Source organism: Dermacentor andersoni, chromosome 9 (assembly GCF_023375885.2).
Source record: "Dermacentor andersoni chromosome 9, qqDerAnde1_hic_scaffold, whole genome shotgun sequence".
NCBI classification, from domain to species: domain Eukaryota; kingdom Metazoa; phylum Arthropoda; class Arachnida; order Ixodida; family Ixodidae; genus Dermacentor; species Dermacentor andersoni.
In genome coordinates this window covers 82,799,004-82,871,092 of record NC_092822.1, presented here as the reverse complement: position 1 = coordinate 82,871,092, position 72,089 = coordinate 82,799,004, and positions in this window count along the sequence as shown.

Sequence of the window (72,089 nt, the reverse complement as noted above, 5' to 3'; positions counted from 1 at the left end):
TCGTTATGAAATCTGGATGGTACATCACCGCTAAGTTTACTTGCCACAAACACGTCAACTGTGGCTGTGTAGTATGCTTTGTCGAAAATCAAGCCTTTATTGAGACGAGGATATTTACAAACAATACGTCGAAAGCACTATATACAAGAAAACGCGCGATAAAATAAGGAATAGACTGTATCTGGTAGACTGCACCGCAAATGAAATAAAATGCCTCGATGGAAACTTAAATGTAACAAATTAATGGAAACTTGCCTTGTGTACAGTGATGAACTCGCGAAAATTTTGAAATTTGCTCAAATTTCAATATCGTGTATACACTGCAGGGTTGTACGCAACACATGCAGCTGCAGGAGTTCTTTCCACAATGAACAAAATACGAGAAAACGGCGCTTGTCAAGCATGCTATATCTGTGTTACTGGGCAATGATGGCAATATTAAAAAGAAATAGCCCGGACGGAACACAGGAACGCAAAGTACTCATAAGGCATTACTATGGCGGGGAGGATATAAAAGACGTTGCTCTAGACTCAATGAATTGGCTCAGTCATCCAGGAACTCGATATCAGGTTCCGGTCCAAGCTCCTCGTCCAGGGCGTCCATGTCGATCGTGCAGGGCCGAAGTCCGGCAATAAACTCCCGAGCACGTTCCTCCCACCACCGAAGCGCAGCCGAACTCTGGCGACGCTTCCCATCCCTTTCCTCGACCTCCTCCTCAACACGCTGCCGCTTTTGTCCCCGCTGATGAATATCTACGTGAACTCGGAAAGCTTCCCCGTCAGCTTCCTTGCAGGCGGTTTCCTGCATGGCGGTCAGCTTCACAACTAGTCTCTTGAGAAGCAATCGACGCCATATTCCCTCGTGCCTCTTACATTTGTCTATGTCTCGTAACTTGCTGAACGCTGCGCAAAGAATAAAATCGGCATCACTCATCCTGCTTGATACGTAGCACCCTCTGCTTACCCGAATGACACTGGAATCAGGAAAACAGGAAGAGCAGTCCAGTCCGTGCAGGAACAGAGAACAGAATGAGGCAGTGTAAAGGTAACGCAGCTTTCTGTTGGCATACCCTCTTTCCACCGCTTTCCTTAAACCCACTTTCCCAGAAGGAGGAACTAGAAAGGTGCAGTGGGCAGTGACCTCGAATACGGACGCACGTGTCATAAGCGCGGCTGCAGCAGAAATGGGAGAACCACAAAAAAAAAAAAAAAAAGAAAAATAAAAGAAAAGAAAATAGGCAGGGTGGACAAACAGGTCGCACGTGGTTATTTACCGCGCATATTCGAGCGCCATAGAGCAGAAAATGGGAAAGGAAAGGTAAGAGGGAAGGAAAAAAAAATAAACTATGCGTATTCCAAAATACAGCAGCGTTTACAGCGAAATATTGCGATCCAAGAGGTCAGTGACGTGTGCCGTTGCCGTCACATGAGTTGTCTTCAAGAACCTTGAGCAATGGTTTTGTCTGTACATGTTTACAATTTTTGCGTCCGTTTGCTTTCACGCATACGAGCGGGAATTCTTATAAGACCGTCATCTTGGAAAACATAAACCAGCACGTTAAGCGCTTGGTCCTTGCAGCCAATTTCTCCCTAATGAATTATGGCTGCTCATCCTAGCAGCGACGAATTTCGTTTCATATCTTTTCCTGCTGCTTGTACTCCCAGCCAGTCACTTTGTTTTTATTTTCGTGAGGTACTGCTTCTAACAGCCAATCTCCTTTTTTTACAAATTTCTGAGTGGCTGGTACTAGCAGATACTCATTTCCATGTAATTTTTTTTTAGTTGCTGGTAGTAACCAGCAATTTTTTTTATAAGAATTAACTGCTGCTGGTACTCCTATTCCACACATTTCTAAATATTATGAGCTCCTGTAACACACAGTAAAGCTCTCTGACACAACAATATAACTTTCTGTATATACAGAAAACAAATTGCCTTCAGGGTGTATTCAGTTGCTCGGGTAATATTTTAGCGACAGTTACACAAACATAGACGCGTCATATTTGCAGGGAGTACAAAAGGTGATTAAAAGCGCAGTTTTATTACGTTCCTTTTAAGGACCGTAGGGCCGGACACTGAAGGTCAGGCTGCTATAGTATTTAACATTCTGTAATAGCTTGACCTTGAGTGCCCGGCCCTACTGTGTGTGACGTTTAGTGTGTGTTCAAATTTATAATCTTAGGCTTATCATGTTACTCTTTCGTTCCTGTATCCTACCCATCTTCCTATGTTCTATTAGCGTGTTTCTGTCACTTCCTTTCTGAAGATTAGGCAGGCGTTGTGTCCCTTCCGGTGGCAGTCGCCAGACTCCTCCTCAGTTCCCCTTTCCGGTTTATTGAATAGACGTTTCCAAAAAATGAAAAATAAGAATGATGGTATGCTGAGGAGGTCGTTATGAAATCTGGATGGTACATCACCGCTAAGTTTACTTGCCACAAACACGTCAACTGTGGCTGTGTAGTATGCTTTGTCGAAAATCAAGCCTTTATTGAGACGAGGATATTTACAAACAATACGTCGAAAGCACTATATACAAGAAAACGCGCGATAAAATAAGGAATAGACTGTATCTGGTAGACTGCACCGCAAATGAAATAAAATGCCTCGATGGAAACTTAAATGTAACAAATTAATGGAAACTTGCCTTGTGTACAGTGATGAACTCGCGAAAATTTTGAAATTTGCTCAAATTTCAATATCGTGTATACACTGCAGGGTTGTACGCAACACATGCAGCTGCAGGAGTTCTTTCCACAATGAACAAAATACGAGAAAACGGCGCTTGTCAAGCATGCTATATCTGTGTTACTGGGCAATGATGGCAATATTAAAAAGAAATAGCCCGGACGGAACACAGGAACGCAAAGTACTCATAAGGCATTACTATGGCGGGGAGGATATAAAAGACGTTGCTCTAGACTCAATGAATTGGCTCAGTCATCCAGGAACTCGATATCAGGTTCCGGTCCAAGCTCCTCGTCCAGGGCGTCCATGTCGATCGTGCAGGGCCGAAGTCCGGCAATAAACTCCCGAGCACGTTCCTCCCACCACCGAAGCGCAGCCGAACTCTGGCGACGCTTCCCATCCCTTTCCTCGACCTCCTCCTCAACACGCTGCCGCTTTTGTCCCCGCTGATGAATATCTACGTGAACTCGGAAAGCTTCCCCGTCAGCTTCCTTGCAGGCGGTTTCCTGCATGGCGGTCAGCTTCACAACTAGTCTCTTGAGAAGCAATCGACGCCATATTCCCTCGTGCCTCTTACATTTGTCTATGTCTCGTAACTTGCTGAACGCTGCGCAAAGAATAAAATCGGCATCACTCATCCTGCTTGATACGTAGCACCCTCTGCTTACCCGAATGACACTGGAATCAGGAAAACAGGAAGAGCAGTCCAGTCCGTGCAGGAACAGAGAACAGAATGAGGCAGTGTAAAGGTAACGCAGCTTTCTGTTGGCATACCCTCTTTCCACCGCTTTCCTTAAACCCACTTTCCCAGAAGGAGGAACTAGAAAGGTGCAGTGGGCAGTGACCTCGAATACGGACGCACGTGTCATAAGCGCGGCTGCAGCAGAAATGGGAGAACCACAAAAAAAAAAAAAAAGAAAAATAAAAGAAAAGAAAATAGGCAGGGTGGACAAACAGGTCGCACGTGGTTATTTACCGCGCATATTCGAGCGCCATAGAGCAGAAAATGGGAAAGGAAAGGTAAGAGGGAAGGAAAAAAAAATAAACTATGCGTATTCCAAAATACAGCAGCGTTTACAGCGAAATATTGCGATCCAAGAGGTCAGTGACGTGTGCCGTTGCCGTCACATGAGTTGTCTTCAAGAACCTTGAGCAATGGTTTTGTCTGTACATGTTTACAATTTTTGCGTCCGTTTGCTTTCACGCATACGAGCGGGAATTCTTATAAGACCGTCATCTTGGAAAACATAAACCAGCACGTTAAGCGCTTGGTCCTTGCAGCCAATTTCTCCCTAATGAATTATGGCTGCTCATCCTAGCAGCGACGAATTTCGTTTCATATCTTTTCCTGCTGCTTGTACTCCCAGCCAGTCACTTTGTTTTTATTTTCGTGAGGTACTGCTTCTAACAGCCAATCTCCTTTTTTTACAAATTTCTGAGTGGCTGGTACTAGCAGATACTCATTTCCATGTAATTTTTTTTTAGTTGCTGGTAGTAACCAGCAATTTTTTTTATAAGAATTAACTGCTGCTGGTACTCCTATTCCACACATTTCTAAATATTATGAGCTCCTGTAACACACAGTAAAGCTCTCTGACACAACAATATAACTTTCTGTATATACAGAAAACAAATTGCCTTCAGGGTGTATTCAGTTGCTCGGGTAATATTTTAGCGACAGTTACACAAACATAGACGCGTCATATTTGTAGGGAGTACAAAAGGTGATTAAAAGCGCAGTTTTATTACGTTCCTTTTAAGGACCGTAGGGCCGGACACTGAAGGTCAGGCTGCTATAGTATTTAACATTCTGTAATAGCTTGACCTTGAGTGCCCGGCCCTACTGTGTGTGACGTTTAGTGTGTGTTCAAATTTATAATCTTAGGCTTATCATGTTACTCTTTCGTTCCTGTATCCTACCCATCTTCCTATGTTCTATTAGCGTGTTTCTGTCACTTCCTTTCTGAAGATTAGGCAGGCGTTGTGTCCCTTCCGGTGGCAGTCGCCAGACTCCTCCTCAGTTCCCCTTTCCGGTTTATTGAATAGACGTTTCCAAAAAATGAAAAATAAGAATGATGGTATGCTGAGGAGGTCGTTATGAAATCTGGATGGTACATCACCGCTAAGTTTACTTGCCACAAACACGTCAACTGTGGCTGTGTAGTATGCTTTGTCGAAAATCAAGCCTTTATTGAGACGAGGATATTTACAAACAATACGTCGAAAGCACTATATACAAGAAAACGCGCGATAAAATAAGGAATAGACTGTATCTGGTAGACTGCACCGCAAATGAAATAAAATGCCTCGATGGAAACTTAAATGTAACAAATTAATGGAAACTTGCCTTGTGTACAGTGATGAACTCGCGAAAATTTTGAAATTTGCTCAAATTTCAATATCGTGTATACACTGCAGGGTTGTACGCAACACATGCAGCTGCAGGAGTTCTTTCCACAATGAACAAAATACGAGAAAACGGCGCTTGTCAAGCATGCTATATCTGTGTTACTGGGCAATGATGGCAATATTAAAAAGAAATAGCCCGGACGGAACACAGGAACGCAAAGTACTCATAAGGCATTACTATGGCGGGGAGGATATAAAAGACGTTGCTCTAGACTCAATGAATTGGCTCAGTCATCCAGGAACTCGATATCAGGTTCCGGTCCAAGCTCCTCGTCCAGGGCGTCCATGTCGATCGTGCAGGGCCGAAGTCCGGCAATAAACTCCCGAGCACGTTCCTCCCACCACCGAAGCGCAGCCGAACTCTGGCGACGCTTCCCATCCCTTTCCTCGACCTCCTCCTCAACACGCTGCCGCTTTTGTCCCCGCTGATGAATATCTACGTGAACTCGGAAAGCTTCCCCGTCAGCTTCCTTGCAGGCGGTTTCCTGCATGGCGGTCAGCTTCACAACTAGTCTCTTGAGAAGCAATCGACGCCATATTCCCTCGTGCCTCTTACATTTGTCTATGTCTCGTAACTTGCTGAACGCTGCGGAAAGAATAAAATCGGCATCACTCATCCTGCTTGATACGTAGCACCCTCTGCTTACCCGAATGACACTGGAATCAGGAAAACAGGAAGAGCAGTCCAGTCCGTGCAGGAACAGAGAACAGAATGAGGCAGTGTAAAGGTAACGCAGCTTTCTGTTGGCATACCCTCTTTCCACCGCTTTCCTTAAACCCACTTTCCCAGAAGGAGGAACTAGAAAGGTGCAGTGGGCAGTGACCTCGAATACGGACGCACGTGTCATAAGCGCGGCTGCAGCAGAAATGGGAGAACCACAAAAAAAAAAAAAAAGAAAAATAAAAGAAAAGAAAATAGGCAGGGTGGACAAACAGGTCGCACGTGGTTATTTACCGCGCATATTCGAGCGCCATAGAGCAGAAAATGGGAAAGGAAAGGTAAGAGGGAAGGAAAAAAAAATAAACTATGCGTATTCCAAAATACAGCAGCGTTTACAGCGAAATATTGCGATCCAAGAGGTCAGTGACGTGTGCCGTTGCCGTCACATGAGTTGTCTTCAAGAACCTTGAGCAATGGTTTTGTCTGTACATGTTTACAATTTTTGCGTCCGTTTGCTTTCACGCATACGAGCGGGAATTCTTATAAGACCGTCATCTTGGAAAACATAAACCAGCACGTTAAGCGCTTGGTCCTTGCAGCCAATTTCTCCCTAATGAATTATGGCTGCTCATCCTAGCAGCGACGAATTTCGTTTCATATCTTTTCCTGCTGCTTGTACTCCCAGCCAGTCACTTTGTTTTTATTTTCGTGAGGTACTGCTTCTAACAGCCAATTTCCTTTTTTTACAAATTTCTGAGTGGCTGGTACTAGCAGATACTCATTTCCATGTAATTTTTTTTTAGTTGCTGGTAGTAACCAGCAATTTTTTTTATAAGAATTAACTGCTGCTGGTACTCCTATTCCACACATTTCTAAATATTATGAGCTCCTGTAACACACAGTAAAGCTCTCTGACACAACAATATAACTTTCTGTATATACAGAAAACAAATTGCCTTCAGGGTGTATTCAGTTGCTCGGGTAATATTTTAGCGACAGTTACACAAACATAGACGCGTCATATTTGCAGGGAGTACAAAAGGTGATTAAAAGCGCAGTTTTATTACGTTCCTTTTAAGGACCGTAGGGCCGGACACTGAAGGTCAGGCTGCTATAGTATTTAACATTCTGTAATGGCTTGACCTTGAGTGCCCGGCCCTACTGTGTGTGACGTTTAGTGTGTGTTCAAATTTATAATCTTAGGCTTATCATGTTACTCTTTCGTTCCTGTATCCTACCCATCTTCCTATGTTCTATTAGCGTGTTTCTGTCACTTCCTTTCTGAAGATTAGGCAGGCGTTGTGTCCCTTCCGGTGGCAGTCGCCAGACTCCTCCTCAGTTCCCCTTTCCGGTTTATTGAATAGACGTTTCCAAAAAATGAAAAATAAGAATGATGGTATGCTGAGGAGGTCGTTATGAAATCTGGATGGTACATCACCGCTAAGTTTACTTGCCACAAACACGTCAACTGTGGCTGTGTAGTATGCTTTGTCGAAAATCAAGCCTTTATTGAGACGAGGATATTTACAAACAATACGTCGAAAGCACTATATACAAGAAAACGCGCGATAAAATAAGGAATAGACTGTATCTGGTAGACTGCACCGCAAATGAAATAAAATGCCTCGATGGAAACTTAAATGTAACAAATTAATGGAAACTTGCCTTGTGTACAGTGATGAACTCGCGAAAATTTTGAAATTTGCTCAAATTTCAATATCGTGTATACACTGCAGGGTTGTACGCAACACATGCAGCTGCAGGAGTTCTTTCCACAATGAACAAAATACGAGAAAACGGCGCTTGTCAAGCATGCTATATCTGTGTTACTGGGCAATGATGGCAATATTAAAAAGAAATAGCCCGGACGGAACACAGGAACGCAAAGTACTCATAAGGCATTACTATGGCGGGGAGGATATAAAAGACGTTGCTCTAGACTCAATGAATTGGCTCAGTCATCCAGGAACTCGATATCAGGTTCCGGTCCAAGCTCCTCGTCCAGGGCGTCCATGTCGATCGTGCAGGGCCGAAGTCCGGCAATAAACTCCCGAGCACGTTCCTCCCTCCACCGAAGCGCAGCCGAACTCTGGCGACGCTTCCCATCCCTTTCCTCGACCTCCTCCTCAACACGCTGCCGCTTTTGTCCCCGCTGATGAATATCTACGTGAACTTGGAAAGCTTCCCCGTCAGCTTCCTTGCAGGCGGTTTCCTGCATGGCGGTCAGCTTCACAACTAGTCTCTTGAGAAGCAATCGACGCCATATTCCCTCGTGCCTCTTACATTTGTCTATGTCTCGTAACTTGCTGAACGCTGCGGAAAGAATAAAATCGGCATCACTCATCCTGCTTGATACGTAGCACCCTCTGCTTACCCGAATGACACTGGAATCAGGAAAACAGGAAGAGCAGTCCAGTCCGTGCAGGAACAGAGAACAGAATGAGGCAGTGTAAAGGTAACGCAGCTTTCTGTTGGCATACCCTCTTTCCACCGCTTTCCTTAAACCCACTTTCCCAGAAGGAGGAACTAGAAAGGTGCAGTGGGCAGTGACCTCGAATACGGACGCACGTGTCATAAGCGCGGCTGCAGCAGAAATGGGAGAACCACAAAAAAAAAAAAAAAAAAGAAAAATAAAAGAAAAGAAAATAGGCAGGGTGGACAAACAGGTCGCACGTGGTTATTTACCGCGCATATTCGAGCGCCATAGAGCAGAAAATGGGAAAGGAAAGGTAAGAGGGAAGGAAAAAAAAAATAAACTATGCGTATTCCAAAATACAGCAGCGTTTACAGCGAAATATTGCGATCCAAGAGGTCAGTGACGTGTGCCGTTGCCGTCACATGAGTTGTCTTCAAGAACCTTGAGCAATGGTTTTGTCTGTACATGTTTACAATTTTTGCGTCCGTTTGCTTTCACGCATACGAGCGGGAATTCTTATAAGACCGTCATCTTGGAAAACATAAACCAGCACGTTAAGCGCTTGGTCCTTGCAGCCAATTTCTCCCTAATGAATTATGGCTGCTCATCCTAGCAGCGACGAATTTCGTTTCATATCTTTTCCTGCTGCTTGTACTCCCAGCCAGTCACTTTGTTTTTATTTTCGTGAGGTACTGCTTCTAACAGCCAATTTCCTTTTTTTACAAATTTCTGAGTGGCTGGTACTAGCAGATACTCATTTCCATGTAATTTTTTTTTAGTTGCTGGTAGTAACCAGCAATTTTTTTTATAAGAATTAACTGCTGCTGGTACTCCTATTCCACACATTTCTAAATATTATGAGCTCCTGTAACACACAGTAAAGCTCTCTGACACAACAATATAACTTTCTGTATATACAGAAAACAAATTGCCTTCAGGGTGTATTCAGTTGCTCGGGTAATATTTTAGCGACAGTTACACAAACATAGACGCGTCATATTTGCAGGGAGTACAAAAGGTGATTAAAAGCGCAGTTTTATTACGTTCCTTTTAAGGACCGTAGGGCCGGACACTGAAGGTCAGGCTGCTATAGTATTTAACATTCTGTAATGGCTTGACCTTGAGTGCCCGGCCCTACTGTGTGTGACGTTTAGTGTGTGTTCAAATTTATAATCTTAGGCTTATCATGTTACTCTTTCGTTCCTGTATCCTACCCATCTTCCTATGTTCTATTAGCGTGTTTCTGTCACTTCCTTTCTGAAGATTAGGCAGGCGTTGTGTCCCTTCCGGTGGCAGTCGCCAGACTCCTCCTCAGTTCCCCTTTCCGGTTTATTGAATAGACGTTTCCAAAAAATGAAAAATAAGAATGATGGTATGCTGAGGAGGTCGTTATGAAATCTGGATGGTACATCACCGCTAAGTTTACTTGCCACAAACACGTCAACTGTGGCTGTGTAGTATGCTTTGTCGAAAATCAAGCCTTTATTGAGACGAGGATATTTACAAACAATACGTCGAAAGCACTATATACAAGAAAACGCGCGATAAAATAAGGAATAGACTGTATCTGGTAGACTGCACCGCAAATGAAATAAAATGCCTCGATGGAAACTTAAATGTAACAAATTAATGGAAACTTGCCTTGTGTACAGTGATGAACTCGCGAAAATTTTGAAATTTGCTCAAATTTCAATATCGTGTATACACTGCAGGGTTGTACGCAACACATGCAGCTGCAGGAGTTCTTTCCACAATGAACAAAATACGAGAAAACGGCGCTTGTCAAGCATGCTATATCTGTGTTACTGGGCAATGATGGCAATATTAAAAAGAAATAGCCCGGACGGAACACAGGAACGCAAAGTACTCATAAGGCATTACTATGGCGGGGAGGATATAAAAGACGTTGCTCTAGACTCAATGAATTGGCTCAGTCATCCAGGAACTCGATATCAGGTTCCGGTCCAAGCTCCTCGTCCAGGGCGTCCATGTCGATCGTGCAGGGCCGAAGTCCGGCAATAAACTCCCGAGCACGTTCCTCCCACCACCGAAGCGCAGCCGAACTCTGGCGACGCTTCCCATCCCTTTCCTCGACCTCCTCCTCAACACGCTGCCGCTTTTGTCCCCGCTGATGAATATCTACGTGAACTCGGAAAGCTTCCCCGTCAGCTTCCTTGCAGGCGGTTTCCTGCATGGCGGTCAGCTTCACAACTAGTCTCTTGAGAAGCAATCGACGCCATATTCCCTCGTGCCTCTTACATTTGTCTATGTCTCGTAACTTGCTGAACGCTGCGCAAAGAATAAAATCGGCATCACTCATCCTGCTTGATACGTAGCACCCTCTGCTTACCCGAATGACACTGGAATCAGGAAAACAGGAAGAGCAGTCCAGTCCGTGCAGGAACAGAGAACAGAATGAGGCAGTGTAAAGGTAACGCAGCTTTCTGTTGGCATACCCTCTTTCCACCGCTTTCCTTAAACCCACTTTCCCAGAAGGAGGAACTAGAAAGGTGCAGTGGGCAGTGACCTCGAATACGGACGCACGTGTCATAAGCGCGGCTGCAGCAGAAATGGGAGAACCACAAAAAAAAAAAAAAAAGAAAAATAAAAGAAAAGAAAATAGGCAGGGTGGACAAACAGGTCGCACGTGGTTATTTACCGCGCATATTCGAGCGCCATAGAGCAGAAAATGGGAAAGGAAAGGTAAGAGGGAAGGAAAAAAAAATAAACTATGCGTATTCCAAAATACAGCAGCGTTTACAGCGAAATATTGCGATCCAAGAGGTCAGTGACGTGTGCCGTTGCCGTCACATGAGTTGTCTTCAAGAACCTTGAGCAATGGTTTTGTCTGTACATGTTTACAATTTTTGCGTCCGTTTGCTTTCACGCATACGAGCGGGAATTCTTATAAGACCGTCATCTTGGAAAACATAAACCAGCACGTTAAGCGCTTGGTCCTTGCAGCCAATTTCTCCCTAATGAATTATGGCTGCTCATCCTAGCAGCGACGAATTTCGTTTCATATCTTTTCCTGCTGCTTGTACTCCCAGCCAGTCACTTTGTTTTTATTTTCGTGAGGTACTGCTTCTAACAGCCAATCTCCTTTTTTTACAAATTTCTGAGTGGCTGGTACTAGCAGATACTCATTTCCATGTAATTTTTTTTTAGTTGCTGGTAGTAACCAGCAATTTTTTTTATAAGAATTAACTGCTGCTGGTACTCCTATTCCACACATTTCTAAATATTATGAGCTCCTGTAACACACAGTAAAGCTCTCTGACACAACAATATAACTTTCTGTATATACAGAAAACAAATTGCCTTCAGGGTGTATTCAGTTGCTCGGGTAATATTTTAGCGACAGTTACACAAACATAGACGCGTCATATTTGCAGGGAGTACAAAAGGTGATTAAAAGCGCAGTTTTATTACGTTCCTTTTAAGGACCGTAGGGCCGGACACTGAAGGTCAGGCTGCTATAGTATTTAACATTCTGTAATAGCTTGACCTTGAGTGCCCGGCCCTACTGTGTGTGACGTTTAGTGTGTGTTCAAATTTATAATCTTAGGCTTATCATGTTACTCTTTCGTTCCTGTATCCTACCCATCTTCCTATGTTCTATTAGCGTGTTTCTGTCACTTCCTTTCTGAAGATTAGGCAGGCGTTGTGTCCCTTCCGGTGGCAGTCGCCAGACTCCTCCTCAGTTCCCCTTTCCGGTTTATTGAATAGACGTTTCCAAAAAATGAAAAATAAGAATGATGGTATGCTGAGGAGGTCGTTATGAAATCTGGATGGTACATCACCGCTAAGTTTACTTGCCACAAACACGTCAACTGTGGCTGTGTAGTATGCTTTGTCGAAAATCAAGCCTTTATTGAGACGAGGATATTTACAAACAATACGTCGAAAGCACTATATACAAGAAAACGCGCGATAAAATAAGGAATAGACTGTATCTGGTAGACTGCACCGCAAATGAAATAAAATGCCTCGATGGAAACTTAAATGTAACAAATTAATGGAAACTTGCCTTGTGTACAGTGATGAACTCGCGAAAATTTTGAAATTTGCGCAAATTTCAATATCGTGTATACACTGCAGGGTTGTACGCAACACATGCAGCTGCAGGAGTTCTTTCCACAATGAACAAAATAAAAGAAAACGGCGCTTGTCAAGCATGCTATATCTGTGTTACTGGGCAATGATGGCAATATTAAAAAGAAATAGCCCGGACGGAACACAGGAACGCAAAGTACTCATAAGGCATTACTATGGCGGGGAGGATATAAAAGACGTTGCTCTAGACTCAATGAATTGGCTCAGTCATCCAGGAACTCGATATCAGGTTCCGGTCCAAGCTCCTCGTCCAGGGCGTCCATGTCGATCGTGCAGGGCCGAAGTCCGGCAATAAACTCCCGAGCACGTTCCTCCCTCCACCGAAGCGCAGCCGAACTCTGGCGACGCTTCCCATCCCTTTCCTCGACCTCCTCCTCAACACGCTGCCGCTTTTGTCCCCGCTGATGAATATCTACGTGAACTCGGAAAGCTTCCCCGTCAGCTTCCTTGCAGGCGGTTTCCTGCATGGCGGTCAGCTTCACAACTAGTCTCTTGAGAAGCAATCGACGCCATATTCCCTCGTGCCTCTTACATTTGTCTATGTCTCGTAACTTGCTGAACGCTGCGGAAAGAATAAAATCGGCATCACTCATCCTGCTTGATACGTAGCACCCTCTGCTTACCCGAATGACACTGGAATCAGGAAAACAGGAAGAGCAGTCCAGTCCGTGCAGGAACAGAGAACAGAATGAGGCAGTGTAAAGGTAACGCAGCTTTCTGTTGGCATACCCTCTTTCCACCGCTTTCCTTAAACCCACTTTCCCAGAAGGAGGAACTAGAAAGGTGCAGTGGGCAGTGACCTCGAATACGGACGCACGTGTCATAAGCGCGGCTGCAGCAGAAATGGGAGAACCACAAAAAAAAAAAGGAAAAATAAAAGAAAAGAAAATAGGCAGGGTGGACAAACAGGTCGCACGTGGTTATTTACCGCGCATATTCGAGCGCCATAGAGCAGAAAATGGGAAAGGAAAGGTAAGAGGGAAGGAAAAAAAAATAAACTATGCGTATTCCAAAATACAGCAGCGTTTACAGCGAAATATTGCGATCCAAGAGGTCAGTGACGTGTGCCGTTGCCGTCACATGAGTTGTCTTCAAGAACCTTGAGCAATGGTTTTGTCTGTACATGTTTACAATTTTTGCGTCCGTTTGCTTTCACGCATACGAGCGGGAATTCTTATAAGACCGTCATCTTGGAAAACATAAACCAGCACGTTAAGCGCTTGGTCCTTGCAGCCAATTTCTCCCTAATGAATTATGGCTGCTCATCCTAGCAGCGACGAATTTCGTTTCATATCTTTTCCTGCTGCTTGTACTCCCAGCCAGTCACTTTGTTTTTATTTTCGTGAGGTACTGCTTCTAACAGCCAATCTCCTTTTTTTACAAATTTCTGAGTGGCTGGTACTAGCAGATACTCATTTCCATGTAATTTTTTTTTAGTTGCTGGTAGTAACCAGCAATTTTTTTTATAAGAATTAACTGCTGCTGGTACTCCTATTCCACACATTTCTAAATATTATGAGCTCCTGTAACACACAGTAAAGCTCTCTGACACAACAATATAACTTTCTGTATATACAGAAAACAAATTGCCTTCAGGGTGTATTCAGTTGCTTGGGTAATATTTTAGCGACAGTTACACAAACATAGACGCGTCATATTTGCAGGGAGTACAAAAGGTGATTAAAAGCGCAGTTTTATTACGTTCCTTTTAAGGACCGTAGGGCCGGACACTGAAGGTCAGGCTGCTATAGTATTTAACATTCTGTAATAGCTTGACCTTGAGTGCCCGGCCCTACTGTGTGTGACGTTTAGTGTGTGTTCAAATTTATAATCTTAGGCTTATCATGTTACTCTTTCGTTCCTGTATCCTACCCATCTTCCTATGTTCTATTAGCGTGTTTCTGTCACTTCCTTTCTGAAGATTAGGCAGGCGTTGTGTCCCTTCCGGTGGCAGTCGCCAGACTCCTCCTCAGTTCCCCTTTCCGGTTTATTGAATAGACGTTTCCAAAAAATGAAAAATAAGAATGATGGTATGCTGAGGAGGTCGTTATGAAATCTGGATGGTACATCACCGCTAAGTTTACTTGCCACAAACACGTCAACTGTGGCTGTGTAGTATGCTTTCTCGAAAATCAAGCCTTTATTGAGACGAGGATATTTACAAACAATACGTCGAAAGCACTATATACAAGAAAACGCGCGATAAAATAAGGAATAGACTGTATCTGGTAGACTGCACCGCAAATGAAATAAAATGCCTCGATGGAAACTTAAATGTAACAAATTAATGGAAACTTGCCTTGTGTACAGTGATGAACTCGCGAAAATTTTGAAATTTGCTCAAATTTCAATATCGTGTATACACTACAGGGTTGTACGCAACACATGCAGCTGCAGGAGTTCTTTCCACAATGAACAAAATACGAGAAAACGGCGCTTGTCAAGCATGCTATATCTGTGTTACTGGGCAATGATGGCAATATGAAAAAGAAATAGCCCGGACGGAACACAGGAACGCAAAGTACTCATAAGGCATTACTATGGCGGGGAGGATATAAAAGACGTTGCTCTAGACTCAATGAATTGGCTCAGTCATCCAGGAACTCGATATCAGGTTCCGGTCCAAGCTCCTCGTCCAGGGCGTCCATGTCGATCGTGCAGGGCCGAAGTCCGGCAATAAACTCCCGAGCACGTTCCTCCCTCCACCGAAGCGCAGCCGAACTCTGGCGACGCTTCCCATCCCTTTCCTCGACCTCCTCCTCAACACGCTGCCGCTTTTGTCCCCGCTGATGAATATCTACGTGAACTCGGAAAGCTTCCCCGTCAGCTTCCTTGCAGGCGGTTTCCTGCATGGCGGTCAGCTTCACAACTAGTCTCTTGAGAAGCAATCGACGCCATATTCCCTCGTGCCTCTTACATTTGTCTATGTCTCGTAACTTGCTGAACGCTGCGGAAAGAATAAAAACGGCATCACTCATCCTGCTTGATACGTAGCACCCTCTGCTTACCCGAATGACACTGGAATCAGGAAAACAGGAAGAGCAGTCCAGTCCGTGCAGGAACAGAGAACAGAATGAGGCAGTGTAAAGCTAACGCAGCTTTCTGTTGGCATACCCTCTTTCCACCGCTTTCCTTAAACCCACTTTCCCAGAAGGAGGAACTAGAAAGGTGCAGTGGGCAGTGACCTCGAATACGGACGCACGTGTCATAAGCGCGGCTGCAGCAGAAATGGGAGAACCACAAAAAAAAAAAGGAAAAATAAAAGAAAAGAAAATAGGCAGGGTGGACAAACAGGTCGCACGTGGTTATTTACCGCGCATATTCGAGCGCCATAGAGCAGAAAATGGGAAAGGAAAGGTAAGAGGGAAGGAAAAAAAAATAAACTATGCGTATTCCAAAATACAGCAGCGTTTACAGCGAAATATTGCGATCCAAGAGGTCAGTGACGTGTGCCGTTGCCGTCACATGAGTTGTCTTCAAGAACCTTGAGCAATGGTTTTGTCTGTACATGTTTACAATTTTTGCGTCCGTTTGCTTTCACGCATACGAGCGGGAATTCTTATAAGACCGTCATCTTGGAAAACATAAACCAGCACGTTAAGCGCTTGGTCCTTGCAGCCAATTTCTCCCTAATGAATTATGGCTGCTCATCCTAGCAGCGACGAATTTCGTTTCATATCTTTTCCTGCTGCTTGTACTCCCAGCCAGTCACTTTGTTTTTATTTTCGTGAGGTACTGCTTCTAACAGCCAATCTCCTTTTTTTACAAATTTCTGAGTGGCTGGTACTAGCAGATACTCATTTCCATGTAATTTTTTTTTAGTTGCTGGTAGTAACCAGCAATTTTTTTTATAAGAATTAACTGCTGCTGGTACTCCTATTCCACACATTTCTAAATATTATGAGCTCCTGTAACACACAGTAAAGCTCTCTGACACAACAATATAACTTTCTGTATATACAGAAAACAAATTGCCTTCAGGGTGTATTCAGTTGCTTGGGTAATATTTTAGCGACAGTTACACAAACATAGACGCGTCATATTTGCAGGGAGTACAAAAGGTGATTAAAAGCGCAGTTTTATTACGTTCCTTTTAAGGACCGTAGGGCCGGACACTGAAGGTCAGGCTGCTATAGTATTTAACATTCTGTAATAGCTTGACCTTGAGTGCCCGGCCCTACTGTGTGTGACGTTTAGTGTGTGTTCAAATTTATAATCTTAGGCTTATCATGTTACTCTTTCGTTCCTGTATCCTACCCATCTTCCTATGTTCTATTAGCGTGTTTCTGTCACTTCCTTTCTGAAGATTAGGCAGGCGTTGTGTCCCTTCCGGTGGCAGTCGCCAGACTCCTCCTCAGTTCCCCTTTCCGGTTTATTGAATAGACGTTTCCAAAAAATGAAAAATAAGAATGATGGTATGCTGAGGAGGTCGTTATGAAATCTGGATGGTACATCACCGCTAAGTTTACTTGCCACAAACACGTCAACTGTGGCTGTGTAGTATGCTTTCTCGAAAATCAAGCCTTTATTGAGACGAGGATATTTACAAACAATACGTCGAAAGCACTATATACAAGAAAACGCGCGATAAAATAAGGAATAGACTGTATCTGGTAGACTGCACCGCAAATGAAATAAAATGCCTCGATGGAAACTTAAATGTAACAAATTAATGGAAACTTGCCTTGTGTACAGTGATGAACTCGCGAAAATTTTGAAATTTGCTCAAATTTCAATATCGTGTATACACTACAGGGTTGTACGCAACACATGCAGCTGCAGGAGTTCTTTCCACAATGAACAAAATACGAGAAAACGGCGCTTGTCAAGCATGCTATATCTGTGTTACTGGGCAATGATGGCAATATGAAAAAGAAATAGCCCGGACGGAACACAGGAACGCAAAGTACTCATAAGGCATTACTATGGCGGGGAGGATATAAAAGACGTTGCTCTAGACTCAATGAATTGGCTCAGTCATCCAGGAACTCGATATCAGGTTCCGGTCCAAGCTCCTCGTCCAGGGCGTCCATGTCGATCGTGCAGGGCCGAAGTCCGGCAATAAACTCCCGAGCACGTTCCTCCCTCCACCGAAGCGCAGCCGAACTCTGGCGACGCTTCCCATCCCTTTCCTCGACCTCCTCCTCAACACGCTGCCGCTTTTGTCCCCGCTGATGAATATCTACGTGAACTCGGAAAGCTTCCCCGTCAGCTTCCTTGCAGGCGGTTTCCTGCATGGCGGTCAGCTTCACAACTAGTCTCTTGAGAAGCAATCGACGCCATATTCCCTCGTGCCTCTTACATTTGTCTATGTCTCGTAACTTGCTGAACGCTGCGGAAAGAATAAAAACGGCATCACTCATCCTGCTTGATACGTAGCACCCTCTGCTTACCCGAATGACACTGGAATCAGGAAAACAGGAAGAGCAGTCCAGTCCGTGCAGGAACAGAGAACAGAATGAGGCAGTGTAAAGCTAACGCAGCTTTCTGTTGGCATACCCTCTTTCCGCCGCTTTCCTTAAACCCACTTTCCCAGAAGGAGGAACTAGAAAGGTGCAGTGGGCAGTGACCTCGAATACGGACGCACGTGTCATAAGCGCGGCTGCAGCAGAAATGGGAGAACCACAAAAAAAAAAAGAAAAATAAAAGAAAAGAAAATAGGCAGGGTGGACAAACAGGTCGCACGTGGTTATTTACCGCGCATATTCGAGCGCCATAGAGCAGAAAATGGGAAAGGAAAGGTAAGAGGGAAGGAAAAAAAAATAAACTATGCGTATTCCAAAATACAGCAGCGTTTACAGCGAAATATTGCGATCCAAGAGGTCAGTGACGTGTGCCGTTGCCGTCACATGAGTTGTCTTCAAGAACCTTGAGCAATGGTTTTGTCTGTACATGTTTACAATTTTTGCGTCCGTTTGCTTTCACGCATACGAGCGGGAATTCTTATAAGACCGTCATCTTGGAAAACATAAACCAGCACGTTAAGCGCTTGGTCCTTGCAGCCAATTTCTCCCTAATGAATTATGGCTGCTCATCCTAGCAGCGACGAATTTCGTTTCATATCTTTTCCTGCTGCTTGTACTCCCAGCCAGTCACTTTGTTTTTATTTTCGTGAGGTACTGCTTCTAACAGCCAATCTCCTTTTTTTACAAATTTCTGAGTGGCTGGTACTAGCAGATACTCATTTCCATGTAATTTTTTTTTAGTTGCTGGTAGTAACCAGCAATTTTTTTTATAAGAATTAACTGCTGCTGGTACTCCTATTCCACACATTTCTAAATATTATGAGCTCCTGTAACACACAGTAAAGCTCTCTGACACAACAATATAACTTTCTGTATATACAGAAAACAAATTGCCTTCAGGGTGTATTCAGTTGCTCGGGTAATATTTTAGCGACAGTTACACAAACATAGACGCGTCATATTTGCAGGGAGTACAAAAGGTGATTAAAAGCGCAGTTTTATTACGTTCCTTTTAAGGACCGTAGGGCCGGACACTGAAGGTCAGGCTGCTATAGTATTTAACATTCTGTAATAGCTTGACCTTGAGTGCCCGGCCCTACTGTGTGTGACGTTTAGTGTGTGTTCAAATTTATAATCTTAGGCTTATCATGTTACTCTTTCGTTCCTGTATCCTACCCATCTTCCTATGTTCTATTAGCGTGTTTCTGTCACTTCCTTTCTGAAGATTAGGCAGGCGTTGTGTCCCTTCCGGTGGCAGTCGCCAGACTCCTCCTCAGTTCCCCTTTCCGGTTTATTGAATAGACGTTTCCAAAAAATGAAAAATAAGAATGATGGTATGCTGAGGAGGTCGTTATGAAATCTGGATGGTACATCACCGCTAAGTTTACTTGCCACAAACACGTCAACTGTGGCTGTGTAGTATGCTTTCTCGAAAATCAAGCCTTTATTGAGACGAGGATATTTACAAACAATACGTCGAAAGCACTATATACAAGAAAACGCGCGATAAAATAAGGAATAGACTGTATCTGGTAGACTGCACCGCAAATGAAATAAAATGCCTCGATGGAAACTTAAATGTAACAAATTAATGGAAACTTGCCTTGTGTACAGTGATGAACTCGCGAAAATTTTGAAATTTGCTCAAATTTCAATATCGTGTATACACTACAGGGTTGTACGCAACACATGCAGCTGCAGGAGTTCTTTCCACAATGAACAAAATACGAGAAAACGGCGCTTGTCAAGCATGCTATATCTGTGTTACTGGGCAATGATGGCAATATTAAAAAGAAATAGCCCGGACGGAACACAGGAACGCAAAGTACTCATAAGGCATTACTATGGCGGGGAGGATATAAAAGACGTTGCTCTAGACTCAATGAATTGGCTCAGTCATCCAGGAACTCGATATCAGGTTCCGGTCCAAGCTCCTCGTCCAGGGCGTCCATGTCGATCGTGCAGGGCCGAAGTCCGGCAATAAACTCCCGAGCACGTTCCTCCCTCCACCGAAGCGCAGCCGAACTCTGGCGACGCTTCCCATCCCTTTCCTCGACCTCCTCCTCAACACGCTGCCGCTTTTGTCCCCGCTGATGAATATCTACGTGAACTCGGAAAGCTTCCCCGTCAGCTTCCTTGCAGGCGGTTTCCTGCATGGCGGTCAGCTTCACAACTAGTCTCTTGAGAAGCAATCGACGCCATATTCCCTCGTGCCTCTTACATTTGTCTATGTCTCGTAACTTGCTGAACGCTGCGGAAAGAATAAAAACGGCATCACTCATCCTGCTTGATACGTAGCACCCTCTGCTTACCCGAATGACACTGGAATCAGGAAAACAGGAAGAGCAGTCTAGTCCGTGCAGGAACAGAGAACAGAATGAGGCAGTGTAAAGCTAACGCAGCTTTCTGTTGGCATACCCTCTTTCCGCCGCTTTCCTTAAACCCACTTTCCCAGAAGGAGGAACTAGAAAGGTGCAGTGGGCAGTGACCTCGAATACGGACGCACGTGTCATAAGCGCGGCTGCAGCAGAAATGGGAGAACCACAAAAAAAAAAAAGGAAAAATAAAAGAAAAGAAAATAGGCAGGGTGGACAAACAGGTCGCACGTGGTTATTTACCGCGCATATTCGAGCGCCATAGAGCAGAAAATGGGAAAGGAAAGGTAAGAGGGAAGGAAAAAAAAATAAACTATGCGTATTCCAAAATACAGCAGCGTTTACAGCGAAATATTGCGATCCAAGAGGTCAGTGACGTGTGCCGTTGCCGTCACATGAGTTGTCTTCAAGAACCTTGAGCAATGGTTTTGTCTGTACATGTTTACAATTTTTGCGTCCGTTTGCTTTCACGCATACGAGCGGGAATTCTTATAAGACCGTCATCTTGGAAAACATAAACCAGCAGGTTAAGCGCTTGGTCCTTGCAGCCAATTTCTCCCTAATGAATTATGGCTGCTCATCCTAGCAGCGACGAATTTCGTTTCATATCTTTTCCTGCTGCTTGTACTCCCAGCCAGTCACTTTGTTTTTATTTTCGTGAGGTACTGCTTCTAACAGCCAATCTCCTTTTTTTACAAATTTCTGAGTGGCTGGTACTAGCAGATACTCATTTCCATGTAATTTTTTTTTAGTTGCTGGTAGTAACCAGCAATTTTTTTTATAAGAATTAACTGCTGCTGGTACTCCTATTCCACACATTTCTAAATATTATGAGCTCCTGTAACACACAGTAAAGCTCTCTGACACAACAATATAACTTTCTGTATATACAGAAAACAAATTGCCTTCAGGGTGTATTCAGTTGCTCGGGTAATATTTTAGCGACAGTTACACAAACATAGACGCGTCATATTTGCAGGGAGTACAAAAGGTGATTAAAAGCGCAGTTTTATTACGTTCCTTTTAAGGACCGTAGGGCTGGACACTGAAGGTCAGGCTGCTATAGTATTTAACATTCTGTAATAGCTTGACCTTGAGTGCCCGGCCCTACTGTGTGTGACGTTTAGTGTGTGTTCAAATTTATAATCTTAGGCTTATCATGTTACTCTTTCGTTCCTGTATCCTACCCATCTTCCTATGTTCTATTAGCGTGTTTCTGTCACTTCCTTTCTGAAGATTAGGCAGGCGTTGTGTCCCTTCCGGTGGCAGTCGCCAGACTCCACCTCAGTTCCCCTTTCCGGTTTATTGAATAGACGTTTCCAAAAAATGAAAAATAAGAATGATGGTATGCTGAGGAGGTCGTTATGAAATCTGGATGGTACATCACCGCTAAGTTTACTTGCCACAAACACGTCAACTGTGGCTGTGTAGTATGCTTTGTCGAAAATCAAGCCTTTATTGAGACGAGGATATTTACAAACAATACGTCGAAAGCACTATATACAAGAAAACGCGCGATAAAATAAGGAATAGACTGTATCTGGTAGACTGCACAGCAAATGAAATAAAATGCCTCGATGGAAACTTAAATGTAACAAATTAATGGAAACTTGCCTTGTGTACAGTGATGAACTCGCGAAAATTTTGAAATTTGCGCAAATTTCAATATCGTGTATACACTGCAGGGTTGTACGCAACACATGCAGCTGCAGGAGTTCTTTCCACAATGAACAAAATACGAGAAAACGGCGCTTGTCAAGCATGCTATATCTGTGTTACTGGGCAATGATGGCAATATTAAAAAGAAATAGCCCGGACGGAACACAGGAACGCAAAGTACTCATAAGGCATTACTATGGCGGGGAGGATATAAAAGACGTTGCTCTAGACTCAATGAATTGGCTCAGTCATCCAGGAACTCGATATCAGGTTCCGGTCCAAGCTCCTCGTCCAGGGCGTCCATGTCGATCGTGCAGGGCCGAAGTCCGGCAATAAACTCCCGAGCACGTTCCTCCCTCCACCGAAGCGCAGCCGAACTCTGGCGACGCTTCCCATCCCTTTCCTCGACCTCCTCCTCAACACGCTGCCGCTTTTGTCCCCGCTGATGAATATCTACGTGAACTCGGAAAGCTTCCCCGTCAGCTTCCTTGCAGGCGGTTTCCTGCATGGCGGTCAGCTTCACAACTAGTCTCTTGAGAAGCAATCGACGCCATATTCCCTCGTGCCTCTTACATTTGTCTATGTCTCGTAACTTGCTGAACGCTGCGGAAAGAATAAAATCGGCATCACTCATCCTGCTTGATACGTAGCACCCTCTGCTTACCCGAATGTCACTGGAATCAGGAAAACAGGAAGAGCAGTCCAGTCCGTGCAGGAACAGAGAACAGAATGAGGCAGTGTAAAGGTAATGCAGCTTTCTGTTGGCATACCCTCTTTCCACCGCTTTCCTTAAACCCACTTTCCAAGAAGGAGGAACTAGAAAGGTGCAGTGGGCAGTGACCTCGAATACGGACGCACGTGTCATAAGCGCGGCTGCAGCAGAAATGGGAGAACCACAAAAAAAAAAAAGGAAAAATAAAAGAAAAGAAAATAGGCAGGGTGGACAAACAGGTCGCACGTGGTTATTTACCGCGCATATTCGAGCGCCATAGAGCAGAAAATGGGAAAGGAAAGGTAAGAGGGAAGGAAAAAAAAATAAACTATGCGTATTCCAAAATACAGCAGCGTTTACAGCGAAATATTGCGATCCAAGAGGTCAGTGACGTGTGCCGTTGCCGTCACATGAGTTGTCTTCAAGAACCTTGAGCAATGGTTTTGTCTGTACATGTTTACAATTTTTGCGTCCGTTTGCTTTCACGCATACGAGCGGGAATTCTTATAAGACCGTCATCTTGGAAAACATAAACCAGCACGTTAAGCGCTTGGTCCTTGCAGCCAATTTCTCCCTAATGAATTATGGCTGCTCATCCTAGCAGCGACGAATTTCGTTTCATATCTTTTCCTGCTGCTTGTACTCCCAGCCAGTCACTTTGTTTTTATTTTCGTGAGGTACTGCTTCTAACAGCCAATCTCCTTTTTTTACAAATTTCTGAGTGGCTGGTACTAGCAGATACTCATTTCCATGTAATTTTTTTTTAGTTGCTGGTAGTAACCAGCAATTTTTTTTATAAGAATTAACTGCTGCTGGTACTCCTATTCCACACATTTCTAAATATTATGAGCTCCTGTAACACACAGTAAAGCTCTCTGACACAACAATATAACTTTCTGTATATACAGAAAACAAATTGCCTTCAGGGTGTATTCAGTTGCTCGGGTAATATTTTAGCGACAGTTACACAAACATAGACGCGTCATATTTGCAGGGAGTACAAAAGGTGATTAAAAGCGCAGTTTTATTACGTTCCTTTTAAGGACCGTAGGGCCGGACACTGAAGGTCAGGCTGCTATAGTATTTAACATTCTGTAATAGCTTGACCTTGAGTGCCCGGCCCTACTGTGTGTGACGTTTAGTGTGTGTTCAAATTTATAATCTTAGGCTTATCATGTTACTCTTTCGTTCCTGTATCCTACCCATCTTCCTATGTTCTATTAGCGTGTTTCTGTCACTTCCTTTCTGAAGATTAGGCAGGCGTTGTGTCCCTTCCGGTGGCAGTCGCCAGACTCCTCCTCAGTTCCCCTTTCCGGTTTATTGAATAGACGTTTCCAAAAAATGAAAAATAAGAATGATGGTATGCTGAGGAGGTCGTTATGAAATCTGGATGGTACATCACCGCTAAGTTTACTTGCCACAAACACGTCAACTGTGGCTGTGTAGTATGCTTTGTCGAAAATCAAGCCTTTATTGAGACGAGGATATTTACAAACAATACGTCGAAAGCACTATATACAAGAAAACGCGCGATAAAATAAGGAATAGACTGTATCTGGTAGACTGCACCGCAAATGAAATAAAATGCCTCGATGGAAACTTAAATGTAACAAATTAATGGAAACTTGCCTTGTGTACAGTGATGAACTCGCGAAAATTTTGAAATTTGCGCAAATTTCAATATCGTGTATACACTGCAGGGTTGTACGCAACACATGCAGCTGCAGGAGTTCTTTCCACAATGAACAAAATACGAGAAAACGGCGCTTGTCAAGCATGCTATATCTGTGTTACTGGGCAATGATGGCAATATTAAAAAGAAATAGCCCGGACGGAACACAGGAACGCAAAGTACTCATAAGGCATTACTATGGCGGGGAGGATATAAAAGACGTTGCTCTAGACTCAATGAATTGGCTCAGTCATCCAGGAACTCGATATCAGGTTCCGGTCCAAGCTCCTCGTCCAGGGCGTCCATGTCGATCGTGCAGGGCCGAAGTCCGGCAATAAACTCCCGAGCACGTTCCTCCCTCCACCGAAGCGCAGCCGAACTCTGGCGACGCTTCCCATCCCTTTCCTCGACCTCCTCCTCAACACGCTGCCGCTTTTGTCCCCGCTGATGAATATCTACGTGAACTCGGAAAGCTTCCCCGTCAGCTTCCTTGCAGGCGGTTTCCTGCATGGCGGTCAGCTTCACAACTAGTCTCTTGAGAAGCAATCGACGCCATATTCCCTCGTGCCTCTTACATTTGTCTATGTCTCGTAACTTGCTGAACGCTGCGGAAAGAATAAAATCGGCATCACTCATCCTGCTTGATACGTAGCACCCTCTGCTTACCCGAATGTCACTGGAATCAGGAAAACAGGAAGAGCAGTCCAGTCCGTGCAGGAACAGAGAACAGAATGAGGCAGTGTAAAGGTAACGCAGCTTTCTGTTGGCATACCCTCTTTCCACCGCTTTCCTTAAACCCACTTTCCAAGAAGGAGGAACTAGAAAGGTGCAGTGGGCAGTGACCTCGAATACGGACGCACGTGTCATAAGCGCGGCTGCAGCAGAAATGGGAGAACCACAAAAAAAAAAAAGGAAAAATAAAAGAAAAGAAAATAGGCAGGGTGGACAAACAGGTCGCACGTGGTTATTTACCGCGCATATTCGAGCGCCATAGAGCAGAAAATGGGAAAGGAAAGGTAAGAGGGAAGGAAAAAAAAATAAACTATGCGTATTCCAAAATACAGCAGCGTTTACAGCGAAATATTGCGATCCAAGAGGTCAGTGACGTGTGCCGTTGCCGTCACATGAGTTGTCTTCAAGAACCTTGAGCAATGGTTTTGTCTGTACATGTTTACAATTTTTGCGTCCGTTTGCTTTCACGCATACGAGCGGGAATTCTTATAAGACCGTCATCTTGGAAAACATAAACCAGCACGTTAAGCGCTTGGTCCTTGCAGCCAATTTCTCCCTAATGAATTATGGCTGCTCATCCTAGCAGCGACGAATTTCGTTTCATATCTTTTCCTGCTGCTTGTACTCCCAGCCAGTCACTTTGTTTTTATTTTCGTGAGGTACTGCTTCTAACAGCCAATCTCCTTTTTTTACAAATTTCTGAGTGGCTGGTACTAGCAGATACTCATTTCCATGTAATTTTTTTTTAGTTGCTGGTAGTAACCAGCAATTTTTTTTATAAGAATTAACTGCTGCTGGTACTCCTATTCCACACATTTCTAAATATTATGAGCTCCTGTAACACACAGTAAAGCTCTCTGACACAACAATATAACTGTCTGTATATACAGAAAACAAATTGCCTTCAGGGTGTATTCAGTTGCTCGGGTAATATTTTAGCGACAGTTACACAAACATAGACGCGTCATATTTGCAGGGAGTACAAAAGGTGATTAAAAGCGCAGTTTTATTACGTTCCTTTTAAGGACCGTAGGGCCGGACACTGAAGGTCAGGCTGCTATAGTATTTAACATTCTGTAATAGCTTGACCTTGAGTGCCCGGCCCTACTGTGTGTGACGTTTAGTGTGTGTTCAAATTTATAATCTTAGGCTTATCATGTTACTCTTTCGTTCCTGTATCCTACCCATCTTCCTATGTTCTATTAGCGTGTTTCTGTCACTTCCTTTCTGAAGATTAGGCAGGCGTTGTGTCCCTTCCGGTGGCAGTCGCCAGACTCCTCCTCAGTTCCCCTTTCCGGTTTATTGAATAGACGTTTCCAAAAAATGAAAAATAAGAATGATGGTATGCTGAGGAGGTCGTTATGAAATCTGGATGGTACATCACCGCTAAGTTTACTTGCCACAAACACGTCAACTGTGGCTGTGTAGTATGCTTTGTCGAAAATCAAGCCTTTATTGAGACGAGGATATTTACAAACAATACGTCGAAAGCACTATATACAAGAAAACGCGCGATAAAATAAGGAATAGACTGTATCTGGTAGACTGCACCGCAAATGAAATAAAATGCCTCGATGGAAACTTAAATGTAACAAATTAATGGAAACTTGCCTTGTGTACAGTGATGAACTCGCGAAAATTTTGAAATTTGCGCAAATTTCAATATCGTGTATACACTGCAGGGTTGTACGCAACACATGCAGCTGCAGGAGTTCTTTCCACAATGAACAAAATACGAGAAAACGGCGCTTGTCAAGCATGCTATATCTGTGTTACTGGGCAATGATGGCAATATTAAAAAGAAATAGCCCGGACGGAACACAGGAACGCAAAGTACTCATAAGGCATTACTATGGCGGGGAGGATATAAAAGACGTTGCTCTAGACTCAATGAATTGGCTCAGTCATCCAGGAACTCGATATCAGGTTCCGGTCCAAGCTCCTCGTCCAGGGCGTCCATGTCGATCGTGCAGGGCCGAAGTCCGGCAATAAACTCCCGAGCACGTTCCTCCCTCCACCGAAGCGCAGCCGAACTCTGGCGACGCTTCCCATCCCTTTCCTCGACCTCCTCCTCAACACGCTGCCGCTTTTGTCCCCGCTGATGAATATCTACGTGAACTCGGAAAGCTTCCCCGTCAGCTTCCTTGCAGGCGGTTTCCTGCATGGCGGTCAGCTTCACAACTAGTCTCTTGAGAAGCAATCGACGCCATATTCCCTCGTGCCTCTTACATTTGTCTATGTCTCGTAACTTGCTGAACGCTGCGGAAAGAATAAAATCGGCATCACTCATCCTGCTTGATACGTAGCACCCTCTGCTTACCCGAATGACACTGGAATCAGGAAAACAGGAAGAGCAGTCCAGTCCGTGCAGGAACAGAGAACAGAATGAGGCAGTGTAAAGGTAACGCAGCTTTCTGTTGGCATACCCTCTTTCCACCGCTTTCCTTAAACCCACTTTCCCAGAAGGAGGAACTAGAAAGGTGCAGTGGGCAGTGACCTCGAATACGGACGCACGTGTCATAAGCGCGGCTGCAGCAGAAATGGGAGAACCACAAAAAAAAAAGGAAAAATAAAAGAAAAGAAAATAGGCAGGGTGGACAAACAGGTCGCACGTGGTTATTTACCGCGCATATTCGAGCGCCATAGAGCAGAAAATGGGAAAGGAAAGGTAAGAGGGAAGGAAAAAAAAAATAAACTATGCGTATTCCAAAATACAGCAGCGTTTACAGCGAAATATTGCGATCCAAGAGGTCAGTGACGTGTGCCGTTGCCGTCACATGAGTTGTCTTCAAGAACCTTGAGCAATGGTTTTGTCTGTACATGTTTACAATTTTTGCGTCCGTTTGCTTTCACGCATACGAGCGGGAATTCTTATAAGACCGTCATCTTGGAAAACATAAACCAGCACGTTAAGCGCTTGGTCCTTGCAGCCAATTTCTCCCTAATGAATTATGGCTGCTCATCCTAGCAGCGACGAATTTCGTTTCATATCTTTTCCTGCTGCTTGTACTCCCAGCCAGTCACTTTGTTTTTATTTTCGTGAGGTACTGCTTCTAACAGCCAATCTCCTTTTTTTACAAATTTCTGAGTGGCTGGTACTAGCAGATACTCATTTCCATGTAATTTTTTTTTAGTTGCTGGTAGTAACCAGCAATTTTTTTTATAAGAATTAACTGCTGCTGGTACTCCTATTCCACACATTTCTAAATATTATGAGCTCCTGTAACACACAGTAAAGCTCTCTGACACAACAATATAACTTTCTGTATATACAGAAAACAAATTGCCTTCAGGGTGTATTCAGTTGCTTGGGTAATATTTTAGCGACAGTTACACAAACATAGACGCGTCATATTTGCAGGGAGTACAAAAGGTGATTAAAAGCGCAGTTTTATTACGTTCCTTTTAAGGACCGTAGGGCCGGACACTGAAGGTCAGGCTGCTATAGTATTTAACATTCTGTAATAGCTTGACCTTGAGTGCCCGGCCCTACTGTGTGTGACGTTTAGTGTGTGTTCAAATTTATAATCTTAGGCTTATCATGTTACTCTTTCGTTCCTGTATCCTACCCATCTTCCTATGTTCTATTAGCGTGTTTCTGTCACTTCCTTTCTGAAGATTAGGCAGGCGTTGTGTCCCTTCCGGTGGCAGTCGCCAGACTCCTCCTCAGTTCCCCTTTCCGGTTTATTGAATAGACGTTTCCAAAAAATGAAAAATAAGAATGATGGTATGCTGAGGAGGTCGTTATGAAATCTGGATGGTACATCACCGCTAAGTTTACTTGCCACAAACACGTCAACTGTGGCTGTGTAGTATGCTTTCTCGAAAATCAAGCCTTTATTGAGACGAGGATATTTACAAACAATACGTCGAAAGCACTATATACAAGAAAACGCGCGATAAAATAAGGAATAGACTGTATCTGGTAGACTGCACCGCAAATGAAATAAAATGCCTCGATGGAAACTTAAATGTAACAAATTAATGGAAACTTGCCTTGTGTACAGTGATGAACTCGCGAAAATTTTGAAATTTGCTCAAATTTCAATATCGTGTATACACTACAGGGTTGTACGCAACACATGCAGCTGCAGGAGTTCTTTCCACAATGAACAAAATACGAGAAAACGGCGCTTGTCAAGCATGCTATATCTGTGTTACTGGGCAATGATGGCAATATTAAAAAGAAATAGCCCGGACGGAACACAGGAACGCAAAGTACTCATAAGGCATTACTATGGCGGGGAGGATATAAAAGACGTTGCTCTAGACTCAATGAATTGGCTCAGTCATCCAGGAACTCGATATCAGGTTCCGGTCCAAGCTCCTCGTCCAGGGCGTCCATGTCGATCGTGCAGGGCCGAAGTCCGGCAATAAACTCCCGAGCACGTTCCTCCCTCCACCGAAGCGCAGCCGAACTCTGGCGACGCTTCCCATCCCTTTCCTCGACCTCCTCCTCAACACGCTGCCGCTTTTGTCCCCGCTGATGAATATCTACGTGAACTCGGAAAGCTTCCCCGTCAGCTTCCTTGCAGGCGGTTTCCTGCATGGCGGTCAGCTTCACAACTAGTCTCTTGAGAAGCAATCGACGCCATATTCCCTCGTGCCTCTTACATTTGTCTATGTCTCGTAACTTGCTGAACGCTGCGGAAAGAATAAAAACGGCATCACTCATCCTGCTTGATACGTAGCACCCTCTGCTTACCCGAATGACACTGGAATCAGGAAAACAGGAAGAGCAGTCCAGTCCGTGCAGGAACAGAGAACAGAATGAGGCAGTGTAAAGGTAACGCAGCTTTCTGTTGGCATACCCTCTTTCCGCCGCTTTCCTTAAACCCACTTTCCCAGAAGGAGGAACTAGAAAGGTGCAGTGGGCAGTGACCTCGAATACGGACGCACGTGTCATAAGCGCGGCTGCAGCAGAAATGGGAGAACCACAAAAAAAAAAAAAGGAAAAATAAAAGAAAAGAAAATAGGCAGGGTGGACAAACAGGTCGCACGTGGTTATTTACCGCGCATATTCGAGCGCCATAGAGCAGAAAATGGGAAAGGAAAGGTAAGAGGGAAGGAAAAAAAAATAAACTATGCGTATTCCAAAATACAGCAGCGTTTACAGCGAAATATTGCGATCCAAGAGGTCAGTGACGTGTGCCGTTGCCGTCACATGAGTTGTCTTCAAGAACCTTGAGCAATGGTTTTGTCTGTACATGTTTACAATTTTTGCGTCCGTTTGCTTTCACGCATACGAGCGGGAATTCTTATAAGACCGTCATCTTGGAAAACATAAACCAGCAGGTTAAGCGCTTGGTCCTTGCAGCCAATTTCTCCCTAATGAATTATGGCTGCTCATCCTAGCAGCGACGAATTTCGTTTCATATCTTTTCCTGCTGCTTGTACTCCCAGCCAGTCACTTTGTTTTTATTTTCGTGAGGTACTGCTTCTAACAGCCAATCTCCTTTTTTTACAAATTTCTGAGTGGCTGGTACTAGCAGATACTCATTTCCATGTAATTTTTTTTTAGTTGCTGGTAGTAACCAGCAATTTTTTTTATAAGAATTAACTGCTGCTGGTACTCCTATTCCACACATTTCTAAATATTATGAGCTCCTGTAACACACAGTAAAGCTCTCTGACACAACAATATAACTTTCTGTATATACAGAAAACAAATTGCCTTCAGGGTGTATTCAGTTGCTCGGGTAATATTTTAGCGACAGTTACACAAACATAGACGCGTCATATTTGCAGGGAGTACAAAAGGTGATTAAAAGCGCAGTTTTATTACGTTCCTTTTAAGGACCGTAGGGCTGGACACTGAAGGTCAGGCTGCTATAGTATTTAACATTCTGTAATAGCTTGACCTTGAGTGCCCGGCCCTACTGTGTGTGACGTTTAGTGTGTGTTCAAATTTATAATCTTAGGCTTATCATGTTACTCTTTCGTTCCTGTATCCTACCCATCTTCCTATGTTCTATTAGCGTGTTTCTGTCACTTCCTTTCTGAAGATTAGGCAGGCGTTGTGTCCCTTCCGGTGGCAGTCGCCAGACTCCACCTCAGTTCCCCTTTCCGGTTTATTGAATAGACGTTTCCAAAAAATGAAAAATAAGAATGATGGTATGCTGAGGAGGTCGTTATGAAATCTGGATGGTACATCACCGCTAAGTTTACTTGCCACAAACACGTCAACTGTGGCTGTGTAGTATGCTTTGTCGAAAATCAAGCCTTTATTGAGACGAGGATATTTACAAACAATACGTCGAAAGCACTATATACAAGAAAACGCGCGATAAAATAAGGAATAGACTGTATCTGGTAGACTGCACAGCAAATGAAATAAAATGCCTCGATGGAAACTTAAATGTAACAAATTAATGGAAACTTGCCTTGTGTACAGTGATGAACTCGCGAAAATTTTGAAATTTGCGCAAATTTCAATATCGTGTATACACTGCAGGGTTGTACGCAACACATGCAGCTGCAGGAGTTCTTTCCACAATGAACAAAATACGAGAAAACGGCGCTTGTCAAGCATGCTATATCTGTGTTACTGGGCAATGATGGCAATATTAAAAAGAAATAGCCCGGACGGAACACAGGAACGCAAAGTACTCATAAGGCATTACTATGGCGGGGAGGATATAAAAGACGTTGCTCTAGACTCAATGAATTGGCTCAGTCATCCAGGAACTCGATATCAGGTTCCGGTCCAAGCTCCTCGTCCAGGGCGTCCATGTCGATCGTGCAGGGCCGAAGTCCGGCAATAAACTCCCGAGCACGTTCCTCCCTCCACCGAAGCGCAGCCAAACTCTGGCGACGTTTCCCATCCCTTTCCTCGACCTCCTCCTCAACACGCTGCCGCTTTTGTCCCCGCTGATGAATATCTACGTGAACTCGGAAAGCTTCCCCGTCAGCTTCCTTGCAGGCGGTTTCCTGCATGGCGGTCAGCTTCACAACTAGTCTCTTGAGAAGCAATCGACGCCATATTCCCTCGTGCCTCTTACATTTGTCTATGTCTCGTAACTTGCTGAACGCTGCGGAAAGAATAAAATCGGCATCACTCATCCTGCTTGATACGTAGCACCCTCTGCTTACCCGAATGACACTGGAATCAGGAAAACAGGAAGAGCAGTCCAGTCCGTGCAGGAACAGAGAACAGAATGAGGCAGTGTAAAGGTAACGCAGCTTTCTGTTGGCATACCCTCTTTCCACCGCTTTCCTTAAACCCACTTTCCCAGAAGGAGGAACTAGAAAGGTGCAGTGGGCAGTGACCTCGAATACGGACGCACGTGTCATAAGCGCGGCTGCAGCAGAAATGGGAGAACCACAAAAAAAAAAAAGAAAAATAAAAGAAAAGAAAATAGGCAGGGTGGACAAACAGGTCGCACGTGGTTATTTACCGCGCATATTCGAGCGCCATAGAGCAGAAAATGGGAAAGGAAAGGTAAGAGGGAAGGAAAAAAAAATAAACTATGCGTATTCCAAAATACAGCAGCGTTTACAGCGAAATATTGCGATCCAAGAGGTCAGTGACGTGTGCCGTTGCCGTCACATGAGTTGTCTTCAAGAACCTTGAGCAATGGTTTTGTCTGTACATGTTTACAATTTTTGCGTCCGTTTGCTTTCACGCATACGAGCGGGAATTCTTATAAGACCGTCATCTTGGAAAACATAAACCAGCAGGTTAAGCGCTTGGTCCTTGCAGCCAATTTCTCCCTAATGAATTATGGCTGCTCATCCTAGCAGCGACGAATTTCGTTTCATATCTTTTCCTGCTGCTTGTACTCCCAGCCAGTCACTTTGTTTTTATTTTCGTGAGGTACTGCTTCTAACAGCCAATCTCCTTTTTTTACAAATTTCTGAGTGGCTAGTACTAGCAGATACTCATTTCCATGTAATTTTTTTTTAGTTGCTGGTAGTAACCAGCAATTTTTTTTATAAGAATTAACTGCTGCTGGTACTCCTATTCCACACATTTCTAAATATTATGAGCTCCTGTAACACACAGTAAAGCTCTCTGACACAACAATATAACTTTCTGTATATACAGAAAACAAATTTCCTTCAGGGTGTATTCAGTTGCTCGGGTAATATTTTAGCGACAGTTACACAAACATAGACGCGTCATATTTGCAGGGAGTACAAAAGGTGATTAAAAGCGCAGTTTTATTACGTTCCTTTTAAGGACCGTAGGGCCGGACACTGAAGGTCAGGCTGCTATAGTATTTAACATTCTGTAATAGCTTGACCTTGAGTGCCCGGCCCTACTGTGTGTGACGTTTAGTGTGTGTTCAAATTTATAATCTTAGGCTTATCATGTTACTCTTTCGTTCCTGTATCCTACCCATCTTCCTATGTTCTATTAGCGTGTTTCTGTCACTTCCTTTCTGAAGATTAGGCAGGCGTTGTGTCCCTTCCGGTGGCAGTCGCCAGACTCCACCTCAGTTCCCCTTTCCGGTTTATTGAATAGACGTTTCCAAAAAATGAAAAATAAGAATGATGGTATGCTGAGGAGGTCGTTATGAAATCTGGATGGTACATCACCGCTAAGTTTACTTGCCACAAACACGTCAACTGTGGCTGTGTAGTATGCTTTGTCGAAAATCAAGCCTTTATTGAGACGAGGATATTTACAAACAATACGTCGAAAGCACTATATACAAGAAAACGCGCGATAAAATAAGGAATAGACTGTATCTGGTAGACTGCACCGCAAATGAAATAAAATGCCTCGATGGAAACTTAAATGTAACAAATTAATGGAAACTTGCCTTGTGTACAGTGATGAACTCGCGAAAATTTTGAAATTTGCTCAAATTTCAATATCGTGTATACACTGCAGGGTTGTACGCAACACATGCAGCTGCAGGAGTTCTTTCCACAATGAACAAAATACGAGAAAACGGCGCTTGTCAAGCATGCTATATCTGTGTTACTGGGCAATGATGGCAATATTAAAAAGAAATAGCCCGGACGGAACACAGGAACGCAAAGTACTCATAAGGCATTACTACGGCGGGGAGGATATAAAAGACGTTGCTCTAGACTCAATGAATTGGCTCAGTCATCCAGGAACTCGATATCAGGTTCCGGTCCAAGCTCCTCGTCCAGGGCGTCCATGTCGATCGTGCAGGGCCGAAGTCCGGCAATAAACTCCCGAGCACGTTCCTCCCTCCACCGAAGCGCAGCCGAACTCTGGCGACGCTTCCCATCCCTTTCCTCGACCTCCTCCTCAACACGCTGCCGCTTTTGTCCCCGCTGATGAATATCTACGTGAACTCGGAAAGCTTCCCCGTCAGCTTCCTTGCAGGCGGTTTCCTGCATGGCGGTCAGCTTCACAACTAGTCTCTTGAGAAGCAATCGACGCCATATTCCCTCGTGCCTCTTACATTTGTCTATGTCTCGTAACTTGCTGAACGCTGCGGAAAGAATAAAATCGGCATCACTCATCCTGCTTGATACGTAGCACCCTCTGCTTACCCGAATGACACTGGAATCAGGAAAACAGGAAGAGCAGTCCAGTCCGTGCAGGAACAGAGAACAGAATGAGGCAGTGTAAAGGTAACGCAGCTTTCTGTTGGCATACCCTCTTTCCACCGCTTTCCTTAAACCCACTTTCCCAGAAGGAGGAACTAGAAAGGTGCAGTGGGCAGTGACCTCGAATACGGACGCACGTGTCATAAGCGCGGCTGCAGCAGAAATGGGAGAACCACAAAAAAAAAAAAAAGAAAAATAAAAGAAAAGAAAATAGGCAGGGTGGACAAACAGGTCGCACGTGGTTATTTACCGCGCATATTCGAGCGCCATAGAGCAGAAAATGGGAAAGGAAAGGTAAGAGGGAAGGAAAAAAAAATAAACTATGCGTATTCCAAAATACAGCAGCGTTTACAGCGAAATATTGCGATCCAAGAGGTCAGTGACGTGTGCCGTTGCCGTCACATGAGTTGTCTTCAAGAACCTTGAGCAATGGTTTTGTCTGTACATGTTTACAATTTTTGCGTCCGTTTGCTTTCACGCATACGAGCGGGAATTCTTATAAGACCGTCATCTTGGAAAACATAAACCAGCACGTTAAGCGCTTGGTCCTTGCAGCCAATTTCTCCCTAATGAATTATGGCTGCTCATCCTAGCAGCGACGAATTTCGTTTCATATCTTTTCCTGCTGCTTGTACTCCCAGCCAGTCACTTTGTTTTTATTTTCGTGAGGTACTGCTTCTAACAGCCAATCTCCTTTTTTTACAAATTTCTGAGTGGCTGGTACTAGCAGATACTCATTTCCATGTAATTTTTTTTTAGTTGCTGGTAGTAACCAGCAATTTTTTTTATAAGAATTAACTGCTGCTGGTACTCCTATTCCACACATTTCTAAATATTATGAGCTCCTGTAACACACAGTAAAGCTCTCTGACACAACAATATAACTTTCTGTATACACAGAAAACAAATTGCCTTCATGGTGTATTCAGTTGCTCGGGTAATATTTTAGCGACAGTTACACAAACATAGACGCGTCATATTTGCAGGGAGTACAAAAGGTGATTAAAAGCGCAGTTTTATTACGTTCCTTTTAAGGACCGTAGGGCTGGACACTGAAGGTCAGGCTGCTATAGTATTTAACATTCTGTAATAGCTTGACCTTGAGTGCCCGGCCCTACTGTGTGTGACGTTTAGTGTGTGTTCAAATTTATAATCTTAGGCTTATCATGTTACTCTTTCGTTCCTGTATCCTACCCATCTTCCTATGTTCTATTAGCGTGTTTCTGTCACTTCCTTTCTGAAGATTAGGCAGGCGTTGTGTCCCTTCCGGTGGCAGTCGCCAGACTCCACCTCAGTTCCCCTTTCCGGTTTATTGAATAGACGTTTCCAAAAAATGAAAAATAAGAATGATGGTATGCTGAGGAGGTCGTTATGAAATCTGGATGGTACATCACCGCTAAGTTTACTTGCCACAAACACGTCAACTGTGGCTGTGTAGTATGCTTTGTCGAAAATGAAGCCTTTATTGAGACGAGGATATTTACAAACAATACGTCGAAAGCACTATATACAAGAAAACGCGCGATAAAATAAGGAATAGACTGTATCTGGTAGACTGCACCGCAAATGAAATAAAATGCCTCGATGGAAACTTAAATGTAACAAATTAATGGAAACTTGCCTTGTGTACAGTGATGAACTCGCGAAAATTTTGAAATTTGCTCAAATTTCAATATCGTGTATACACTGCAGGGTTGTACGCAACACATGCAGCTGCAGGAGTTCTTTCCACAATGAACAAAATACGAGAAAACGGCGCTTGTCAAGCATGCTATATCTGTGTTACTGGGCAATGATGGCAATATTAAAAAGAAATAGCCCGGACGGAACACAGGAACGCAAGGTACTCATAAGGCATTACTATGGCGGGGAGGATATAAAAGACGTTGCTCTAGACTCAATGAATTGGCTCAGTCATCCAGGAACTCGATATCAGGTTCCGGTCCAAGCTCCTCGTCCAGGGCGTCCATGTCGATCGTGCAGGGCCGAAGTCCGGCAATAAACTCCCGAGCACGTTCCTCCCTCCACCGAAGCGCAGCCGAACTCTGGCGACGCTTCCCATCCCTTTCCTCGACCTCCTCCTCAACACGCTGCCGCTTTTGTCCCCGCTGATGAATATCTACGTGAACTCGGAAAGCTTCCCCGTCAGCTTCCTTGCAGGCGGTTTCCTGCATGGCGGTCAGCTTCACAACTAGTCTCTTGAGAAGCAATCGACGCCATATTCCCTCGTGCCTCTTACATTTGTCTATGTCTCGTAACTTGCTGAACGCTGCGGAAAGAATAAAATCGGCATCACTCATCCTGCTTGATACGTAGCACCCTCTGCTTACCCGAATGACACTGGAATCAGGAAAACAGGAAGAGCAGTCCAGTCCGTGCAGGAACAGAGAACAGAATGAGGCAGTGTAAAGGTAACGCAGCTTTCTGTTGGCATACCCTCTTTCCACCGCTTTCCTTAAACCCACTTTCCCAGAAGGAGGAACTAGAAAGGTGCAGTGGGCAGTGACCTCGAATACGGACGCACGTGTCATAAGCGCGGCTGCAGCAGAAATGGGAGAACCACAAAAAAAAAAAAAAAGAAAAATAAAAGAAAAGAAAATAGGCAGGGTGGACAAACAGGTCGCACGTGGTTATTTACCGCGCATATTCGAGCGCCATAGAGCAGAAAATGGGAAAGGAAAGGTAAGAGGGAAGGAAAAAAAAAATAAACTATGCGTATTCCAAAATACAGCAGCGTTTACAGCGAAATATTGCGATCCAAGAGGTCAGTGACGTGTGCCGTTGCCGTCACATGAGTTGTCTTCAAGAACCTTGAGCAATGGTTTTGTCTGTACATGTTTAAATTTTTGCGTCCGTTTGCTTTCACGCATACGAGCGGGAATTCTTATAAGACCGTCATCTTGGAAAACATAAACCAGCAGGTTAAGCGCTTGGTCCTTGCAGCCAATTTCTCCCTAATGAATTATGGCTGCTCATCCTAGCAGCGACGAATTTCGTTCCATATCTTTTCCTGCTGCTTGTACTCCCAGCCAGTCACTTTGTTTTTATTTTCGTGAGGTACTGCTTCTAACAGCCAATCTCCTTTTTTTACAAATTTCTGAGTGGCTAGTACTAGCAGATACTCATTTCCATGTAATTTTTTTTTAGTTGCTGGTAGTAACCAGCAATTTTTTTTATAAGAATTAACTGCTGCTGGTACTCCTATTCCACACATTTCTAAATATTATGAGCTCCTGTAACACACAGTAAAGCTCCCTGACACAACAATATAACTTTCTGTATATACAGAAAACAAATTTCCTTCAGGGTGTATTCAGTTGCTCGGGTAATATTTTAGCGACAGTTACACAAACATAGACGCGTCATATTTGCAGGGAGTACAAAAGGTGATTAAAAGCGCAGTTTTATTACGTTCCTTTTAAGGACCGTAGGGCCGGACACTGAAGGTCAGGCTGCTATAGTATTTAACATTCTGTAATAGCTTGACCTTGAGTGCCCGGCCCTACTGTGTGTGACGTTTAGTGTGTGTTCAAATTTATAATCTTAGGCTTATCATGTTACTCTTTCGTTCCTGTATCCTACCCATCTTCCTATGTTCTATTAGCGTGTTTCTGTCACTTCCTTTCTGAAGATTAGGCAGGCGTTGTGTCCCTTCCGGTGGCAGTCGCCAGACTCCACCTCAGTTCCCCTTTCCGGTTTATTGAATAGACGTTTCCAAAAAATGAAAAATAAGAATGATGGTATGCTGAGGAGGTCGTTATGAAATCTGGATGGTACATCACCGCTAAGTTTACTTGCCACAAACACGTCAACTGTGGCTGTGTAGTATGCTTTGTCGAAAATCAAGCCTTTATTGAGACGAGGATATTTACAAACAATACGTCGAAAGCACTATATACAAGAAAACGCGCGATAAAATAAGGAATAGACTGTATCTGGTAGACTGCACCGCAAATGAAATAAAATGCCTCGATGGAAACTTAAATGTAACAAATTAATGGAAACTTGCCTTGTGTACAGTGATGAACTCGCGAAAATTCTGAAATTTGCTCAAATTTCAATATCGTGTATACACTGCAGGGTTGTACGCAACACATGCAGCTGCAGGAGTTCTTTCCACAATGAACAAAATACGAGAAAACGGCGCTTGTCAAGCATGCTATATCTGTGTTACTGGGCAATGATGGCAATATTAAAAAGAAATAGCCCGGACGGAACACAGGAACGCAAAGTACTCATAAGGCATTACTATGGCGGGGAGGATATAAAAGACGTTGCTCTAGACTCAATGAATTGGCTCAGTCATCCAGGAACTCGATATCAGGTTCCGGTCCAAGCTCCTCGTCCAGGGCGTCCATGTCGATCGTGCAGGGCCGAAGTCCGGCAATAAACTCCCGAGCACGTTCCTCCCTCCACCGAAGCGCAGCCGAACTCTGGCGACGCTTCCCATCCCTTTCCTCGACCTCCTCCTCAACACGCTGCCGCTTTTGTCCCCGCTGATGAATATCTACGTGAACTCGGAAAGCTTCCCCGTCAGCTTCCTTGCAGGCGGTTTCCTGCATGGCGGTCAGCTTCACAACTAGTCTCTTGAGAAGCAATCGACGCCATATTCCCTCGTGCCTCTTACATTTGTCTATGTCTCGTAACTTGCTGAACGCTGCGGAAAGAATAAAATCGGCATCACTCATCCTGCTTGATACGTAGCACCCTCTGCTTACCCGAATGACACTGGAATCAGGAAAACAGGAAGAGCAGTCCAGTCCGTGCAGGAACAGAGAACAGAATGAGGCAGTGTAAAGGTAACGCAGCTTTCTGTTGGCATACCCTCTTTCCACCGCTTTCCTTAAACCCACTTTCCCAGAAGGAGGAACTAGAAAGGTGCAGTGGGCAGTGACCTCGAATACGGACGCACGTGTCATAAGCGCGGCTGCAGCAGAAATGGGAGAACCACAAAAAAAAAAAAAAAAATAAAAGAAAAGAAAATAGGCAGGGTGGACAAACAGGTCGCACGTGGTTATTTACCGCGCATATTCGAGCGCCATAGAGCAGAAAATGGGAAAGGAAAGGTAAGAGGGAAGGAAAAAAAAATAAACTATGCGTATTCCAAAATACAGCAGCGTTTACAGCGAAATATTGCGATCCAAGAGGTCAGTGACGTGTGCCGTTGCCGTCACATGAGTTGTCTTCAAGAACCTTGAGCAATGGTTTTGTCTGTACATGTTTACAATTTTTGCGTCCGTTTGCTTTCACGCATACGAGCGGGAATTCTTATAAGACCGTCATCTTGGAAAACATAAACCAGCACGTTAAGCGCTTGGTCCTTGCAGCCAATTTCTCCCTAATGAATTATGGCTGCTCATCCTAGCAGCGACGAATTTCGTTTCATATCTTTTCCTGCTGCTTGTACTCCCAGCCAGTCACTTTGTTTTTATTTTCGTGAGGTACTGCTTCTAACAGCCAATCTCCTTTTTTTACAAATTTCTGAGTGGCTGGTACTAGCAGATACTCATTTCCATGTAATTTTTTTTTAGTTGCTGGTAGTAACCAGCAATTTTTTTTATAAGAATTAACTGCTGCTGGTACTCCTATTCCACACATTTCTAAATATTATGAGCTCCTGTAACACACAGTAAAGCTCTCTGACACAACAATATAACTTTCTGTATATACAGAAAACAAATTGCCTTCAGGGTGTATTCAGTTGCTCGGGTAATATTTTAGCGACAGTTACACAAACATAGACGCGTCATATTTGCAGGGAGTACAAAAGGTGATTAAAAGCGCAGTTTTATTACGTTCCTTTTAAGGACCGTAGGGCCGGACACTGAAGGTCAGGCTGCTATAGTATTTAACATTCTGTAATAGCTTGACCTTGAGTGCCCGGCCCTACTGTGTGTGACGTTTAGTGTGTGTTCAAATTTATAATCTTAGGCTTATCATGTTACTCTTTCGTTCCTGTATCCTACCCATCTTCCTATGTTCTATTAGCGTGTTTCTGTCACTTCCTTTCTGAAGATTAGGCAGGCGTTGTGTCCCTTCCGGTGGCAGTCGCCAGACTCCTCCTCAGTTCCCCTTTCCGGTTTATTGAATAGACGTTTCCAAAAAATGAAAAATAAGAATGATGGTATGCTGAGGAGGTCGTTATGAAATCTGGATGGTACATCACCGCTAAGTTTACTTGCCACAAACACGTCAACTGTGGCTGTGTAGTATGCTTTGTCGAAAATCAAGCCTTTATTGAGACGAGGATATTTACAAACAATACGTCGAAAGCACTATATACAAGAAAACGCGCGATAAAATAAGGAATAGACTGTATCTGGTAGACTGCACCGCAAATGAAATAAAATGCCTCGATGGAAACTTAAATGTAACAAATTAATGGAAACTTGCCTTGTGTACAGTGATGAACTCGCGAAAATTTTGAAATTTGCTCAAATTTCAATATCGTGTATACACTGCAGGGTTGTACGCAACACATGCAGCTGCAGGAGTTCTTTCCACAATGAACAAAATACGAGAAAACGGCGCTTGTCAAGCATGCTATATCTGTGTTACTGGGCAATGATGGCAATATTAAAAAGAAATAGCCCGGACGGAACACAGGAACGCAAAGTACTCATAAGGCATTACTACGGCGGGGAGGATATAAAAGACGTTGCTCTAGACTCAATGAATTGGCTCAGTCATCCAGGAACTCGATATCAGGTTCCGGTCCAAGCTCCTCGTCCAGGGCGTCCATGTCGATCGTGCAGGGCCGAAGTCCGGCAATAAACTCCCGAGCACGTTCCTCCCTCCACCGAAGCGCAGCCGAACTCTGGCGACGCTTCCCATCCCTTTCCTCGACCTCCTCCTCAACACGCTGCCGCTTTTGTCCCCGCTGATGAATATCTACGTGAACTCGGAAAGCTTCCCCGTCAGCTTCCTTGCAGGCGGTTTCCTGCATGGCGGTCAGCTTCACAACTAGTCTCTTGAGAAGCAATCGACGCCATATTCCCTCGTGCCTCTTACATTTGTCTATGTCTCGTAACTTGCTGAACGCTGCGGAAAGAATAAAATCGGCATCACTCATCCTGCTTGATACGTAGCACCCTCTGCTTACCCGAATGACACTGGAATCAGGAAAACAGGAAGAGCAGTCCAGTCCGTGCAGGAACAGAGAACAGAATGAGGCAGTGTAAAGGTAACGCAGCTTTCTGTTGGCATACCCTCTTTCCACCGCTTTCCTTAAACCCACTTTCCCAGAAGGAGGAACTAGAAAGGTGCAGTGGGCAGTGACCTCGAATACGGACGCACGTGTCATAAGCGCGGCTGCAGCAGAAATGGGAGAACCACAAAAAAAAAAAAAAAAGTAAAATAAAAGAAAAGAAAATAGGCAGGGTGGACAAACAGGTCGCACGTGGTTATTTACCGCGCATATTCGAGCGCCATAGAGCAGAAAATGGGAAAGGAAAGGTAAGAGGGAAGGAAAAAAAAATAAACTATGCGTATTCCAAAATACAGCAGCGTTTACAGCGAAATATTGCGATCCAAGAGGTCAGTGACGTGTGCCGTTGCCGTCACATGAGTTGTCTTCAAGAACCTTGAGCAATGGTTTTGTCTGTACATGTTTACAATTTTTGCGTCCGTTTGCTTTCACGCATACGAGCGGGAATTCTTATAAGACCGTCATCTTGGAAAACATAAACCAGCACGTTAAGCGCTTGGTCCTTGCAGCCAATTTCTCCCTAATGAATTATGGCTGCTCATCCTAGCAGCGACGAATTTCGTTTCATATCTTTTCCTGCTGCTTGTACTCCCAGCCAGTCACTTTGTTTTTATTTTCGTGAGGTACTGCTTCTAACAGCCAATCTCCTTTTTTTACAAATTTCTGAGTGGCTGGTACTAGCAGATACTCATTTCCATGTAATTTTTTTTTAGTTGCTGGTAGTAACCAGCAATTTTTTTTATAAGAAATAACTGCTGCTGGTACTCCTATTCCACACATTTCTAAATATTATGAGCTCCTGTAACACACAGTAAAGCTCTCTGACACAACAATATAACTTTCTGTATATACAGAAAACAAATTGCCTTCAGGGTGTATTCAGTTGCTCGGGTAATATTTTAGCGACAGTTACACAAACATAGACGCGTCATATTTGCAGGGAGTACAAAAGGTGATTAAAAGCGCAGTTTTATTACGTTCCTTTTAAGGACCGTAGGGCCGGACACTGAAGGTCAGGCTGCTATAGTATTTAACATTCTGTAATAGCTTGACCTTGAGTGCCCGGCCCTACTGTGTGTGACGTTTAGTGTGTGTTCAAATTTATAATCTTAGGCTTATCATGTTACTCTTTCGTTCCTGTATCCTACCCATCTTCCTATGTTCTATTAGCGTGTTTCTGTCACTTCCTTTCTGAAGATTAGGCAGGCGTTGTGTCCCTTCCGGAGGCAGTCGCCAGACTCCTCCTCAGTTCCCCTTTCCGGTTTATTGAATAGACGTTTCCAAAAAATGAAAAATAAGAATGATGGTATGCTGAGGAGGTCGTTATGAAATCTGGATGGTACATCACCGCTAAGTTTACTTGCCACAAACACGTCAACTGTGGCTGTGTAGTATGCTTTGTCGAAAATCAAGCCTTTATTGAGACGAGGATATTTACAAACAATACGTCGAAAGCACTATATACAAGAAAACGCGCGATAAAATAAGGAATAGACTGTATCTGGTAGACTGCACCGCAAATGAAATAAAATGCCTCGATGGAAACTTAAATGTAACAAATTAATGGAAACTTGCCTTGTGTACAGTGATGAACTCGCGAAAATTTTGAAATTTGCTCAAATTTCAATATCGTGTATATACTGCAGGGTTGTACGAAACACATGCAGCTGCAGGAGTTCTTTCCACAATGAACAAAATACGAGAAAACGGCGCTTGTCAAGCATGCTATATCTGTGTTACTGGGCAATGATGGCAATATTAAAAAGAAATAGCCCGGACGGAACACAGGAACGCAAAGTACTCATAAGGCATTACTATGGCGGGGAGGATATAAAAGACGTTGCTCTAGACTCAATGAATTGGCTCAGTCATCCAGGAACTCGATATCAGGTTCCGGTCCAAGCTCCTCGTCCAGGGCGTCCATGTCGATCGTGCAGGGCCGAAGTCCGACAATAAACTCCCGAGCACGTTCCTCCCACCACCGAAGCGCAGCCGAACTCTGGCGACGCTTCCCATCCCTTTCCTCGACCTCCTCCTCAACACGCTGCCGCTTTTGTCCCCGCTGATGAATATCTACGTGAACTCGGAAAGCTTCCCCGTCAGCTTCCTTGCAGGGGGTTTCCTGCATGGCGGTCAGCTTCACAACTAGTCTCTTGAGAAGCAATCGACGCCATATTCCCTCGTGCCTCTTACATTTGTCTATGTCTCGTAACTTGCTGAACGCTACGGAAAGAATAAAATCGGCATCACTCATCCTGCTTGATACGTAGCACCCTCTGCTTACCCGAATGACACTGGAATCAGGAAAACAGGAAGAGCAGTCCAGTCCGTGCAGGAACAGAGAACAGAATGAGGCAGTGTAAAGGTAACGCAGCTTTCTGTTGGCATACCCTCTTTCCACCGCTTTCCTTAAACCCACTTTCCCAGAAGGAGGAACTAGAAAGGTGCAGTGGGCAGTGACCTCGAATACGGACGCGCGTGTCATAAGCGCGGCTGCAGCAGAAATGGGAGAACCACAAAAAAAAAAAAAAAAAGAAAAATAAAAGAAAAGAAAATAGGCAGGGTGGACAAACAGGTCGCACGTGGTTATTTACCGCGCATATTCGAGCGCCATAGAGCAGAAAATGGGAAAGGAAAGGTAAGAGGGAAGGAAAAAAAAATAAACTATGCGTATTCCAAAATACAGCAGCGTTTACAGCGAAATATTGCGATCCAAGAGGTCAGTGACGTGTGCCGTTGCCGTCACATGAGTTGTCTTCAAGAACCTTGAGCAATGGTTTTGTCTGTACATGTTTACAATTTTTGCGTCCGTTTGCTTTCACGCATACGAGCGGGAATTCTTATAAGACCGTCATCTTGGAAAACATAAACCAGCACGTTAAGCGCTTGGTCCTTGCAGCCAATTTCTCCCTAATGAATTATGGCTGCTCATCCTAGCAGCGACGAATTTCGTTTCATATCTTTTCCTGCTGCTTGTACTCCCAGCCAGTCACTTTGTTTTTATTTTCGTGAGGTACTGCTTCTAACAGCCAATCTCCTTTTTTTACAAATTTCTGAGTGGCTGGTACTAGCAGATACTCATTTCCATGTAATTTTTTTTTAGTTGCTGGTAGTAACCAGCAATTTTTTTTATAAGAAATAACTGCTGCTGGTACTCCTATTCCACACATTTCTAAATATTATGAGCTCCTGTAACACACAGTAAAGCTCTCTGACACAACAATATAACTTTCTGTATATACAGAAAACAAATTGCCTTCAGGGTGTATTCAGTTGCTCGGGTAATATTTTAGCGACAGTTACACAAACATAGACGCGTCATATTTGCAGGGAGTACAAAAGGTGATTAAAAGCGCAGTTTTATTACGTTCCTTTTAAGGACCGTAGGGCCGGACACTGAAGGTCAGGCTGCTATAGTATTTAACATTCTGTAATAGCTTGACCTTGAGTGCCCGGCCCTACTGTGTGTGACGTTTAGTGTGTGTTCAAATTTATAATCTTAGGCTTATCATGTTACTCTTTCGTTCCTGTATCCTACCCATCTTCCTATGTTCTATTAGCGTGTTTCTGTCACTTCCTTTCTGAAGATTAGGCAGGCGTTGTGTCCCTTCCGGTGGCAGTCGCCAGACTCCTCCTCAGTTCCCCTTTCCGGTTTATTGAATAGACGTTTCCAAAAAATGAAAAATAAGAATGATGGTATGCTGAGGAGGTCGTTATGAAATCTGGATGGTACATCACCGCTAAGTTTACTTGCCACAAACACGTCAACTGTGGCTGTGTAGTATGCTTTGTCGAAAATCAAGCCTTTATTGAGACGAGGATATTTACAAACAATACGTCGAAAGCACTATATACAAGAAAACGCGCGATAAAATAAGGAATAGACTGTATCTGGTAGACTGCACCGCAAATGAAATAAAATGCCTCGATGGAAACTTAAATGTAACAAATTAATGGAAACTTGCCTTGTGTACAGTGATGAACTCGCGAAAATTTTGAAATTTGCTCAAATTTCAATATCGTGTATACACTGCAGGGTTGTACGCAACACATGCAGCTGCAGGAGTTCTTTCCACAATGAACAAAATACGAGAAAACGGCGCTTGTCAAGCATGCTATATCTGTGTTACTGGGCAATGATGGCAATATTAAAAAGAAATAGCCCGGACGGAACACAGGAACGCAAAGTACTCATAAGGCATTACTATGGCGGGGAGGATATAAAAGACGTTGCTCTAGACTCAATGAATTGGCTCAGTCATCCAGGAACTCGATATCAGGTTCCGGTCCAAGCTCCTCGTCCAGGGCGTCCATGTCGATCGTGCAGGGCCGAAGTCCGGCAATAAACTCCCGAGCACGTTCCTCCCTCCACCGAAGCGCAGCCGAACTCTGGCGACGCTTCCCATCCCTTTCCTCGACCTCCTCCTCAACACGCTGCCGCTTTTGTCCCCGCTGATGAATATCTACGTGAACTCGGAAAGCTTCCCCGTCAGCTTCCTTGCAGGCGGTTTCCTGCATGGCGGTCAGCTTCACAACTAGTCTCTTGAGAAGCAATCGACGCCATATTCCCTCGTGCCTCTTACATTTGTCTATGTCTCGTAACTTGCTGAACGCTGCGGAAAGAATAAAATCGGCATCACTCATCCTGCTTGATACGTAGCACCCTCTGCCTACCCGAATGACACTGGAATCAGGAAAACAGGAAGAGCAGTCCAGTCCGTGCAGGAACAGAGAACAGAATGAGGCGGTGTAAAGGTAACGCGGCTTTCTGTTGGCATACCCTCTTTCCACCGCATTCCTTAAACCCACTTTCCCAGAAGGAGGAACTAGAAAGGTGCAGTGGGCAGTGACCTCGAATACGGACGCACGTGTCATAAGCGCGGCTGCAGCAGAAATGGGAGAACCACAAAAAAAAAAAAGAAAAATAAAAGAAAAGAAAATAGGCAGGGTGGACAAACAGGTCGCACGTGGTTATTTACCGCGCATATTCGAGCGCCATAGAGCAGAAAATGGGAAAGGAAAGGTAAGAGGGAAGGAAAAAAAAAATAAACTATGCGTATTCCAAAATACAGCAGCGTTTACAGCGAAATATTGCGATCCAAGAGGTCAGTGACGTGTGCCGTTGCCGTCACATGAGTTGTCTTCAAGAACCTTGAGCAATGGTTTTGTCTGTACATGTTTACAATTTTTGCGTCCGTTTGCTTTCACGCATACGAGCGGGAATTCTTATAAGACCGTCATCTTGGAAAACATAAACCAGCACGTTAAGCGCTTGGTCCTTGCAGCCAATTTCTCCCTAATGAATTATGGCTGCTCATCCTAGCAGCGACGAATTTCGTTTCATATCTTTTCCTGCTGCTTGTACTCCCAGCCAGTCACTTTGTTTTTATTTTCGTGAGGTACTGCTTCTAACAGCCAATCTCCTTTTTTTACAAATTTCTGAGTGGCTGGTACTAGCAGATACTCATTTCCATGTAATTTTTTTTTAGTTGCTGGTAGTAACCAGCAATTTTTTTTATAAGAATTAACTGCTGCTGGTACTCCTATTCCACACATTTCTAAATATTATGAGCTCCTGTAACACACAGTAAAGCTCTCTGACACAACAATATAACTTTCTGTATATACAGAAAACAAATTGCCTTCAGGGTGTATTCAGTTGCTCGGGTAATATTTTAGCGACAGTTACACAAACATAGACGCGTCATATTTGCAGGGAGTACAAAAGGTGATTAAAAGCGCAGTTTTATTACGTTCCTTTTAAGGACCGTAGGGCCGGACACTGAAGGTCAGGCTGCTATAGTATTTAACATTCTGTAATAGCTTGACCTTGAGTGCCCGGCCCTACTGTGTGTGACGTTTAGTGTGTGTTCAAATTTATAATCTTAGGCTTATCATGTTACTCTTTCGTTCCTGTATCCTACCCATCTTCCTATGTTCTATTAGCGTGTTTCTGTCACTTCCTTTCTGAAGATTAGGCAGGCGTTGTGTCCCTTCCGGTGGCAGTCGCCAGACTCCTCCTCAGTTCCCCTTTCCGGTTTATTGAATAGACGTTTCCAAAAAATGAAAAATAAGAATGATGGTATGCTGAGGAGGTCGTTATGAAATCTGGATGGTACATCACCGCTAAGTTTACTTGCCACAAACACGTCAACTGTGGCTGTGTAGTATGCTTTGTCGAAAATCAAGCCTTTATTGAGACGAGGATATTTACAAACAATACGTCGAAAGCACTATATACAAGAAAACGCGCGATAAAATAAGGAATAGACTGTATCTGGTAGACTGCACCGCAAATGAAATAAAATGCCTCGATGGAAACTTAAATGTAACAAATTAATGGAAACTTGCCTTGTGTACAGTGATGAACTCGCGAAAATTTTGAAATTTGCTCAAATTTCAATATCGTGTATACACTGCAGGGTTGTACGCAACACATGCAGCTGCAGGAGTTCTTTCCACAATGAACAAAATACGAGAAAACGGCGCTTGTCAAGCATGCTATATCTGTGTTACTGGGCAATGATGGCAATATTAAAAAGAAATAGCCCGGACGGAACACAGGAACGCAAAGTACTCATAAGGCATTACTATGGCGGGGAGGATATAAAAGACGTTGCTCTAGACTCAATGAATTGGCTCAGTCATCCAGGAACTCGATATCAGGTTCCGGTCCAAGTTCCTCGTCCAGGGCGTCCATGTCGATCGTGCAGGGCCGAAGTCCGGCAATAAACTCCCGAGCACGTTCCTCCCTCAACCGAAGCGCAGCCGAACTCTGGCGACGCTTCCCATCCCTTTCCTCGACCTCCTCCTCAACACGCTGCCGCTTTTGTCCCCGCGGATGAATATCTACGTGAACTCGGAAAGCTTCCCCGTCAGCTTCCTTGCAGGCGGTTTCCTGCATGGCGGTCAGCTTCACAACTAGTCTCTTGAGAAGCAATCGACGCCATATTCCCTCGTGCCTCTTACATTTGTCTATGTCTCGTAACTTGCTGAACGCTGCGGAAAGAATAAAATCGGCATCACTCATCCTGCTTGATACGTAGCACCCTCTGCTTACCCGAATGACACTGGAATCAGGAAAACAGGAAGAGCAGTCCAGTCCGTGCAGGAACAGAGAACAGAATGAGGCAGTGTAAAGGTAACGCAGCTTTCTGTTGGCATACCCTCTTTCCACCGCTTTCCTTAAACCCACTTTCCCAGAAGGAGGAACTAGAAAGGTGCAGTGGGCAGTGACCTCGAATACGGACGCACGTGTCATAAGCGCGGCTGCAGCAGAAATGGGAGAACCACAAAAAAAAAAAAAAGAAAAAAAAAAAGAAAAATAAAAGAAAATAGGCAGGGTGGACAAACAGGTCGCACGTGGTTATTTACCGCGCATATTCGAGCGCCATAGAGCAGAAAATGGGAAAGGAAAGGTAAGAGGGAAGGAAAAAAAAATAAACTATGCGTATTCCAAAATACAGCAGCGTTTACAGCGAAATATTGCGATCCAAGAGGTCAGTGACGTGTGCCGTTGCCGTCACATGAGTTGTCTTCAAGAACCTTGAGCAATGGTTTTGTCTGTACATGTTTACAATTTTTGCGTCCGTTTGCTTTCACGCATACGAGCGGGAATTCTTATAAGACCGTCATCTTGGAAAACATAAACCAGCACGTTAAGCGCTTGGTCCTTGCAGCCAATTTCTCCCTAATGAATTATGGCTGCTCATCCTAGCAGCGACGAATTTCGTTTCATATCTTTTCCTGCTGCTTGTACTCCCAGCCAGTCACTTTGTTTTTATTTTCGTGAGGTACTGCTTCTAACAGCCAATCTCCTTTTTTTACAAATTTCTGAGTGGCTGGTACTAGCAGATACTCATTTCCATGTAATTTTTTTTTAGTTGCTGGTAGTAACCAGCAATTTTTTTTATAAGAAATAACTGCTGCTGGTACTCCTATTCCACACATTTCTAAATATTATGAGCTCCTGTAACACACAGTAAAGCTCTCTGACACAACAATATAACTCTGTATATACAGAAAACAAATTGCCTTCAGGGTGTATTCAGTTGCTCGGGTAATATTTTAGCGACAGTTACACAAACATAGACGCGTCATATTTGCAGGGAGTACAAAAGGTGATTAAAAGCGCAGTTTTATTACGTTCCTTTTAAGGACCGTAGGGCCGGACACTGAAGGTCAGGCTGCTATAGTATTTAACATTCTGTAATAGCTTGACCTTGAGTGCCCGGCCCTACTGTGTGTGACGTTTAGTGTGTGTTCAAATTTATAATCATAGGCTTATCATGTTACTCTTTCGTTCCTGTATCCTACCCATCTTCCTATGTTCTATTAGCGTGTTTCTGTCACTTCCTTTCTGAAGATTAGGCAGGCGTTGTGTCCCTTCCGGTGGCAGTCGCCAGACTCCTCCTCAGTTCCCCTTTCCGGTTTATTGAATAGACGTTTCCAAAAAATGAAAAATAAGAATGATGGTATGCTGAGGAGGTCGTTATGAAATCTGGATGGTACATCACCGCTAAGTTTACTTGCCACAAACACGTCAACTGTGGCTGTGTAGTATGCTTTGTCGAAAATCAAGCCTTTATTGAGACGAGGATATTTACAAACAATACGTCGAAAGCACTATATACAAGAAAACGCGCGATAAAATAAGGAATAGACTGTATCTGGTAGACTGCACCGCAAATGAAATAAAATGCCTCGATGGAAACTTAAATGTAACAAATTAATGGAAACTTGCCTTGTGTACAGTGATGAACTCGCGAAAATTTTGAAATTTGCTCAAATTTCAATATCGTGTATACACTGCAGGGTTGTACGCAACACATGCAGCTGCAGGAGTTCTTTCCACAATGAACAAAATACGAGAAAACGGCGCTTGTCAAGCATGCTATATCTGTGTTACTGGGCAATGATGGCAATATTAAAAAGAAATAGCCCGGACGGAACACAGGAACGCAAAGTACTCATAAGGCATTACTATGGCGGGGAGGATATAAAAGACGTTGCTCTAGACTCAATGAATTGGCTCAGTCATCCAGGAACTCGATATCAGGTTCCGGTCCAAGTTCATCGTCCAGGGCGTCCATGTCGATCGTGCAGGGCCGAAGTCCGGCAATAAACTCCCGAGCACGTTCCTCCCTCCACCGAAGCGCAGCCGAACTCTGGCGACGCTTCCCATCCCTTTCCTCGACCTCCTCCTCAACACGCTGCCGCTTTTGTCCCCGCGGATGAATATCTACGTGAACTCGGAAAGCTTCCCCGTCAGCTTCCTTGCAGGCGGTTTCCTGCATGGCGGTCAGCTTCACAACTAGTCTCTTGAGAAGCAATCGACGCCATATTCCCTCGTGCCTCTTACATTTGTCTATGTCTCGTAACTTGCTGAACGCTGCGGAAAGAATAAAATCGGCATCACTCATCCTGCTTGATACGTAGCACCCTCTGCTTACCCGAATGACACTGGAATCAGGAAAACAGGAAGAGCAGTCCAGTCCGTGCAGGAACAGAGAACAGAATGAGGCAGTGTAAAGGTAACGCAGCTTTCTGTTGGCATACCCTCTTTCCACCGCTTTCCTTAAACCCACTTTCCCAGAAGGAGGAACTAGAAAGGTGCAGTGGGCAGTGACCTCGAATACGGACGCACGTGTCATAAGCGCGGCTGCAGCAGAAATGGGAGAACCACAAAAAAAAAAAAAGAAAAAAAAAAAGAAAAATAAAAGAAAATAGGCAGGGTGGACAAACAGGTCGCACGTGGTTATTTACCGCGCATATTCGAGCGCCATAGAGCAGAAAATGGGAAAGGAAAGGTAAGAGGGAAGGAAAAAAAAATAAACTATGCGTATTCCAAAATACAGCAGCGTTTACAGCGAAATATTGCGATCCAAGAGGTCAGTGACGTGTGCCGTTGCCGTCACATGAGTTGTCTTCAAGAACCTTGAGCAATGGTTTTGTCTGTACATGTTTACAATTTTTGCGTCCGTTTGCTTTCACGCATACGAGCGGGAATTCTTATAAGACCGTCATCTTGGAAAACATAAACCAGCACGTTAAGCGCTTGGTCCTTGCAGCCAATTTCTCCCTAATGAATTATGGCTGCTCATCCTAGCAGCGACGAATTTCGTTTCATATCTTTTCCTGCTGCTTGTACTTCCAGCCAGTCACTTTGTTTTTATTTTCGTGAGGTACTGCTTCTAACAGCCAATCTCCTTTTTTTACAAATTTCTGAGTGGCTGGTACTAGCAGATACTCATTTCCATGTAATTTTTTTTTAGTTGCTGGTAGTAACCAGCAATTTTTTTTATAAGAAATAACTGCTGCTGGTACTCCTATTCCACACATTTCTAAATATTATGAGCTCCTGTAACACACAGTAAAGCTCTCTGACACAACAATATAACTTTCTGTATATACAGAAAACAAATTGCCTTCAGGGTGTATTCAGTTGCTCGGGTAATATTTTAGCGACAGTTACACAAACATAGACGCGTCATATTTGCAGGGAGTACAAAAGGTGATTAAAAGCGCAGTTTTATTACGTTCCTTTTAAGGACCGTAGGGCCGGACACTGAAGGTCAGGCTGCTATAGTATTTAACATTCTGTAATAGCTTGACCTTGAGTGCCCGGCCCTACTGTGTGTGACGTTTAGTGTGTGTTCAAATTTATAATCATAGGCTTATCATGTTACTCTTTCGTTCCTGTATCCTACCCATCTTCCTATGTTCTATTAGCGTGTTTCTGTCACTTCCTTTCTGAAGATTAGGCAGGCGTTGTGTCCCTTCCGGTGGCAGTCGCCAGACTCCTCCTCAGTTCCCCTTTCCGGTTTATTGAATAGACGTTTCCAAAAAATGAAAAATAAGAATGATGGTATGCTGAGGAGGTCGTTATGAAATCTGGATGGTACATCACCGCTAAGTTTACTTGCCACAAACACGTCAACTGTGGCTGTGTAGTATGCTTTGTCGAAAATCAAGCCTTTATTGAGACGAGGATATTTACAAACAATACGTCGAAAGCACTATATACAAGAAAACGCGCGATAAAATAAGGAATAGACTGTATCTGGTAGACTGCACCGCAAATGAAATAAAATGCCTCGATGGAAACTTAAATGTAACAAATTAATGGAAACTTGCCTTGTGTACAGTGATGAACTCGCGAAAATTTTGAAATTTGCTCAAATTTCAATATCGTGTATACACTGCAGGGTTGTACGCAACACATGCAGCTGCAGGAGTTCTTTCCACAATGAACAAAATACGAGAAAACGGCGCTTGTCAAGCATGCTATATCTGTGTTACTGGGCAATGATGGCAATATTAAAAAGAAATAGCCCGGACGGAACACAGGAACGCAAAGTACTCATAAGGCATTACTATGGCGGGGAGGATATAAAAGACGTTGCTCTAGACTCAATGAATTGGCTCAGTCATCCAGGAACTCGATATCAGGTTCCGGTCCAAGTTCATCGTCCAGGGCGTCCATGTCGATCGTGCAGGGCCGAAGTCCGGCAATAAACTCCCGAGCACGTTCCTCCCTCCACCGAAGCGCAGCCGAACTCTGGCGACGCTTCCCATCCCTTTCCTCGACCTCCTCCTCAACACGCTGCCGCTTTTGTCCCCGCGGATGAATATCTACGTGAACTCGGAAAGCTTCCCCGTCAGCTTCCTTGCAGGCGGTTTCCTGCATGGCGGTCAGCTTCACAACTAGTCTCTTGAGAAGCAATCGACGCCATATTCCCTCGTGCCTCTTACATTTGTCTATGTCTCGTAACTTGCTGAACGCTGCGGAAAGAATAAAATCGGCATCACTCATCCTGCTTGATACGTAGCACCCTCTGCTTACCCGAATGACACTGGAATCAGGAAAACAGGAAGAGCAGTCCAGTCCGTGCAGGAACAGAGAACAGAATGAGGCAGTGTAAAGGTAACGCAGCTTTCTGTTGGCATACCCTCTTTCCACCGCTTTCCTTAAACCCACTTTCCCAGAAGGAGGAACTAGAAAGGTGCAGTGGGCAGTGACCTCGAATACGGACGCACGTGTCATAAGCGCGGCTGCAGCAGAAATGGGAGAACCACAAAAAAAAAAAAAAAAAAAAAAAAAAATAAAAGAAAAGAAAATAGGCAGGGTGGACAAACAGGTCGCACGTGGTTATTTACCGCGCATATTCGAGCGCCATAGAGCAGAAAATGGGAAAGGAAAGGTAAGAGGGAAGGAAAAAAAAATAAACTATGCGTATTCCAAAATACAGCAGCGTTTACAGCGAAATATTGCGATCCAAGAGGTCAGTGACGTGTGCCGTTGCCGTCACATGAGTTGTCTTCAAGAACCTTGAGCAATGGTTTTGTCTGTACATGTTTACAATTTTTGCGTCCGTTTGCTTTCACGCATACGAGCGGGAATTCTTATAAGACCGTCATCTTGGAAAACATAAACCAGCACGTTAAGCGCTTGGTCCTTGCAGCCAATTTCTCCCTAATGAATTATGGCTGCTCATCCTAGCAGCGACGAATTTCGTTTCATATCTTTTCCTGCTGCTTGTACTTCCAGCCAGTCACTTTGTTTTTATTTTCGTGAGGTACTGCTTCTAACAGCCAATCTCCTTTTTTTACAAATTTCTGAGTGGCTGGTACTAGCAGATACTCATTTCCATGTAATCTTTTTTTAGTTGCTGGTAGTAACCAGCAATTTTTTTTATAAGAAATAACTGCTGCTGGTACTCCTATTCCACACATTTCTAAATATTATGAGCTCCTGTAACACACAGTAAAGCTCTCTGACACAACAATATAACTTTCTGTATATACAGAAAACAAATTGCCTTCAGGGTGTATTCAGTTGCTCGGGTAATATTTTAGCGACAGTTACACAAACATAGACGCGTCATATTTGCAGGGAGTACAAAAGGTGATTAAAAGCGCAGTTTTATTACGTTCCTTTTAAGGACCGTAGGGCCGGACACTGAAGGTCAGGCTGCTATAGTATTTAACATTCTGTAATAGCTTGACCTTGAGTGCCCGGCCCTACTGTGTGTGACGTTTAGTGTGTGTTCAAATTTATAATCATAGGCTTATCATGTTACTCTTTCGTTCCTGTATCCTACCCATCTTCCTATGTTCTATTAGCGTGTTTCTGTCACTTCCTTTCTGAAGATTAGGCAGGCGTCGTGTCCCTTCCGGTGGCAGTCGCCAGACTCCTCCTCAGTTCCCCTTTCCGGTTTATTGAATAGACGTTTCCAAAAAATGAAAAATAAGAATGATGGTATGCTGAGGAGGTCGTTATGAAATCTGGATGGTACATCACCGCTAAGTTTACTTGCCACAAACACGTCAACTGTGGCTGTGTAGTATGCTTTGTCGAAAATCAAGCCTTTATTGAGACGAGGATATTTACAAACAATACGTCGAAAGCACTATATACAAGAAAACGCGCGATAAAATAAGGAATAGACTGTATCTGGTAGACTGCACCGCAAATGAAATAAAATGCCTCGATGGAAACTTAAATGTAACAAATTAATGGAAACTTGCCTTGTGTACAGTGATGAACTCGCGAAAATTTTGAAATTTGCTCAAATTTCAATATCGTGTATACACTGCAGGGTTGTACGCAACACATGCAGCTGCAGGAGTTCTTTCCACAATGAACAAAATACGAGAAAACGGCGCTTGTCAAGCATGCTATATCTGTGTTACTGGGCAATGATGGCAATATTAAAAAGAAATAGCCCGGACGGAACACAGGAACGCAAAGTACTCATAAGGCATTACTATGGCGGGGAGGATATAAAAGACGTTGCTCTAGACTCAATGAATTGGCTCAGTCATCCAGGAACTCGATATCAGGTTCCGGTCCAAGTTCATCGTCCAGGGCGTCCATGTCGATCGTGCAGGGCCGAAGTCCGGCAATAAACTCCCGAGCACGTTCCTCCCTCCACCGAAGCGCAGCCGAACTCTGGCGACGCTTCCCATCCCTTTCCTCGACCTCCTCCTCAACACGCTGCCGCTTTTGTCCCCGCGGATGAATATCTACGTGAACTCGGAAAGCTTCCCCGTCAGCTTCCTTGCAGGCGGTTTCCTGCATGGCGGTCAGCTTCACAACTAGTCTCTTGAGAAGCAATCGACGCCATATTCCCTCGTGCCTCTTACATTTGTCTATGTCTCGTAACTTGCTGAACGCTGCGGAAAGAATAAAATCGGCATCACTCATCCTGCTTGACACGTAGCACCCTCTGCTTACCCGAATGACACTGGAATCAGGAAAACAGGAAGAGCAGTCCAGTCCGTGCAGGAACAGAGAACAGAATGAGGCAGTGTAAAGGTAACGCAGCTTTCTGTTGGCATACCCTCTTTCCACCGCTTTCCTTAAACCCACTTTCCCAGAAGGAGGAACTAGAAAGGTGCAGTGGGCAGTGACCTCGAATACGGACGCACGTGTCATAAGCGCGGCTGCAGCAGAAATGGGAGAACCACAAAAAAAAAAAAAAAAAAATAAAAGAAAAGAAAATAGGCAGGGTGGACAAACAGGTCGCACGTGGTTATTTACCGCGCATATTCGAGCGCCATAGAGCAGAAAATGGGAAAGGAAAGGTAAGAGGGAAGGAAAAAAAATAAACTATGCGTATTCCAAAATACAGCAGCGTTTACAGCGAAATATTGCGATCCAAGAGGTCAGTGACGTGTGCCGTTGCCGTCACATGAGTTGTCTTCAAGAACCTTGAGCAATGGTTTTGTCTGTACATGTTTACAATTTTTGCGTCCGTTTGCTTTCACGCATACGAGCGGGAATTCTTATAAGACCGTCATCTTGGAAAACATAAACCAGCACGTTAAGCGCTTGGTCCTTGCAGCCAATTTCTCCCTAATGAATTATGGCTGCTCATCCTAGCAGCGACGAATTTCGTTTCATATCTTTTCCTGCTGCTTGTACTTCCAGCCAGTCACTTTGTTTTTATTTTCGTGAGGTACTGCTTCTAACAGCCAATCTCCTTTTTTTACAAATTTCTGAGTGGCTGGTACTAGCAGATACTCATTTCCATGTAATTTTTTTTTAGTTGCTGGTAGTAACCAGCAATTTTTTTTATAAGAATTAACTGCTGCTGGTACTCCTATTCCACACATTTCTAAATATTATGAGCTCCTGTAACACACAGTAAAGCTCTCTGACACAACAATATAACTTTCTGTATATACAGAAAACAAATTGCCTTCAGGGTGTATTCAGTTGCTCGGGTAATATTTTAGCGACAGTTACACAAACATAGACGCGTCATATTTGCAGGGAGTACAAAAGGTGATTAAAAGCGCAGTTTTATTACGTTCCTTTTAAGGACCGTAGGGCCGGACACTGAAGGTCAGGCTGCTATAGTATTTAACATTCTGTAATAGCTTGACCTTGAGTGCCCGGCCCTACTGTGTGTGACGTTTAGTGTGTGTTCAAATTTATAATCTTAGGCTTATCATGTTACTCTTTCGTTCCTGTATCCTACCCATCTTCCTATGTTCTATTAGCGTGTTTCTGTCACTTCCTTTCTGAAGATTAGGCAGGCGTTGTGTCCCTTCCGGTGGCAGTCGCCAGACTCCTCCTCAGTTCCCCTTTCCGGTTTATTGAATAGACGTTTCCAAAAAAATGAAAAATAAGAATGATGGTATGCTGAGGAGGTCGTTATGAAATCTGGATGGTACATCACCGCTAAGTTTACTTGCCACAAACACGTCAACTGTGGCTGTGTAGTATGCTTTGTCGAAAATCAAGCCTTTATTGAGACGAGGATATTTACAAACAATACGTCGAAAGCACTATATACAAGAAAACGCGCGATAAAATAAGGAATAGACTGTATCTGGTAGACTGCACCGCAAATGAAATAAAATGCCTCGATGGATACTTAAATGTAACAAATTAATGGAAACTTGCCTTGTGTACAGTGATGAACTCGCGAAAATTTTGAAATTTGCTCAAATTTCAATATCGTGTATACACTGCAGGGTTGTACGCAACACATGTAGCTGCAGGAGTTTTTTCCACAATGAACAAAATACGAGAAAACGGCGCTTGTCAAGCATGCTATATCTGTGTTACTGGGCAATGATGGCAATATTAAAAAGAAATAGCCCGGACGGAACACAGGAACGCAAAGTACTCATAAGGCATTACTATGGCGGGGAGGATATAAAAGACGTTGCTCTAGACTCAATGAATTGGCTCAGTCATCCAGGAACCCGATATCAGGTTCCGGTCCAAGTTCCTCGTCCAGGGCGTCCATGTCGATCGTGCAGGGCCGAAGTCCGGCAATAAACTCCCGAGCACGTTCCTCCCTCCACCGAAGCGCAGCCGAACTCTGGCGACGCTTCCCATCCCTTTCCTCGACCTCCTCCTCAACACGCTGCCGCTTTTGTCCCCGCGGATGAATATCTACGTGAACTCGGAAAGCTTCCCCGTCAGCTTCCTTGCAGGCGGTTTCCTGCATGGCGGTCAGCTTCACAACTAGTCTCTTGAGAAGCAATCGACGCCATATTCCCTCGTGCCTCTTACATTTGTCTATGTCTCGTAACTTGCTGAACGCTGCGGAAAGAATAAAATCGGCATCACTCATCCTGCTTGATACGTAGCACCCTCTGCTTACCCGAATGACACTGGAATCAGGAAAACAGGAAGAGCAGTCCAGTCCGTGCAGGAACAGAGAACAGAATGAGGCAGTGTAAAGGTAACGCAGCTTTCTGTTGGCATACCCTCTTTCCACCGCTTTCCTTAAACCCACTTTCCCAGAAGGAGGAACTAGAAAGGTGCAGTGGGCAGTGACCTCGAATACGGACGCACGTGTCATAAGCGCGGCTGCAGCAGAAATGGGAGAACCACAAAAAAAAAAAAAAAAGAAAAATAAAAGAAAAGAAAATAGGCAGGGTGGACAAACAGGTCGCACGTGGTTATTTACCGCGCATATTCGAGCGCAAATAGAGCAGAAAATGGGAAAGGAAAGGTAAGAGGGAAGGAAAAAAAAATAAACTATGCGTATTCCAAAATACAGCAGCGTTTACAGCGAAATATTGCGATCCAAGAGGTCAGTAACGTGTGCCGTTGCCGTCACATGAGTTGTCTTCAAGAACCTTGAGCAATGGTTTTGTCTGTACATGTTTACAATTTTTGCGTCCGTTTGCTTTCACGCGTACGAGCGGGAATTCTTATAAGACCGTCATCTTGGAAAACATAAACCAGCACGTTAAGCGCTTGGTCCTTGCAGCCAATTTCTCCCTAATGAATTATGGCTGCTCATCCTAGCAGCGACGAATTTCGTTTCATATCTTTTCCTGCTGCTTGTACTTCCAGCCAGTCACTTTGTTTTTATTTTCGTGAGGTACTGCTTCTAACAGCCAATCTCCTTTTTATACAAATTTCTGAGTGGCTGGTACTAGCAGATACTCATTTCCATGTAATTTTTTTTTAGTTGCTGGTAGTAACCAGCAATTTTTTTTATAAGAATTAACTGCTGCTGGTACTCCTATTCCACACATTTCTAAATATTATGAGCTCCTGTAACACACAGTAAAGCTCTCTGACACAACAATATAACTTTCTGTATATACAGAAAACAAATTGCCTTCAGGGTGTATTCAGTTGCTCGGGTAATATTTTAGCTACAGTTACACAAACATAGACGCGTCATATTTGCAGGGAGTACAAAAGGTGATTAAAAGCGCAGTTTTATTACGTTCCTTTTAAGGACCGTAGGGCCGGACACTGAAGGTCAGGCTGCTATAGTATTTAACATTCTGTAATAGCTTGACCTTGAGTGCCCGGCCCTACTGTGTGTGACGTTTAGTGTGTGTTCAAATTTATAATCTTAGGCTTATCATGTTACTCTTTCGTTCCTGTATCCTACCCATCTTCCTATGTTCTATTAGCGTGTTTCTGTCACTTCCTTTCTGAAGATTAGGCAGGCGTTGTGTCCCTTCCGGTGGCAGTCGCCAGACTCCTCCTCAGTTCCCCTTTCCGGTTTATTGAATAGACGTTTCCAAAAAAAATGAAAAATAAGAATGATGGTATGCTGAGGAGGTCGTTATGAAATCTGGATGGTACATCACCGCTAAGTTTACTTGCCACAAACACGTCAACTGTGGCTGTGTAGTATGCTTTGTCGAAAATCAAGCCTTTATTGAGACGAGGATATTTACAAACAATACGTCGAAAGCACTATATACAGGAAAACGCGCGATAAAATAAGGAATAGACTGTATCTGGTAGACTGCACCGCAAATGAAATAAAATACCTCGATGGAAACTTAAATGTAACAAATTAATGGAAACTTGCCTTGTGTACAGTGATGAACTCGCGAAAATTTTGAAATTTGCTCAAATTTCAATATCGTGTATACACTGCAGGGTTGTACGCAACACATGTAGCTGCAGGAGTTCTTTCCACAATGAACAAAATACGAGAAAACGGCGCTTGTCAAGCATGCTATATCTGTGTTACTGGGCAATGATGGCAATATTAAAAAGAAATAGCCCGGACGGAACACAGGAACGCAAAGTACTCATAAGGCATTACTATGGCGGGGAGGATATAAAAGACGTTGCTCTAGACTCAATGAATTGGCTCAGTCATCCAGGAACTCGATATCAGGTTCCGGTCCAAGCTCCTCGTCCAGGGCGTCCATGTCGATCGTGCAGGGCCGAAGTCCGGCAATAAACTCCCGAGCACGTTCCTCCCTCCACCGAAGCGCAGCCGAACTCTGGCGACGCTTCCCATCCCTTTCCTCGACCTCCTCCTCAACACGCTGCCGCTTTTGTCCCCGCTGATGAATATCTGCGTGAACTCGGAAAGCTTCCCCGTCAGCTTCCTTGCAGGCGGTTTCCTGCATGGCGGTCAGCTTCACAACTAGTCTCTTGAGAAGCAATCGACGCCATATTCCCTCGTGCCTCTTACATTTGTCTATGTCTCGTAACTTGCTGAACGCTGCGGAAAGAATAAAATCGGCATCACTCATCCTGCTTGATACGTAGCACCCTCTGCTTACCCGAATGACACTGGAATCAGGAAAACAGGAAGAGCAGTCCAGTCCGTGCAGGAACAGAGAACAGAATGAGGCGGTGTAAAGGTAACGCAGCTTTCTGTTGGCATACCCTCTTTCCACCGCTTTCCTTAAACCCACTTTCCCAGAAGGAGGAACTAGAAAGGTGCAGTGGGCAGTGACCTCGAATACGGACGCACGTGTCATAAGCGCGGCTGCAGCAGAAATGGGAGAACCACAAAAAAAAAAAAAAAATAAAAGAAAAGAAAATAGGCAGGGTGGACAAACAGGTCGCACGTGGTTATTTACCGCGCATATTCGAGCGCCATAGAGCAGAAAATGGGAAAGGAAAGGTAAGAGGGAAGGAAAAAAAATAAACTATGCGTATTCCAAAATACAGCAGCGTTTACAGCGAAATATTGCGATCCAAGAGGTCAGTGACGTGTGCCGTTGCCGTCAGATGAGTTGTCTTCAAGAACCTTGAGCAATGGTTTTGTCTGTACATGTTTACAATTTTGGCGTCCGTTTGCTTTCACGCATACGAGCGGGAATTCTTATAAGACCGTCATCTTGGAAAACATAAACCAGCACGTTAAGCGCTTGGTCCTTGCAGCCAATTTCTCCCTAATGAATTATGGCTGCTCATCCTAGCAGCGACGAATTTCGTTTCATATCTTTTCCTGCTGCTTGTACTTCCAGCCAGTCACTTTGTTTTTATTTTCGTGAGGTACTGCTTCTAACAGCCAATCTCCTTTTTTTACAAATTTCTGAGTGGCTGGTACTAGCAGATACTCATTTCCATGTAATTTTTTTTTAGTTGCTGGTAGTAACCAGCAATTTTTTTTATAAGAATTAACTGCTGCTGGTACTCCTATTCCACACATTTCTAAATATTATGAGCTCCTGTAACACACAGTAAAGCTCTCTGACACAACAATATAACTTTCTGTATATACAGAAAACAAATTGCCTTCAGGGTGTATTCAGTTGCTCGGGTAATATTTTAGCGACAGTTACACAAACATAGACGCGTCATATTTGCAGGGAGTACAAAAGGTGATTAAAAGCGCAGTTTTATTACGTTCCTTTTAAGGACCGTAGGGCCGGACACTGAAGGTCAGGCTGCTATAGTATTTAACATTCTGTAATAGCTTGACCTTGAGTGCCCGGCCCTACTGTGTGTGACGTTTAGTGTGTGTTCAAATTTATAATCTTAGGCTTATCATGTTACTCTTTCGTTCCTGTATCCTACCCATCTTCCTATGTTCTATTAGCGTGTTTCTGTCACTTCCTTTCTGAAGATTAGGCAGGCGTTGTGTCCCTTCCGGTGGCAGTCGCCAGACTCCTCCTCAGTTCCCCTTTCCGGTTTATTGAATAGACGTTTCCAAAAAAATGAAAAATAAGAATGATGGTATGCTGAGGAGGTCGTTATGAAATCTGGATGGTACATCACCGCTAAGTTTACTTGCCACAAACACGTCAACTGTGGCTGTGTAGTATGCTTTGTCGAAAATCAAGCCTTTATTGAGACGAGGATATTTACAAACAATACGTCGAAAGCACTATATACAAGAAAACGCGCGATAAAATAAGGAATAGACTGTATCTGGTAGACTGCACCGCAAATGAAATAAAATGCCTCGATGGATACTTAAATGTAACAAATTAATGGAAACTTGCCTTGTGTACAGTGATGAACTCGCGAAAATTTTGAAATTTGCTCAAATTTCAATATCGTGTATACACTGCAGGGTTGTACGCAACACATGTAGCTGCAGGAGTTTTTTCCACAATGAACAAAATACGAGAAAACGGCGCTTGTCAAGCATGCTATATCTGTGTTACTGGGCAATGATGGCAATATTAAAAAGAAATAGCCCGGACGGAACACAGGAACGCAAAGTACTCATAAGGCATTACTATGGCGGGGAGGATATAAAAGACGTTGCTCTAGACTCAATGAATTGGCTCAGTCATCCAGGAACCCGATATCAGGTTCCGGTCCAAGTTCCTCGTCCAGGGCGTCCATGTCGATCGTGCAGGGCCGAAGTCCGGCAATAAACTCCCGAGCACGTTCCTCCCTCCACCGAAGCGCAGCCGAACTCTGGCGACGCTTCCCATCCCTTTCCTCGACCTCCTCCTCAACACGCTGCCGCTTTTGTCCCCGCGGATGAATATCTACGTGAACTCGGAAAGCTTCCCCGTCAGCTTCCTTGCAGGCGGTTTCCTGCATGGCGGTCAGCTTCACAACTAGTCTCTTGAGAAGCAATCGACGCCATATTCCCTCGTGCCTCTTACATTTGTCTATGTCTCGTAACTTGCTGAACGCTGCGGAAAGAATAAAATCGGCATCACTCATCCTGCTTGATACGTAGCACCCTCTGCTTACCCGAATGACACTGGAATCAGGAAAACAGGAAGAGCAGTCCAGTCCGTGCAGGAACAGAGAACAGAATGAGGCAGTGTAAAGGTAACGCAGCTTTCTGTTGGCATACCCTCTTTCCACCGCTTTCCTTAAACCCACTTTCCCAGAAGGAGGAACTAGAAAGGTGCAGTGGGCAGTGACCTCGAATACGGACGCACGTGTCATAAGCGCGGCTGCAGCAGAAATGGGAGAACCACAAAAAAAAAAAAAAAAAAGAAAAATAAAAGAAAAGAAAATAGGCAGGGTGGACAAACAGGTCGCACGTGGTTATTTACCGCGCATATTCGAGCGCAAATAGAGCAGAAAATGGGAAAGGAAAGGTAAGAGGGAAGGAAAAAAAAATAAACTATGCGTATTCCAAAATACAGCAGCGTTTACAGCGAAATATTGCGATCCAAGAGGTCAGTAACGTGTGCCGTTGCCGTCACATGAGTTGTCTTCAAGAACCTTGAGCAATGGTTTTGTCTGTACATGTTTACAATTTTTGCGTCCGTTTGCTTTCACGCGTACGAGCGGGAATTCTTATAAGACCGTCATCTTGGAAAACATAAACCAGCACGTTAAGCGCTTGGTCCTTGCAGCCAATTTCTCCCTAATGAATTATGGCTGCTCATCCTAGCAGCGACGAATTTCGTTTCATATCTTTTCCTGCTGCTTGTACTTCCAGCCAGTCACTTTGTTTTTATTTTCGTGAGGTACTGCTTCTAACAGCCAATCTCCTTTTTATACAAATTTCTGAGTGGCTGGTACTAGCAGATACTCATTTCCATGTAATTTTTTTTTTAGTTGCTGGTAGTAACCAGCAATTTTTTTTATAAGAATTAACTGCTGCTGGTACTCCTATTCCACACATTTCTAAATATTATGAGCTCCTGTAACACACAGTAAAGCTCTCTGACACAACAATATAACTTTCTGTATATACAGAAAACAAATTGCCTTCAGGGTGTATTCAGTTGCTCGGGTAATATTTTAGCGACAGTTACACAAACATAGACGCGTCATATTTGCAGGGAGTACAAAAGGTGATTAAAAGCGCAGTTTTATTACGTTCCTTTTAAGGACCGTAGGGCCGGACACTGAAGGTCAGGCTGCTATAGTATTTAACATTCTGTAATAGCTTGACCTTGAGTGCCCGGCCCTACTGTGTGTGACGTTTAGTGTGTGTTCAAATTTATAATCTTAGGCTTATCATGTTACTCTTTCGTTCCTGTATCCTACCCATCTTCCTATGTTCTATTAGCGTGTTTCTGTCACTTCCTTTCTGAAGATTAGGCAGGCGTTGTGTCCCTTCCGGTGGCAGTCGCCAGACTCCTCCTCAGTTCCCCTTTCCGGTTTATTGAATAGACGTTTCCAAAAAAAATGAAAAATAAGAATGATGGTATGCTGAGGAGGTCGTTATGAAATCTGGATGGTACATCACCGCTAAGTTTACTTGCCACAAACACGTCAACTGTGGCTGTGTAGTATGCTTTGTCGAAAATCAAGCCTTTATTGAGACGAGGATATTTACAAACAATACGTCGAAAGCACTATATACAGGAAAACGCGCGATAAAATAAGGAATAGACTGTATCTGGTAGACTGCACCGCAAATGAAATAAAATACCTCGATGGAAACTTAAATGTAACAAATTAATGGAAACTTGCCTTGTGTACAGTGATGAACTCGCGAAAATTTTGAAATTTGCTCAAATTTCAATATCGTGTATACACTGCAGGGTTGTACGCAACACATGTAGCTGCAGGAGTTCTTTCCACAATGAACAAAATACGAGAAAACGGCGCTTGTCAAGCATGCTATATCTGTGTTACTGGGCAATGATGGCAATATTAAAAAGAAATAGCCCGGACGGAACACAGGAACGCAAAGTACTCATAAGGCATTACTATGGCGGGGAGGATATAAAAGACGTTGCTCTAGACTCAATGAATTGGCTCAGTCATCCAGGAACTCGATATCAGGTTCCGGTCCAAGCTCCTCGTCCAGGGCGTCCATGTCGATCGTGCAGGGCCGAAGTCCGGCAATAAACTCCCGAGCACGTTCCTCCCTCCACCGAAGCGCAGCCGAACTCTGGCGACGCTTCCCATCCCTTTCCTCGACCTCCTCCTCAACACGCTGCCGCTTTTGTCCCCGCTGATGAATATCTGCGTGAACTCGGAAAGCTTCCCCGTCAGCTTCCTTGCAGGCGGTTTCCTGCATGGCGGTCAGCTTCACAACTAGTCTCTTGAGAAGCAATCGACGCCATATTCCCTCGTGCCTCTTACATTTGTCTATGTCTCGTAACTTGCTGAACGCTGCGGAAAGAATAAAATCGGCATCACTCATCCTGCTTGATACGTAGCACCCTCTGCTTACCCGAATGACACTGGAATCAGGAAAACAGGAAGAGCAGTCCAGTCCGTGCAGGAACAGAGAACAGAATGAGGCAGTGTAAAGGTAACGCAGCTTTCTGTTGGCATACCCTCTTTCCACCGCTTTCCTTAAACCCACTTTCCCAGAAGGAGGAACTAGAAAGGTGCAGTGGGCAGTGACCTCGAATACGGACGCACGTGTCATAAGCGCGGCTGCAGCAGAAATGGGAGAACCACAAAAAAAAAAAAAAAAAGAAAAATAAAAGAAAAGAAAATAGGCAGGGTGGACAAACAGGTCGCACGTGGTTATTTACCGCGCATATTCGAGCGCAAATAGAGCAGAAAATGGGAAAGGAAAGGTAAGAGGGAAGGAAAAAAAAATAAACTATGCGTATTCCAAAATACAGCAGCGTTTACAGCGAAATATTGCGATCCAAGAGGTCAGTAACGTGTGCCGTTGCCGTCACATGAGTTGTCTTCAAGAACCTTGAGCAATGGTTTTGTCTGTACATGTTTACAATTTTTGCGTCCGTTTGCTTTCACGCGTACGAGCGGGAATTCTTATAAGACCGTCATCTTGGAAAACATAAACCAGCACGTTAAGCGCTTGGTCCTTGCAGCCAATTTCTCCCTAATGAATTATGGCTGCTCATCCTAGCAGCGACGAATTTCGTTTCATATCTTTTCCTGCTGCTTGTACTTCCAGCCAGTCACTTTGTTTTTATTTTCGTGAGGTACTGCTTCTAACAGCCAATCTCCTTTTTATACAAATTTCTGAGTGGCTGGTACTAGCAGATACTCATTTCCATGTAATTTTTTTTTTAGTTGCTGGTAGTAACCAGCAATTTTTTTTATAAGAATTAACTGCTGCTGGTACTCCTATTCCACACATTTCTAAATATTATGAGCTCCTGTAACACACAGTAAAGCTCTCTGACACAACAATATAACTTTCTGTATATACAGAAAACAAATTGCCTTCAGGGTGTATTCAGTTGCTCGGGTAATATTTTAGCGACAGTTACACAAACATAGACGCGTCATATTTGCAGGGAGTACAAAAGGTGATTAAAAGCGCAGTTTTATTACGTTCCTTTTAAGGACCGTAGGGCCGGACACTGAAGGTCAGGCTGCTATAGTATTTAACATTCTGTAATAGCTTGACCTTGAGTGCCCGGCCCTACTGTGTGTGACGTTTAGTGTGTGTTCAAATTTATAATCTTAGGCTTATCATGTTACTCTTTCGTTCCTGTATCCTACCCATCTTCCTATGTTCTATTAGCGTGTTTCTGTCACTTCCTTTCTGAAGATTAGGCAGGCGTTGTGTCCCTTCCGGTGGCAGTCGCCAGACTCCTCCTCAGTTCCCCTTTCCGGTTTATTGAATAGACGTTTCCAAAAAATGAAAAATAAGAATGATGATATGCTGAGGAGGTCGTTATGAAATCTGGATGGTACATCACCGCTAAGTTTACTTGCCACAAACACGTCAACTGTGGCTGTGTAGTATGCTTTGTCGAAAATCAAGCCTTTATTGAGACGAGGATATTTACAAACAATACGTCGAAAGCACTATATACAAGAAAACGCGCGATAAAATAAGGAATAGACTGTATCTGGTAGACTGCACCGCAAATGAAATAAAATGCCTCGATGGAAACTTAAATGTAACAAATTAATGGAAACTTGCCTTGTGTACAGTGATGAACTCGCGAAAATTTTGAAATTTGCTCAAATTTCAATATCGTGTATACACTGCAGGGTTGTACGCAACACATGCAGCTGCAGGAGTTCTTTCCACAATGAACAAAATACGAGAAAACGGCGCTTGTCAAGCATGCTATATCTGTGTTACTGGGCAATGATGGCAATATTAAAAAGAAATAGCCCGGACGGAAGACAGGAACGCAAAGTACTCATAAGGCATTACTATGGCGGGGAGGATATAAAAGACGTTGCTCTAGACTCAATGAATTGGCTCAGTCATCCAGGAACTCGATATCAGGTTCCGGTCCAAGCTCCTCGTCCAGGGCGTCCATGTCGATCGTGCAGGGCCGAAGTCCGGCAATAAACTCCCGAGCACGTTCCTCCCTCCACCGAAGCGCAGCCGAACTCTGGCGACGCTTCCCATCCCTTTCCTCGACCTCCTCCTCAACACGCTGCCGCTTTTGTCCCCGCTGATGAATATCTACGTGAACTCCTAAAGCTTCCCCGTCAGCTTCCTTGCAGGCGGTTTCCTGCATGGCGGTCAGCTTCACAACTAGTCTCTTGAGAAGCAATCGACGCCATATTCCCTCGTGCCTCTTACATTTGTCTATGTCTCGTAACTTGCTGAACGCTGCGGAAAGAATAAAATCGGCATCACTCATCCTGCTTGATACGTAGCACCCTCTGCTTACCCGAATGACACTGGAATCAGGAAAACAGGAAGAGCAGTCCAGTCCGTGCAGGAACAGAGAACAGAATGAGGCGGTGTAAAGGTAACGCAGCTTTCTGTTGGCATACCCTCTTTCCACCGCTTTCCTTAAACCCACTTTCCCAGAAGGAGGAACTAGAAAGGTGCAGTGGGCAGTGACCTCGAATACGGACGCACGTGTCATAAGCGTTGCTGCAGCAGAAATGGGAGAACCAAAAAAAAAAAATAAAAATAAAATAAAAGAAAAGAAAATAGGCAGGGTGGACAAACAGGTCGCAGGTGGTTATTTACCGCGCATATTCGAGCGCCATAGAGCAGAAAATGGGAAAGGAAAGGTAAGAGGGAAGGAAAAAAAATAAACTATGCGTATTCCAAGATACAGCAGCGTTTACAGCGAAATATTGCGATCCAAGAGGTCAGTGACGTGTGCCGTTGCCGTCACATGAGTTGTCTTCAAGAACCTTGAGCAATGGTTTTGTCTGTACATGTTTACAATTTTGGCGTCCGTTTGCTTTCACGCATACGAGCGGGAATTCTTATAAGACCGTCATCTTGGAAAACATAAACCAGCACGTTAAGCGCTTGGTCCTTGCAGCCAATTTCTCCCTAATGAATTATGGCTGCTCATCCTAGCAGCGACGAATATCGTTTCATATCTTTTCCTGCTGCTTGTACTCACAGCCAGTCACTTTGTTTTTATTTTCGTGAGGTACTGCTTCTAACAGCCAATCTCCTTTTTTTACAAATTTCTGAGTGGCTGGTACTAGCAGATACTCATTTCCATGTAATTTTTTTTTTAGTTGCTGGTAGTAACCAGCAATTTTTTTTATAAGAATTAACTGCTGCTGGTACTCCTATTCCACACATTTCTAAATATTATGAGCTCCTGTAACACACAGTAAAGCTCTCTGACACAACAATATAACTTTCTGTATATACAGAAAACAAATTGCCTTCAGGGTGTATTCAGTTGCTCGGGTAATATTTTAGCGACAGTTACACAAACATAGACGCGTCATATTTGCAGGGAGTACAAAAGGTGATTAAAAGCGCAGTTTTATTACGTTCCTTTTAAGGACCGTAGGGCCGGACACTGAAGGTCAGGCTGCTATAGTATTTAACATTCTGTAATAGCTTGACCTTGAGTGCCCGGCCCTACTGTGTGTGACGTTTAGTGTGTGTTCAAATTTATAATCTTAGGCTTATCATGTTATTCTTTCGTTCCTGTATCCTACCCATCTTCCTATGTTCTATTAGCGTGTTTCTGTCACTTCCTTTCTGAAGATTAGGCAGGCGTTGTGTCCCTTCCGGTGGCAGTCGCCAGACTCCTCCTTAGTTCCCCTTTCCGGTTTATTGAATAGACGTTTCCAAAAAATGAAAAATAAGAATGATGGTATGCTGAGGAGGTCGTTATGAAATCTGGATGGTACATCACCGCTAAGTTTACTTGCCACAAACACGTCAACTGTGGCTGTGTAGTATGCTTTGTCGAAAATCAAGCCTTTATTGAGACGAGGATATTTACAAATAATACGTCGAAAGCACTATATACAAGAAAACGCGCGATAAAATAAGGAATAGACTGTATCTGGTAGACTGCACCGCAAATGAAATAAAATGCCTCGATGGAAACTTAAATGTAACAAATTAATGGAAACTTGCCTTGTGTACAGTGATGAACTCGCGAAAATTTTGAAATTTGCTCAAATTTCAATATCGTGTATACACTGCAGGGTTGTACGCAACACATGCAGCTGCAGGAGTTCTTTCCACAATGAACAAAATACGAGAAAACGGCGCTTGTCAAGCATGCTATATCTGTGTTACTGGGCAATGATGGCAATATTAAAAAGAAATAGCCCGGACGGAACACAGGAACGCAAAGTACTCATAAGGCATTACTATGGCGGGGAGGATATAAAAGACGTTGCTCTAGACTCAATGAATTGGCTCAGTCATCCAGGAACTCGATATCAGGTTCCGGTTCAAGCTCCTCGTCCAGGGCGTCCATGTCGATCGTGCAGGGCCGAAGTCCGGCAATAAACTCCCGAGCACGTTCCTCCCTCCACCGAAGCGCAGCCGAACTCTGGCGACGCTTCCCATCCCTTTCCTCGACCTCCTCCTCAACACGCTGCCGCTTTTGTCCCCGCTGATGAATATCTACGTGAACTCCTAAAGCTTCCCCGTCAGCTTCCTTGCAGGCGGTTTCCTGCATGGCGGTCAGCTTCACAACTAGTCTCTTGAGAAGCAATCGACGCCATATTCCCTCGTGCCTCTTACATTTGTCTATGTCTCGTAACTTGCTGAACGCTGCGGAAAGAATAAAATCGGCATCACTCATCCTGCTTGATACGTAGCACCCTCTGCTTACCCGAATGACACTGGAATCAGGAAAACAGGAAGAGCAGTCCAGTCCGTGCAGGAACAGAGAACAGAATGAGGCGGTGTAAAGGTAACGCAGCTTTCTGTTGGCATACCCTCTTTCCACCGCTTTCCTTAAACCCACTTTCCCAGAAGGAGGAACTAGAAAGGTGCAGTGGGCAGTGACCTCGAATACGGACGCACGTGTCATAAGCGCGGCTGCAGCAGAAATGGGAGAACCACAAAAAAAAAAAGAAAAATAAAAGAAAAGAAAATAGGCAGGGTGGACAAACAGGTCGCACGTGGTTATTTACCGCGCATATTCGAGCGCCATAGAGCAGAAAATGGGAAAGGAAAGGTAAGAGGGAAGGAAAAAAAAAATAAACTATGCGTATTCCAAAATACAGCAGCGTTTACAGCGAAATATTGCGATCCAAGAGGTCAGTGACGTGTGCCGTTGCCGTCACATGAGTTGTCTTCAAGAACCTTGAGCAATGGTTTTGTCTGTACATGTTTACAATTTTTGCGTCCGTTTGCTTTCACGCATACGAGCGGGAATTCTTATAAGACCGTCATCTTGGAAAACATAAACCAGCACGTTAAGCGCTTGGTCCTTGCAGCCAATTTCTCCCTAATGAATTATGGCTGCTCATCCTAGCAGCGACGAATTTCGTTTCATATCTTTTCCTGCTGCTTGTACTCCCAGCCAGTCACTTTGTTTTTATTTTCGTGAGGTACTGCTTCTAACAGCCAATCTCCTTTTTTTACAAATTTCTGAGTGGCTGGTACTAGCAGATACTCATTTCCATGTAATTTTTTTTTAGTTGCTGGTAGTAACCAGCAATTTTTTTTATAAGAATTAACTGCTGCTGGTACTCCTATTCCACACATTTCTAAATATTATGAGCTCCTGTAACACACAGTAAAGCTCTCTGACACAACAATATAACTTTCTGTATATACAGAAAACAAATTGCCTTCAGGGTGTATTCAGTTGCTCGGGTAATATTTTAGCGACAGTTACACAAACATCCGGGGGAAATCGGCAGTCGCCTTTTCCTGTCTCTCTCTTTGCACATCTTCGTCTTTCCCTCTCACTTTTAGTCTTTCCTGTCTTCTTTTCTTCTGATAACTTCCAACATTCCTGGCGGCGAGGGTTAACCTGGTGTGCTATGACCTACCTTGGTTATAACATATGTGGTTATAGCGACGATGTACAGTTGGCATGGTAGGGTTTGCTTCACCGCATACCCTGCCGTGTCCCCTTGTTGGGCTCGGTGGTGGGTGACTGGCATCGTCGCTGAATACTCAACACATTTCATGGGCACTTCCAACCCCTTCTGTACCGATCGTCCCTCTAAAAGGGGGCGCACCGATGCTACGTTTCAGTTTTTTTTAAAAGGCACTCAGACTTTCCCGAAATTTCATGTTGTCCACAGTGAGAAACCTGACAAGAAAGCAAGAACAATCTCACCATTCGTTGTCGCGAAGCATCTCGCAGAGACCATTGGAGGCGGCTATAAAATCACCAAGCTGGCCAGTGGGGACCTATTACTAGAACTAAAAGACAAAGCACAACACGACAAGCTAACAAACCTTGTACAACTTGGAGATATCCCTGTCAGTGTGACAGCACACCGAACCATGAATACGGCCAAAGGCGTAATCTCTGACATAGACTTGATGGACTTGACCGAAGAAGAACTCCTGGAAGGATGGAAGGATGAAAACGTAATAAGTGTACAAAGAATAAAGATTAGACGTGACAACAAGGAACTGCCAACTAAGCACCTGATTATTACCTTTGGCTCTAGCACGTTACCAGAGACATTAGAGACTGGATATACCAAAATCAGAGTACGACCGTACATCCCAAACCC